Here is a 60,451-nt window from a genome sequence, read left to right as displayed (position 1 = left end):
GGATATCAAGCTGTCTGGCTTTCCTTTGGTAGCCAGAAGTATTCTCAAATCCTCACTTGTTATCTGATAGTTTAGTCAGAAACATGCACACGAGCAGCCTGTTGGAGGTCACTTTGTAGGGCTCTGGCAGTGCTCCTGTTTTTCCTCACACACTCGAGCAGATATTGATGCTGCTGCTGGCTCGATGGCCCTGTCCAGCTCTCCTCATGTAACACCCCATCTCCTGATATCCTCTAAACTGTTAGACTCAGGGTTTTGTGTTCTGTGGTTTGGTCGGCCATTTCAGTTTTGCACAGTAGCATGTGCACAGTTCCCTCATGTTTTGGTTCATATCTAGTTCTGTTTCAGTTTGGTTCATATTTCTTTCCTTGAGTTCCTGTGTATTCTTGCCTCCCTTGTTTAGTCGTGTCTCCGTGTTTTTTTATCTGTGTCAGTTTTGCCTCAGTGTTAGGTGTTTCCTGTTTTATTTTGATGGTCTCCAGTCTCTCGTGCTGTATATTTGGTTCTGCTTCCCTTGTCTTGTCTTCTGTGATTACTTCAAGTTGTGCTCCCACCTATTTCCTCTTCCCTCATTACCTGGTGTATATTTATTGTCTGAGTCTTCCCTTGTTCCCTGCCTCTAGGCTGTGTGCACCCTTGTTCTGTGGTTTCCCCTAGACTCCTATTGTTTTTGTTCCTGGTTCCAGCCCTGCCTTGTTTTTGTATTTGTGCATTTTTGAAAAATCTTCAGCATTAAAGCTGTGTTCATGCACTGTCTCCAGTGTCCTGTAGTCTGGGTCCACATCCTACCTGCAATACAATGTTATATGACACTGTCCATGGACATAAAGCAAATATTTTTGTGATGGCTTGACGAGCTGGACTATCTGTGTAACCTGAAGACTGCAGTTACCGCTCCAGCGATTAGGACGCTGGCAAAAAGCAAAACTAGAGGAAAATCAGTGAGGCAGGATAAGGAGAGAGCTGGTCTGTGGCCACCACCTGCAAAACCTTTCCCTTTTTTGGCGTTGCCTTGTTGTTGCCTCTCTGTCACTTTCATTTGCTCCAAAAATGTATGCTTCCTAAATGGACAGATTGAGTTCCCTGAAGAGTACCTGACTCACTTTGTGTTATACTGTGATAATCGTGTGGTACCTTAACTTCTTTGAGCAGCATATGTGACTGATCAATTTGCAAACAGCATATGTTAGCTTGTTTTATTTTAATTTAAGAAGCTAAGTTTACTGGTCCTCATCCGAATAAATCTGAGAATCTGAAATGACTGACAGGAAAAGAAAGAAGGAGCTTTTTGGACATTTTCCTGTGAAAAACTGTCAGAGATCTAAAGATTGCTTTTTACAATGTCAGGACAAGATTTACATTTCAGAATTGTTGGAATCAACTTTTTTGTTCTTTCCAAAGGTTTTTTTTATTGGATGAAAAAAATCACACAACATCTATTTTCTTAGACTCTTATCCGATTCAAGGTCATATGAAGGCTGGAGTCCCCACAGCCCATCCTCTTTATTCACAATGGGTTGCCACAGTGGATAGATCTACATGTTTTGATTTGGCACACGTTTATGCTGAATGCCTTCCTGATGCAAGAGACTTATGTCTAAATCTCAACAAAAAAATCTTTCTATAAATTAAATGGTAGCTACTACAAATAGAAGCTGTGGACCTAGTGGAAAAAATACATTTCCCTCTGACATGTTGGGAAAATAAAAATACTTCAGTAAAGTACAAATTGGTACTTGGTTTCTTTATGTCATTTAGGAATTTAAATCTCTGTAGCTATCTACATAGATTTATCTAATCTATGTATCTAATTTATCTAATCGATTTATCTAAAGTACCTACCAAATAAATGTGGCTAAAATTGCTTATATTTAGCTTAGCTACACAGTATGTGGTGCACTGTTAGGCTGCATTAACTTGATTACTCTTAAGAAGATAAATAACAACCAGGTGCTGCTGATCAGATCTAATTAATTAATCGTCAGCAACTGTAAAAAGTTCAATAAAAGCTGATGTTCTGGCAGCTTGCTGGTCTGGAGCCACCAGGAGTGGCTGTCCAACTAAATTTACCCTTTTTTGGTGACAAAAAAGCATTAAAGGAAAAAAAAAGCTGAGTCTCAGCTGTGACAGTGAGAACTTTCCTGATGTAATATTGTCATAATCACACATTAGAGCATGGTAGCTTGAAATTAACATTTCATATTTCCACTTTTATTCTTTTTTTCAGACATTCATTTAACTCAGATGGTGTTCTAAATAAGTAATATTTTTGTAGATAGCACAGTGTGCATTCAGACTTAAATGGAAACAGATACAAGCGCAAAAGTGCATCAGTAATGATCTCCAGCAGTTACCAAGCTATTACCCAGAAACGCAGATGCTTCTCTCTAATGCTTTTCTACTCTGCAGCTTCATCCTTCTTTGTCCATTTGACTGTCAGTGCAGATGAAGTGGAACAAGAAAACAAAAAAAGAGTCTCACACAACATCCTTGTTTTGCTGCTCTTTCTATATCTATCAAATAGAAAACTTCAATTATTCATAGGTAAGCTGCAATGCTGCACACTTTACAATTTCTATCTGCAAATTCTGCAAGATATTCTCCTTAGTTTTGCTGTTGTTGTTATTTCAGCACTGTCACCCTCACCTTCATCACCTTATCGGCTGTTTTTTTTTTTCTTTTTTACTTCTCTATTTCATCCCGCAGCTTGGCCTCATCCTGAAAACTCATCTGTTTGAGTGTTACCTTCTTCACACTGAATCTGTTTACCTCCTCTGCTTATTCCCAAAAATCCCATTTATCACACAGCTTAGCCCTTGTTTTTCTTAACACACAATTACATTGGAGTGACACTCTTTGGAATATTTGGTGACCCTTCCCTTTTACATACTTACATACTGTAATTAACTTTCAGTGAACTAAAAGTAATCTGAATCAATCTGGCATATGCTCAAAAGAGCTGCAAGGAAAATGCCACAGTGCTCAGCCTGTATAGTTTATATGTGAGATGTTTAGTTGAAAATGCTAATCTTTTCTTCATACTGAGTTAGTTAGAATAATTTTATGAATATCTCTAGAGCAAGGAGGTTGGGTCATAGCAAAGAACATAAACAGCATAAAACATAGATGTAGCCACTTTCCCATTTTCCACTGCTTAGTGAAATCCCATTTTGAAGCCTCGAGCCATGTTGGCTCGTTCGCTAACAATTTCACAAGTCATTAGCCAATGAGCATACCCTGATTTATTCTTCTTTTTGATTGTTACAAAATGGACCCAATGAGTTATGCAGTAGGTGACTGAGTACATAAACAGGTATAAGAAGCCAGGTCAATGCCTGGCTTCGTATGAAATCTTTAGGACAGAAAACTTTTTCACAACTACAAAAGTTGATCCCTAGTGGTCATTAAAAAGAATTATGAACTTAGCTGTACTTTGTAGTAGTTTGGAAGTAAAACCCCACCCCAACCAGTCATGGCAGATGGCCGCCCCTCCCTGAGTCTGGTTCTGCCAGAGGTTTCTTTCTGTTAAACGGGAGTTTTTCCTTCCCACTGTCGCCAAAGTGCTTGCTCATAGGGAGCCATATGCTTGTTGGGTTTCTCCGTATGTATTATTGTAGGGTCTCCCTTACAATATAAAGCACCTTGAGGCGACTGTTGTTGTGATTTGGCGCTGTATAAAAAAAATTGATTGAATTGAACTTAAACATCCTCTTTGAGAGAGTTTTTTTATTTATGCTGTAAAACCATGCCACCTGGAGAACATGTGAGTTTCATTATTCAACCTGTGTTCATTCAAATTAATCAAATTTTACAGCTAAATCATTTTACAAATTGTAAAAATAATATTAACTTAAAGTTTACAGATCAAGGCTATTGGTAAGCCAGCAGCACTGGGGAATAAAGCAAAGAAATCTATCCACAAATTGTTACATTTTAATTTTTAATTCTGTATTTTAAATTCTCTGTTTTCCACTCTGGCTTTTGGCTTTGGAATCCAATAAGTGGTGGGGAAACTCAGGACTATATATATATATATATATATATATATATATCCCCATGCTAGGCATTGCTATTGAGGTTGAGTTAAAGTAAAATGATAAGCCAGGTGATAGATGTTGGGTGCGATGTACTTTTTAGTTAACAGAAGATTAAAACTTAACTAAGATTAACTGCTTTTAACTTTTAAACACAATTTTCATATTCATATTCATATTCATTCACTCAGAGAGCCACTGTAGAAGGCAAAAAGAGCTCTGGTTTGAGAAGTTTAACATAGCCAAGTTCAACAGAGCCAAGGTTTCTTAGTGTTAGCTCACATAAAAGGGCCATTTGATATTTGACTGCACAAAATTGACCAGCTATTCCAATCAGAGACAATATGATAAGGATCTATAAAGAACATAGATTATATACAGTAAAACACAACATTGCTCCTGCTGTAAATAAGATTAGTGAGTCTAACGCTACAGAAATTGTTAATTATATGATTTGATCCCCACAAGTGGCCAGTAATATATTGGTGTTACTGCTCAGTTTGCCCTCGGTGTTGCTGTTTCTAAACTGACAGACACATATTAGAGCTCTGAAACTTTACACTTCATACACTTAATGTTGCTGTTTGTTTCTAAACTGACAGACACATATTAGAGCTCTGAAACTTTACACTTCATACACTTAAACATTAGAGGTTACTCAGTGTGCTCCCCGCCAACTCTGTCCCTTGATACTGCTGGTCATAAATAGCTTACACATGTAACTGATCAGTTTTCTAATCTATGGTGCAATGTTTAATGTTAAATAAATACGTGACAGCAGGATTAGAACCGAACCTAATAAATAAATAAATTAAATTAAAATAAATTTGTAAATAAAATAAAAAAACAGTCACTTTGGTTAATAAAAAACCCCCTCTAAATATCAGATTTGTTTTTAAAGGTTATGTTAAAGTTTCTGTTAAACTAATATAAGCTTAGTTTTACTGGCACTAGCTTCATATTTAACACAAACACAAATGCATGCACGTGTGGGCGCGGGCGCACACGCACACAGATATTTATTGGTCTTCTCATATATCTTTCTGGAAAATCTACAAGTGTTGAACTAAGCAGCAGTAAACAATAATTTATCATAAAAGCTGGGATAGGGACATCAGCTAGCATTGCTATGGCTAACCAGCATTAGCCTTTTGTTTGTCATAAAAAAATAGGGGTTTATGAAGATTATACGCTCACTTGCGACTTTTTCAAGTGTTCAAATGTTATGTTATTGCAATACCTAATCAGTCAATTATAGCATCATGGACCTGAACCCAACAGATATGCAGCAACTGTATGACGCTATCATGTCAATATAGACCAAAATCTCTGAGGAATGTTTCCAACACCTTGTTGAATCTATGCATGAAGAATAACGTTATGAAGGCAAAAGGAATCCAAACCCAGTATTAGAAAGGTGTTTCTAAAAAAGTCTTTGGTGAGTGTATCCGTTCAGACATTACAAATAATTCTTACAAAATAGTAGTTGCTAGGTTTCTTAAAGAATGAAACCAGAGAAAAGCCTTTATCCACCTATTACACAAAATATTTAAAACCTTTAGGGTTTCTATTAAGGAAAAAGATATGAGCTTTGTTTGGGATTTTTATATAACTCTAGATCAGAAATATTTGGATTATCTTGAAGAAGGTTAGCCTAGCCTAGCCTAACATAAATACTGGAAACAGAAAAAACAGCTAGCTTAAAATGAATTAAATGAAACCTTAGGCTACATCTTTAATCAATGTAGACATAAAAGTGTTAAAAATTATATACTGTGTTTGGCTGTGTGCCTTATGCTAAGCTAACCAAACTGCTTTGTTGCTGTACACCTTCATGTGTCAAATGCAAATAAGTGTAGACAACACGCCTTAGGCTAGCTGCAAATAAGTGTAGACAACACGCCTTAGGCTAGCTGTTAGTAGGAGAAAACTAGTTGTTTGATATTTTTCCCTAGACCAGAAAGACCAGAAATAATATTAAAAAATAAAAGTATTACAACTGAGGAAGTTGTTAAGGGCTGCGTGGTAGTAAACATTTCATGTCCCCCAACCTAGTTTCCCGCACAGGCCCCAAAGACTATTGCTCAACTATGAGCAATATCCTTATTTCTGTGTTTTAGTACCCAAAACCTAGAGTTTGAACAGCCTGGGGAAAATGGGGGTAAAATGTACTACATTGTGGTTGATTTTAAAGCATCTGCTCAGCATTTTGATACCATATTACACCCACTCAAAGTGAAATTCTCACTTTAGGAACTGGCTCTCAGCACTTGTAAAATACATTTCTCACTTTTTGTGCTCTTTAGTCTGGCAGAGGCAGCAGCGTACACTCAGTCCCAGTGAGAGGTCTGGGAAGCTGGCAGATCTCTCTCCAGCAATCTTTCTTTGTATCATACTCCAGCACACTCTTCACAACCACCTCCTGCCCGTTACTCCACCTTCTCCCTCCGAAAACCAGAAGATTCCCAGATGACATGGATACCATGCCGTAGTTGAAGGAGCCAGTGAGAAGCGGCTTGAGTCGCATCCAGTGATCTGACTGTGGATGGTATCGTTCAATATCACAGAAGGGTTCGTACATCCCCAGCAGTGCATAGATGTAGCCATGAGCAGTTGCCAAGCGATGACTGAACCTGGCGATGGACATGGATGCCCTCTTTTCCCAGACTCTGCCTTTAAGATCCCAGAAGAAGACCTCTCTGCTGCTCTCCCTGCTTTCATCCTGAGTGTAACTATAGTTACCCGGAACACCACCTGACACATAGATGCTGTTGTCAAGCACAGCAGAGGCGTGGCCGTAAAGTGTCTGAGGCATTGGTGGCCCTTTCCTCCATGCTCCTGTGGCTATATCATAAAACTCCACAGAAGCTACAGAGGCATGTGTGTTGGTGTCTGGTCGTGTGTGTCGTCCGCCCAAAGCATAAATAACATCCTCTACCACGCAGCAAGTGAACTGTGCCCTCCTGTCCAGCATGGACTCCACCTGCTCCCAGCAACTAAAGCGAGGATCGTACCGCCACACCTGATTAGATGTTGCTACAGTAACAAGCCTTTTCTCATCTTCATCTCCCTCTTTCACTTCATCTCCTCCAATCACAAAGAGGAAACCTCCCACTGAGCACACGCAGGGATTTCTCAGTCTCAGCGGAAGAACACAAGTCAAAGATGAAAACCTCTTCCTCTTTGGATCGAACGCCATCACTTGCTTTTCTGGCCAATCAGTGCTGGACCCGCCACCCACAAGAAGCACGCAATTGGGTGATGCTCTAAGCGTTGTCTGCCGGCTCTGCCTGATGGGCTGAGTTGAACCGAGCCTGTGGTACTCGGATGCTCGTGTCAGCTGGCTCCTTATTAAAGGTGTGGCCATGGCTCTGTGGGCATGGCTGATATTTGTGAGGTCAGACGGGGGGACCAATCCAAAGCGCAAACGACTCAACAAAAGATTTGATTTCAGGAGTGGGAGGGGCCCGTTATCATCCAGCCAATCCAGAACCAGCTTTATGAGCTCCACCTCCTTAACACTAGGTATCTCATCAGCATCCAGAACCGCCAACAGTGATTCGATATTCAACGTCAGGAGCTCGTCCCTGCTTTCTTGTATCAAGCTTCCCATCTCCATGGCAATGGTTTGATTGGCAGCCTCAAGTGCATTTGAGAGGGCGTGGCGCTCAGCCAGGTTAGCATAGTCACAGCAGTTCTTGGCATTTAAACCATCAGTCATGTAACGCTCGCATATCGCCACAGCTGTTTCCACCTGCAAGTACCTGCCTGTTTCCAGGACAACAGGAAGTGTGGAGGGTGAGATGCTGAGCCAACCTGAATACAGGAAGTCCAGAATGGCATCTAAGCCCTCTGGTGTTAGCGCAGGGAGGCTAATGGAGCCTGCTAATCTCTCTGCAGTAGTCTCTCCAAACAGGGCCCAAAAATAGTCACTGGAGCTGGCTAGAAGGGCGCGATGACAGGGAAAAGATATGCCGCCAGCCTGTAAGACAACATCACACATCTTCCTCTGTGAGCGAAGGCGCTGGAAGCCAGAGAGAAGTCCGGTTCTGTGGGAAGAACTGTAGAGGACAGAGTAGCTATCCATCCAAAAGACGGCAGACAAGAGAGTGGAAATGATGGAAGGAAGATAAGGAAACTTTTGAAAAAAGTGAAAGCAAGTTAAAGGAAAAAGATTTGTCAGGAAGGAGCCAGGAAGCAACGGTGAAGAAACATTAAACACAGCAAGCACAGGAAAAGCTGAAGAGTGAAGTCAAAAAAAGAGGTTGCTGACAAGCCGGCACCAAAAAAGTGTAAAAAGAATTGGATATTAGTCGGAGAGCAAGAAGCAGGAAATGAGAGGCGCAGGAAAGAGTGTGTCTCCTTTGGCAAGCTTTCTCCATCTGTGTGTTTGTCCTTCTCTGCCTTCAGCAGCGAGCATGTGACACCATGATGCGGAGGTTAATAATGGCCCCCTGCAAACACAGACAATGCTACAGCCCGCCCCCTTTTTGGCACTTTAACATGAACCATCCCAAAGCCCTCATGTCTCTTGCCCTGATACCCCGGCTCTGTTGGTTTTGAGTTTGTCTGCTGCCCTTTTCTCCGTTTCCAAGAGGGAGTATCACCCATGAATCATACACACCAACCAACCAGCGAGCATGGAGATGCATGGATAAACACCCTGACCCCACACCCAAAGAGACCGAGAGGGAGCCTGGCAGGGCTTTAGTGTCTAACCCAGTGGATGAACTCATTGGTAAATACAGCTGCTACAGTCTGGGACCAAGATTCCAGGGCATGCCACCAATCTGCACTCTCATGGTGACAGGAATAGTAGCACAGACACAACTCGGCAGATGCGGCGCGAGGTAGATATCAAACCTGCGGAAGTTTTGCCAGGCTGTCAAAGATTTGTCAAGTGTCAGAAGTACTTCATGGCTTTTGGTATTAGAGTTATCCGTGCCCTTTTGGGAGGCATTTAACCTTTTTATGACCTGCAGTCTGTCAGTATCACACAGATGGATGTCATGATATTATTTTTATGCAGAGATAGGAGGCGATGGTGAGCGTAAAGAATAGAGAGATAATGAAGCATCAGGCTACAAGTTAACTAATGTGTTTACTGTCATCTCATTAATGCTGAGCTATACTCCGCGGTGCCACTCTTTGTCTAATACACAAACAAATGCACATCAGTATGCAAACAGCACGTTATTGAACACTTTACAAGATCTTGCAGGGTACGTTTTGCTCTGAGTTATGATTGCTGTCTCTGAATAGATGCTGGCTCACGCTCTGAGGTGAGTGTGTATTTGTCCGCGTTGGTGTGTTTGTTTTATGGAAGGGTTACACCAGTTTAAAATTCAGCACACGGGCTACTCACAAAGAGAAAAAAAAACAGACTCACACCTTTTTTTCCTTTTATTTTTTGAAGCTACAAAGTATTTTTAATCTTTCCCACATAGTGTCAGATTCTCCCATATGGTGGTTAAATCTACACCACTGTTTCTGAATATTCCACCGTGACCCGATGGAAGCTAAACTTAGCTACAGCTGCTGTGTGTGTGTATTTATCTGTCTTCAATAGGGCACAGTGATGTCAGGATGGATATGTGGTGAAATGCAGTGGTATGTGGCCCATTCAAACTGTAGGATTTGAAGGTTTAGGTCATGATTAAAGTGAGTCTGCATTGTCGTGCTCCTGAGTTCTACCTAAACCCCCTAAAAATTCCTATTACATATGCACATAATTCAAAAATAATTACAGCTGGAGATACCAGAGTTCATTCCCCCCCTTCAGGCACTGCAAGTAATGTGAAAACAACACTCCAGGCTACATTTTCCATCACAGTAAATGGGAAGTTTTAATTTGGTTTTGTCAGAGTTTCAGGTTGAGCAGACTATTTCTTTTTAAAATCAGTGTCACACTCTGTTTACTGCCAATCTCCTGACACCCACATGAAAAGACCAGAAGTCTCAGCCAGGATATAATCCATTTTAAATATGTCACCCTGAAAACTACTGTCATGTCCTGTCGGTGTGCTTAGGCAGTCTTTGTTAGCGAATATACCCAAGCTGTCAACTCCACCAGGAAGATGATATTTTCTTCTAAAGGACAAAGTCACAAGACTAATGTCAAGTGCTAAGGTGACATACGCACATGAACAAAGCAAATCAGCAATTACAAAGTGAACATACAAAAGAAACATTTCAAAATAGGATAACAAAGGTCATCAGGATTACGAGGTTATTAATGGTTAACCAATAAAAACCAGCAAGTCAAAAAAAATATTTCTTTTTTTCTGGAACTGTGGTTCTCTGTGCTCTGTGCTTCTTTTGGGGTCCCCCTTTCTGTGATTGGTTCCCTTTGGTCTCGCGCTTCCTTCATCCCCTGCTACGCCTCCATAACCTATTATGTTGATCAATTGTTCTCTTAATTCTTCAAACTTGGTTCAACCTATCATGTTCGGGACTCTCTAATCAAAAGGATTAGCCTAATTATTATTTATGTGTGTAAGCGTGTTTTTGCATTTACCCCTCTGTACTATAAGCCATTCCTATAAGCTTTTGACCTCCACATGACTGAGTAGAAACTCCTATGAGCACGATTGCAATGTGTTTATAAACAATCATTTATACATATATAATCTTCAATGTTATTCACTTGGGTAAACAGCACTTTTGACACCCTTTTAAGAAGCTCTCTTCTTCTCTTATCTGATCACAAACAAGTGCAAAGTTTCCAAGCAAACTGTCTTAACGTCCTGTTATCTGTCTCTGCAAGCATTTTGTTTTTACATTGACCTTTTACTACACTCTGTCACCTTTCACTTATTCTACTAAAAAAAATCAAAGAGAAAACAAAACAAGGATTTTCAATCAATTAAGTTTAAGCATAAAAGCAATTACTTATGAGTAAGTTTTATCATAGCTAAATTATCAAACACCCAGAAAGTCCTAACATGATCATAAAGCCCCTTATTTCAACTTAAACCCCAAATCCCCCCTTCCTGACACACTTTATGTGTCACTAGCAAACACGTTAAAATGATCTGGTGGTTTGTCTATGCACTTAAAACACCTCATAAAAGTGTCATAATTTTTTTTATTTCATCACAGTAACATTAAATTTATATCCATAAACCTTTAGTTGTGTATGATACATGGTTTCGCCTCAACATTTTAACAGTAACATTACAGTTATACTCTCAAAATCTATATTAGGACATGACATATTGGCCTAAACCCACTCAGCAATGGGCTAAAATTACCCTTTTCTTCATTTATCCAGCTGTAGGTCTTTAGAAATCTCATTTCTTATTACACAGTTGGTTAACATTACAAACAAACCAAACAATACTGTAGCGTCGGCATCTATCAGTAATATTAAGACACTTGCACTCCTGTTGTCTTTTGCTATAACAGATGGAGGCATAAGTGATAAACTAAGTTTGGACAGGATTTTTAGAACCTTTTTGATTTATTGCAGTGTTTTTTCAAGACATTTTGGGAGACATCACAATAAACAACAAACGTATGATTATTTCCCCCAAAAGCAGTACAGCTGACCTTAAACCCCACATACAACATTAACAAAGGAAACATTTATTATTGTATCAATATAAAGTATCAATATAAATCAGTGGTGAACAGCTGAAGTGTCGCCACAGAGTTTATTTGTTGCTGAGATGGATTCCTCGAATTTATATTCATTGTCAATAAAATGTCCTTTTTAACCATCTACTTAACAGAAAAGCAGATAATATGCTAAACAGTATGTTGTAATTGTAACACAAGTCACTCACTTCTAAAAGTCCAGGTAAATGGTATATTATCTGAAGCAAGACTGTCAAGAATATTTGAAATTGTTGTATAAATTAGGATTTAATTGGAAAGATAAATAAATATTTCTGTTAAACTACTGATTGGAGGAGAGTTTATAAAAACTGAGGCATTAGTATCTCCAAACATGTTGGGATTGGGGTTGTATTTTGCCATTCTTCAGAGTCAGTGGGCAAGTCTGTGTCTATGAAGATTATCTGCTTTCCTCTCCGCCTGGCTGGAGAATCCTGGAAGAAAACAGGCAGATAAAGGCATGGTGAGCGATTTTCTTTGGCTGCTATCAGCCGTCTCAGAGCTGCCGACCTCTGACAGACTGTCTGTGACGTTCTAGACGATGAAGAGAAGGCCAGTTTACTACTGGTAGCTGAAATATAGAAACATTCTCATGCGCAATTAGCGATGCTGACCCTTCAAAAAGCCTGCCTCATATTCTTGAAGTAATAAACAAGAAATCCATTTTTCCAAGTTTTGCTTTGATTTTTTGTCTTCGGCTAATGTTGGTCAGAGATTTGCTTCTCAGCTCTTGGCCAAAAGTACTTGGACAGCCATACTTTTCTCTACTTCACATCTGGGGTTCTGTTTTGTAAATTGAGGCCCATTCGCTCCTGTAAAGGAAATTCATAATGCTGCTGTAAACAATGATAATTTAGTTAATAAAGTGATCCAACTCTGTGCCAGCAGTTTTGGGAAATTTCCGGCCTGTTTCAGCAAGGCAGTTTCCCCATGCATGAAGCCAGATTCATAAATAAAAGCGTTTGCCAGTTTTGAGTGGAACTTCGTGTCCACAGTCCTGTCCAATGCTTTTTGCACAGAGCAAATCCCTGCAGGCAGCTTCCAAAATCTTGTGGAAAACCTTTCGCCAAAGAACCTAGGCAGTTTTAGCAGCAGATTAATATCCACAACTCTGGGAAAAAATGGTAAACAAACACAGATGGGTTTGACTTTCAGGTGAACACTGGAATGAAAATTGCTAGAGGTGCTGTATCTGTGTCTCCATAGTGTGTTCTTTATAAACTGCATAAAGAACTGATAAACAATAATAACAATAATCATGATAACAGATGTATGAGGATAGTGTTTATATAGTTTATGTAGATGCAAGCTAATAAATATCTATGAACTTCTATTATGAAACCAGTTTAAATTTACATTCTTTTTCTTTTTCCCTTGTGCAGAATACTAAACAGCTAGTACGTGGCTGCTGTTGTTGTTGCTGTTTGGAATAATTTTCCATGTTAAAACTTAAACCAGCTTCTGCTTTTGTTATTCCATCTCTTCTCTCCCTCATTTAGAACACCTACACAGCACACCCACGTGGCTTGGGCTGGGCACAGCAGCCGCAGTGCTTGGATATTGTGGTTTCTGTGTCCCGCTGGGAAAGTTGCAGCACAGACTGCCACTCAGCGCTCACACTCATTTTCTAAAACACACACACACCCATAAAGTATAAATATAGCATCTGACTCAACCTGTCCAGCCCCCACACACACAGAGGCATCAACACACACGATGCTTGACCCAAAAGGCTGAGCGGCCCACACTGACTCCATGTGGTGAACTGCAACTACTGCAAGTAATTATTGCGTATCCTCACCAGCACCATACAAATAGCACACATTTACAGAGATATGAGTAGACCAATTTGAGTATCCGGTTAGGGTACGATGTAAAAGATATACAATAGCACCATTTGTTCTCTTACCATGCATCAAAGAGACATACTTTAGCTAATATCAGTGTGTGCAAAGTTGAGGTAAAAAAGTAAAAATAAAAATAAAGCAGCGCTAAATATTTATTAAAAGACACTATATCACAGACTGTAATTGTTGCAAGATGCCAGTGTGACTTTTTAACTCTACATATCTTTGCTCTAGACAAAGATGTGTTTGATATTCTTACAGGTGTCTCTCGTGGTCATTCATGAACTCTTCAAACAGTTTGGAGACATTGTCAACTCTGCACATAACCCTTCTTATATAGTGGTTATATAGTGAGGATTCTCATATTAAACACGGTCAGAGTTTCAAGTAGTAAGGGTCAGCATGAGTCCAAGTAAGCTCAGGCTTCAAACTGCTCTAAACAGTTGGCCTCCAGCTGTTTTTTTTTCTGCTCTTGGCCCTTTGTGATGTTAGTGAGAGTGGATCTCCCTAATATGGTTACCTCAGGCACATAGCTCCCATCCACCTGCTCCAACTGTGAAAGTTTGTTCACTGCTTATCCATTCTTTAATTAGCCGCAGTGACCGACAGCTGGCTACACTAGGAGGAGGTTAAAAAAGCGGGGATTAAACCCTAGAAACCTGAACTGCTTCAAGGAGAAGTATTTTGTTTAAAAACAAATCTCAGAATGCAGCTCAACTTTCAGCTAGGCTAATGCTAAAAGATGAAGATCTATAAAAAGCTATGTAGACAAGTGAATAGCTGAAGGTGTAATTAGCTTTATGTCGCTGAAATGATGTGTTGTATTAATATTCAGGCTGAATGGCTTGTGACCACTGTTTCATGGAAGAAAAATAGCGTATTTAAATTTAACTAAGCAACTCTTGTAAGCTGATTTTAATATGGTAAAAGTGACCATGAGCACTTGGCAACTGCAGAAAAGCATTATGCTATACGTAACTCTGTATCCAGTGTTTTCAGGCCAGTCAGCATTTCAGAAAATTTCCCTCACCTATTAAAAGGGACGCTGTTTTATAGAGCTTGTGATTAAAAGACTAAATCCACTGTTTTATACCACAATTACAAGGTAATGAGCATAATATTTACCAAATGGAAAAAATCTCCTATCATCTTCATTTTTGTGGATGTTTGCGTTTTTCACTCTCATCTTCTGGGTCAGATTCTCAGAAGCTGCTGATTCAAGACTGCTTAATTATGTTTTCTAGGAGGTTTACAGTTTGTTTTATGACTCTACAAGAAGTAACTTTTGTTTGCAGAAACAAAGGCAGCCAAGTGCTGACTTCAAGGAAAGGTGGCATTAAAGGAAGAGGACAGTGGATTAACTGAGGAGTTGCACCAAGACAGATGTAAACCTACTCTGGTAGAGTCCAAGAATAAAAGTACAGAGCTAGAAATGAGGTCAAGTTTACCCTAACTTGCAAAACCACACTCAGTAACACTTTCAGATAGCCTCAATAAAACTGAATATTAAAACCCCAATGAATGTAGGATTTACTGCGAGACTTAGTTTGACCTAGATGTACCAAACAAAACAGTCTACTTCTATTAGATCTAATTCCGAAAGGATTGTACAAAGAAATCTTACCAATAATTGATGCATTCAAGGTAGCTGTAACGAAACCACTACTGTAAAAAGCCTTTACTTGACCCAGCTGTCTTTGTTAATTATCTCCAACCTTCCTTATTTCAAAAATTCTTAAATTGCAGTCCTGTGAGACCTCAGTGCAGCATTTGATACAGTATCACTGACCACAGTATTTTACTACCGAGATTAGGATATGTTAAAGGAAATGTACTGTCTTCACACACGAAAGGGAATTTTGGAGTTCCACAGGGTCCTGTGCTGGGTCCAGTATCATTTATCAAACATGCTTCCCTTAGGCAATATTTTACAAGGCTGTTTTCTTGCATTATTTAAGATTTAGGACCTTGCATAATCTAATCAGAAACAATTTGTCTCAGAGTGATACTGAAAAGCTAGTTCACAAATTAATTTGTAGATTGTTTTAAAATTTACCTGAAAAGACATTTGTTAATCCAAAACACTATAAGGAGAGTACTGACAAGGACACGTATATTTCTCCTACATTAGCTTATCTTCATTAAATTACAGTCAAATTTAAAATCATTATCCTTACATACAAAATCTTCAATGATCCCATCATATCTTAAACACCTCCTAGTACCATATTATCCTAACAGAGCACTTTACAGGCTTGCTTATAGTTTTAAAAGTAGAATGGGAGGCAGAGCCTTCAGCTTCCAGGACTCTCTTCTAAGGGAATCAGTTCCTAGTTTGGATTTGGGAGACAGACATCCTCTCTACTTCTAAAAATAGACCAAAAACTTTACTTTTGATAAAGCTTATTGTTAGGGCTGGATCTGAGCCACTACTGCTGCTGTGGGACTTTGTGTGGTGGACTGAGCACTTCTTCTCTCACGTTATTTCACTCCCCACATGTTTACATACCGCTGCAGTGTGTCAGAGTTTTGTCTTCTCTCTCTCTCTCAGCTTGTGTTTTCTCCTGTCTGCCTTTGCTTTTTTTCTTTCCCCTCAGTCAACAACCAGTCACAGCAGATGACTGAGCCCGTTTGTATTGCAGGTTTCTTCCTGTTAAAAGGGAGTTTTTCCTTCACAGCTTCACAAAGTGCTTACTCGTAGGATTTTATGTTGGGTTTTCTCCAGAAATTTGTATAGTCTCTTCCTCCTATACAAAATGCATTGAGGTGACAGTTGTTGCAATTTAGTGTTATATAAATAAACTTGAATTAAATGAAAAAATCTGAATTGGACAGGAATTGTAGACATGTCTCACATGTTAACTGTGGAGGACTTTAACCTTAGTATTCTTCACTTTTTCTCAGTAACATCAAACACAGTATGCTTCTCTGTCTTTATATGTACACTTTTGTACATACATGTACACGTTTGTCACGTTAGCAAATGATTGACTTTTTTCTTGCACTCAAACTGGATTTGCATCCTCCACAAAGTATTTGCAGTATTTGTGCTTCCTTTCAGTAGTTTGGTTGCGATTTGCATCTTTTAGTCTGGACTTTATAAACCCAGCCTATCTACATCACGCATCACACAAAAGACCTGCATTAAATATCAAATATTAAAATAAGCAGCTGTTACATAGTATCGATGGAAACTTTAGTGCTGTCAGGAAAGGGTTCTGATAAGTACGCATATTACCAGGTAAGGGACAAGTAGAAATTGTATAAATGGCCCCTATTTTGAATTTAAGCTCCTTATAACTCAATGCACAACCATACTTGCAAGCGTGATTGAAATCAAACTTTTTACTGTTTTTAGGTACTGTGTACCTACTCAAAAATTAAAGCTACAATACTATTGGTACTGCATTTTATTTAAAATATAGTTTTAGTGTTTTTCTTCCTGGTTTTGGGATTTTTCCTTTTAAAGATTACATTAAAAATTTAACTTTATGGAAGTTTAGAGATTAACTTGCACATCCTATATAATATTTTTAGAAAATAATTTTCCTTTTTATAGTGTATTGATGAAGTTTTATTTTCTTTGGAATCTTGCAAAAATGAAGGGAACTACAATCAAACCTACATGTTACTCCTTGGTGACCCATCGTAGTTCACTCTTGGCGTTTTGTATCTCTGAAAGGTTAACAGCAGGCCCAGGTAGCTTCACTGCTCCTGGCAATTTCTTCTCCTCTGGTGACTGGGCTGCAGCGCTTGGAGGTGAAGGATCCTGATTTAAAAAAATAAATTGTGTGTGAGGTGATGGCAGCATTGCTTTTACCTATATTTAAAGAGAAACTTCATCATCTTATAAAGGGACAGATTGCAATGGAAGCTGCTGCTTAAGATGCCTATTCATAACAATGTGAGCTTTTAGGAAAGGCCTTAAAGAGACAGCAGCAAAAACTACCTGTGTCCGCTAGAGTATAAACTGAAGAGCCTCATAGAAGGCCAATATAAGATAAGTAAAATAAGAATAAAAAGGTGTAGCTAGAAAGTAGCTTTCTAGTTCCTTTTTAATGTCAATTAAATGCAGTTCTCAGGAAATTAATTTTGTAGTTTTTTGTTATATCTTATATTATACTATATTGTGTTATAAAGTGATCACAAAATAAAATCTGCTTAGAATAAGTAAACAAAGTTAAGGAAATGTTTCTTTTATTGCCATGCCACACACTACAGCATTTATAGCCCAAGTTAATTTGCAAAGCTATTCCCTAGATTGGCCTTTTAAATATGTAAAACTCAGCAACACATACACAGTAGTTAGTAAGAAATGCTAATTGTACAATAAAAGCTTACATTAGAAGCACAAAAGTGGAATAGAGCCAAACTAGGAAATGTCTGAGTTTATTTTTTTCGTTTTCAAGACGATATTAGCATACATTTGTATCCATATTCAGCTCATTTGGGTCAGGAAAATTCAAGTTGTAAATATATGCAGATCCCTGAGGTGGTCATGCGTATGTTGAATTTACAATTTAAATGTGACCACATTGTGGGTGGGGGGGGGGGGGGGGAAGCATCAGCTCCACAAGCTGGCACAAGCTGTGTCTGTCTTGCCCACTGGCATTAAGGTGTGGGTAGAGTGGGGATGAGGAAAATGCAGACCAGTGGACTGGGTGTGAAATGTGTTATCTCACCTCTTCTGTTTCTACTGTGTCCTCTCTCCTCTTGACAGGATGTCCCGCCCCTGGACGCAGAGCTCCCATCGGGATGTTCAAATTAGCCTGAATGACAGCAAAAACAGCCAATGAGACCCTTTCAACACTTGATACTCAACTGTCTGCGGTGTGTGTGTGTGTGTGTGTGTGTGTGTGTGTGCGCGTGTTCAGGCTTCTGCTGTTTCCTCAAAACCCAATGTTTTGATTATGACCACTGCTTCCTTGTTATCATCATGTCCCTAAAAAGAGACTTGTGTTTTTATGAAAATTGGGAGAGACATGCTTAAACATAGACAGACAGACAGACAGACACACACGCACACACACACACACACAAACATACACACACACACACAGATAAGAACGATCTACCTGCTAACTCGATGTTCTACTGCTGCCTGCCCCAACGTCCAACCACCTGGATTTGATGTGTTTTGTATTTGTACTGTAATGTATTGTATATAAGCTCACATTGTACAGCTGTACAGAGTGAGAGTGTGATGTGTGTTAACGATGTCTGTGGATGTTGTTCTATGAAAGAGTTATATATTTTACAGACGTTAAGGTTTTGAGATTGGTGAGGGAAGGTAAATCGCCTCATTCGCAGCATGTTTGCTGATATGTTTGTATCACTGTAACGTTGCTTTGGCTGGAATCGTTTGTTGTCTTTATGCTTGGCGTGCCGTCAGCATTCATGTCCTTGCACACCACTGGCACAACCCAAAGATTAAAGGAATATTTCACCCCAGAATGAAAATTCAGTCATTGCGCTTCAAAATCCATTTTCAAGAAAACAAAACCACATGCTGTAATTCAATCTGAGCCTCCCATGCATAGGAAGAAAATGTTTATTGCAGCTCAGGCTTTTATTTTTCCACCAGCCATTAAAAGATCATGAACTTTGAGAGCAAACCAGTAGATTTACCTGATTTATTTGGATACGAAAATGCCCAGTTGATCCCCATAAACCATCTCAGTTTCAGTTTATCTTTGTAGTTATGTAGTTTTGTTTATGTATTTGACAACAATAATTTTAAATGTCCACTAGTATCAGCTTTTCCCCCCTGACTTCCTGTGACAGTAAACTTAACAGCTTTAGACATTTGGGCAAAGCAGACCAAGCATACACATCTCAGTAACCTGATTTTCTCTCAAATTTTTAAAGAAAAACAACAAAACTATTAAAACTATTAATGATTCAAGTAAGTTACTCCCAGTAATTTGACGAAAGAAAGTAATATAACATGAAGTGACATAAAGTCAGCCAACTAGACTGAGCTCCTACATAACATGGGGACTGAAATTTTAAGGCATTTGCCACATTTGGCCAGCTGGAAAATCATTATAGAAACTCATGTTTAACTTTTACGATTAATGAATTGAGGTTTAGATAAACATGAATTAAATATTTATCTGATTGCAAAGTTAAGTATACAGAGTTCTAAGTTTAGAAAACATGTGATTTGGCATGTTCTCTTTTGTTCAATACCTCTTCAGTACAGCACAGAAACACATGCAAGATATAATATAACACTTAAACAGCTGATTAAGAGGTTAAGTCTGTGTTTTAACCTCATATGTTTCCCCTTGCATGTACAAGTCTTTCATTCATTCCTCATAAAGTTTAGATCCAAGATATTTTCTACTCATCATTTTAATAATTCTAATAGTCTTAGCAATAACCAGGCAAGAAAACACTGGTAAATTCCACATTTTGTAGGGGCACAGCTGTTGCATAAAGTAGAGTGTATGTGTGAACTTTCGCCAAACAGCTTATGCAACACACGTCAGACCATTTTTTATCTAAATAACAGCACCAACGCTCCAAACCTCTACTTATTTATCACCATTAACCTTGTTGCTAACCACATCCACATATACAGTATGTGAAGTAGAAGTGTGAGAGAAGCTGTCTGAGACGATACCCTATAAAGTCAACACTAGCTGTGAGTCTGGGAAGAGGCTGAGACTGAACTACAGTATACCTCCGCATTTTGATTGATTCTGTTAATGTTTTTTGAAGGTGAACTAATCCTTTAAGCTTGCCTGCTGACTAGCTGTTGTTATAACTTTATGTGAACATGAAAGGAAAGCCTAGATAAGAAGAAAGACCTCAGTATCTGACAGGTAAATGGAAGAAAAACAGACTCACAGACTAATCCTGTTGAGAGAAAAACAAACAAACATACAAATAAGCTCAATAGCCAGACTTCTTGTTACTTCCACATTGTAGTACCATTATGTCTGTATTATATAGGAATATGTTAAACTGAATTACCAAGCCGAGTTTAAGACTTGAACTACAGATTTGATTTAATTTACTTGACTGTCAACTGTTTTCAAAAGCTTAACAACTGAATTCCCTCAGACAGCCTCTGGTTTCCATTTCTTGCGTATGTGTTTTTAAAGTTGCTTTCTTAGTCAAACTGTTGCTGCTCTCTGAAGCAGCTGTAAACAGAGCCTGTTGTGAAAACCTGCTTTTACTGATGCTCAGCTGACTTAGTACTTTACCCCTATAATATTCTCGCATTTATGCTGGCCTTTCTGATTCCACATCATCTTCTTCCTTTTACATGGTTGCTAATGCTCCTGAATCTCTGGCAACCCGTGAGGTTGAAATATTAGGGCAACATGGAAAACGAAGGTGCCAAAGCCACTTGAGGGTGGCTTCAAAGGTGATTCATTCCCTCATAGAGTTACATGTTTAACATGGTCAACTTTAGAGCACTAATAAACATTTGCACCCTGGTATAGAAAACTCCTGTAGTGTTTTGGGTCTTTCGAGCTAATTCATCCATTCATAAGAGCTGTACAGAGTTTTTTTATTTGTTTGTTTCTTTTTTCAAGTAATTCTAATATTACAGGTATAGGTAGCATGCCAGTCATAGATAGGCAACCAGATGCTTTCTGCAAGGCTGATCTCCATTAATTTAAGTCATGACAAGGACCTGTCCACTTTATTAGTGTTGTCGGTGCCTTCAAAGCATTTTAATTTAATAATGTGGTCCACTGTGTGCGGTACAACAAATCTGTTTGGTGAGTGAAATCTTAGTACTTATTAGTCTTTTATTTAACAATAATTAGCAGGTAAGTATGTCTGTGTACAGCTTATGAGGGAAGTTTGCTAATCAGAATCAGAATACTTTATTGATTTTGATTTTATTGATTTTTTGAGGCATTTTGTAATATAGATATCTAACAAATATTATGGTTTGCTATGTGGTTTATCTATTAATGGCCAATTACAAAAATGTCTTTGTCCCACTTTTTGTTAAGTTAAATTCTAGTGCTATATTTGTATTTTACTTGTATGCACCAATACAGCCTATGGTTGCAGCTTGAAGGGTGCAAATGTTTCTCTGTAACCATGTCTACCAAGGCATTTGTCATTATCACGCTTATTCTGTAACAATGCAAAATTTCCCTATGGGTTCATTTTAAATGTCTTTATTCAAAAAAACACAGAACATGTTTAATTTACAACCTTTTATCCTTATTTGCAAACTGATTTTGACTACATTGACTTTGTATAACCATCATCTTTACATGACTATCGTCCATGCATGTGTTGGCTCTTCCCAAGATCTTTGTTCCTTGACATTGAATTGGCAACAGGTTGCAAATAGACATCCTGAAAGTTCTAGACTTGTCTTACAGACTAAGAGGAGGCTAAGGACAAAAGTTTAATTTAAAAAAAAACCACCTAAATGCAGAAAATCATCATCTGATGGAATATTAAAGGGTATTTAGGCAATAATTAATAAATGGAAAACAATAGCTGTCTGCAACCACCTTTTGAAAATGTTTGAAGCTAAAGCAATTAAAAGATTTGTTATTGATGAGCTAAAACGTGCAAAGCTGCTGACACTGAAGTATAAAGAGGTTTTTATCATCCAAACATTTATAATGTGAAATCGCATTGCTTTTTTTCTTTGTGATAAAGTGATGATGGACTCTTTGGTGGAAACTGAACTGTGAACCTCATGGTTGTACTGTTAATAAAAAAAGAAACTCTGTTCTGATGCCTATCCCATGGTTAGACGTGAAAATGAGCACAATGAGAAGTGAGCTGAGGGAGGAAACACACAGAAAGCCACCAACACAAAGAAACTGCTCTGCATATGTTCGCCTTGCTAAAACCCTGCACTAACAACGCCTTGATAATGTATATGCACAGTTTAAACTCAGCATTTGCCTTCGTGAATAAATACTTTAATGTGGAAACCTGAATTTGTCTTTATTGAGGAGCAGGAAGAGTTACTGTGCATTTCAGTTGTCTTCTATTCTGCCTTTACTTTTGTAAAGTTAATATCATGCAGGAGGTAACACACAACCTTTTGAAGACACATCCACCTTACTGTGCATACAGATGGAAAAAAACAAACTTTTACCTGAAGGGCCTTAACGTTGGTCGAAGGTTTGGACATAATCCCCCTGGTGAGTCCGCTGACCTGCAGGAAGCATAGATCACAGACATTCAGGTGTGTTGGATCTTTGTTCTGTGTACTTGTGAGCGTGTGTATGCATGTTGGGGGCACTGGTACTCAGTTCCTGTGGTTTTCACGGCCTGGGATACCATTTCAGTTGCTTAGCGACTCTTGGGGAGTTAAGCAGGCAGAGGAACTGTTCTCTGAATCATTCATGAGAGGGAGACAGAGTGACTGCCAGTATAAAAGTACCTCAATTTCACTTTTGGGATGACTTTTGGATTGATGTAAAGGTAAAATAGAAAAAAAAGGCAAAATAGAAAAATTTCTACTACTACTGTCAAATTTTTTCTTGGATTCTGTAGTTTGGTAATGTAACACGGTACACAGCAGTGTGAATGATAAACGTCACTTTTGTACAGTTTTTATTGCTATAAAGTTGTAGCTGAAGAGGGAAACTCTTCAAAATTCCAGTGTGCTGCTTCACCACCTTTACTGCTATGAACTTTTTTCAGCCAAATGTATTTATATCACAACACGAGCAGAACCTACGACAGAAACAGCTGTTTTACCGGGGCGAGCAAGGCACGTATTGGTTATTTAGTGCAATCTAAAAATAGACATCAATTAAAGTGTAGGAAATTGAAAGCAATCTTGCTCCTTTCATCTCAAACAATGTTGTGTGTTATAAGCTTATCTTATTGTGTGTTTCCACTATCTTTTCAATTACTGCCATGTGTGGACATAGCTGTCACTGCGTCTTTAGTGGCTGGATTAACTCTAACTCATTCTTACAGTCAAGAAAGCTGCACCCCACTTACAAACCAAAAATTCCCATTGGTGCCACCAAATTGTTTGCGAAGTGGTAAAGCCAATGTGTGACCCACTTGACACTGCGACATAGACTGTAATATAGAGTGGTAAGTTTAGGTAAGAGTAGTGAGTAATATAAAAAACTAACCAGCACCTACCAGTTTTAATATAAAATTCTTTATTAATATAAAAATTGAAATAAAAATCACTTTTATATAAATGAATAAAAATATGGAAATATGAAATTGTACACATGGAGTAATTTCAAATTGAATCTTTATTACTGCAACCCATACAGTACCGTCCTGGCCCATTAGGGGCTGACATTTTTGGAATCTCTGCTCTAGGACATGGACATCTTCATGGACATGTCCATGTCCTGTTAAAAAGGATTAACCAAAAGAAAATGCTAAAAACAATGTATGTCTATATCCTAATCAGTTAAACTGAAATTAAGACAAATCAAAAAGTCTAAAAGGAAGAAAATAGCCTGAATGTAGTTAACACTAGCAGTGGGTTTTTATCCCATGTAGGTCAGAGTCTATATGCTTGTACTGAACGAGGTTATGCTCCTGTCTAGTAGTTAGGGCCGCTTTGGAGTAAATGGATGCATATCTATCAGCAGCATAGACAGTTGCAAGTAGTGATGGTCTGACTGTGTAACCTTCCACTACAATAGTGCTGTACTTTGATGTCATTACTTATTCACAAACCAGTATTATTTGTTCACTAATAATTGGTTCACTAATATCTCACGTCCTCCAAAGTTGACTGACTCCTATAAGAAAAAACAGAGAAGTCACTAAAGCCTGTTTAGATGGGGTGAAACTGAGCACTCTGGTAATCTAGGAAGTGAAGCGTACTAGCGCATGTTTAATGTTGTATAAGGGAGTATGTTAACCCAGATGATGGTTTTCCAAACCAAATATGGTTGAGATTAGAAGTAAGCTAAACCAAAATTTCTTAACCCAACCAAACAGCAATTAAAAATAAAACTTTAGTCTCCTTGTCAAAGGTCAAAAATCTGTCTTTGTTTCCTCCACCTAACAATCATTCGTTCTTGAAGTAGAAACACGTCTGTGTGTCTTTTAAGGATCACTTACATGGGTCTTTTCAAATGGAACAAAAGTGTCTCTCACCACTTTGCAGTTATTTTTTACTTGCTCCCCTCCTTTTAACTATAAATAAACTACAAATCCACTCCAAGCAACAAGTGGTTAACTATCATTAAAGTTTCCACGGCCTATTTATCTTATCTCCTAGTAGCTACGAGGGCCAGATGTCGACTGGTTTCTCCAATGTCCTTGGTACAACAAAACGAAAGAAGGAAAAAGCTTTTCTGCCCTTGTGAGTAAAAACATGGACCCCGCTGAAATACACAGTACACGCATTTCCACTACGTGATGATATTAATGTTGGCTGCCCGTAGCAGCCGCCTCAGTGACGCCACACTGCAGAGTCTGAAAAGCCCTTTCACTTTGCACACTCATGTCTGTCATGCAACGAGGCAAAGAGGCACAGGTGAATATATTATTTATGCTTTCAGGTTTTTTAAACCAGATGCAACACAGTGGTATGCCAGTTTATTTCATGAAACCTGTGAAAAAGTCTGTATGCCTGCATGTTTTTGCTTGAACATCAATAAAACTTTAAAGAGGTGCAGCTGTGCATATAGGTTTGTCTCACTTTGATTACAGATATGAAACACAAGAACAGTTTCAAACTCATGTGTGAAATACCAACATAAATAATGCATAAAACAATTCATTCTAACTTTAAATAAAATTCTTTCCTTTCTTGCCAAGAGTGTAACAGAAAGATCAAAGCCGCTCCTAAATCTGTACGCTTAATATTTAATAGGAGATGATTGGCTTAGCATAAAGTCTGATTCTGCAAAGTGAAAACATTTTGAGGTTTCATGGACTTTAGACTTTCATGGCTGGAAACCTAAGAATTTCCAGTGATTGCTAAGGTAGGCTGACCTTGGGACACTGACACTGTATCTTGCATCCCATTCAAATCCTTCAAATCCTCCTCTTTCTCCAAATAATGAATCACATAAGGTCATTTTATTTCCCAAGTTGCTGGCTGTTGATTTATTAAGAATAAATGCAGTACATCAATTGCTGAATAACCAAACTCAATAAAGAATTTGGCTTAAATTTTTCCCTGCCATACTCTGAGTTCTCCTTAGAAACTTACATAATAATCCTTTTAAAAGCCACAGAAAGCTGAATGACTTTGACAGTAATGCCATCAACTGTCATGCCAATAAAAACACAGCACATAGACATAACATTATGTAAAGGAGACTGAACTTACCAGTCGATGAAACAACTCTTTCTTCTGATGCTTGCTTTTTTACACCCACTGCTCTTGTTTATTTGACTCCTCACGCACTATTTGCCTGTCTTCTCTCCATCTCTTTCTCTTCCTTTCTTTTCTCTCCTTCTCCCTCTCCCTCTTTCACGCTCACTAGCTCTCTCTCTCTTTGCCTTGTAAGTGGTAGGAGGATTCCTCTCATATCTGGGATTTGTTCTCACTATAAATAGACGAGTGATACACAGAAGGGACCTGCTTTCTATCTATGCTCACATGGACACACACAGCGACGGACCAAAACACAGTCAAACAGACGCACTGAGCACTGGAAACAGCTTAATTTGCATAGATTTTAAAGGGTTCTTTTTTTAAAACTACATTTACAAGATTAGTCAGGAGCAACAAAACACATTTAACTCCAAGACCATAGTGACTTTAACACTTTTTACATGTATTAATTCATAATCCACACTCATTTTAAAACTCTTCAAATAAGATCCAAAAGTTTTTAAATTTTTTAAATGCAGACCACTGAAATGCAGCACCGTCTGCATATATGATGTTTACATATTTTTAAGCTACAGTGAGATCTTTGTAAACTTAAAAAAGATGATTTTTCTCGTACCTGACTGGGCCAAACACCATTTAAAAATCTGATGCTTTAACCATGAACCAATCAAACACAATGTTGCCAGCTTCTGTTATGGCTGCTTTTATGATATTTGCTGATGCAAACATTTACTTAAGTTATATTTACAGGGAAATAATGCGAAATAGATTCAGGGCATTTCAGCATGAACCAGAAGCTCTCATATATTGTAATGTTCTGATTGACAAAAAATAAGGGACTCACGTTAGGATCAAACTTAATTTTTAAAAATTACGATCCAGCTTGTCTGCCAATGTAATTCAATCTCATTCAGCAATATTTATGATGACTTGATCCCTAATTTCAAATTGCTTTTAAGGTTTTAAACAATTGCAGAAAAATGCTCCAGTTAAGAATGAACCATGAAACTGTCTGCTAGATTATCGGATGTTCATTCGTTCATAATGAGAAGTGAGGTCACTGATTTAAGCATTTGGATTTTTTTTAATCTACTCATGTAGCAAAATGTTCCAAAGAGTAAAATAATTTCACTGCAGCTTCATTCAGAAAATAAAACATTTTACTCATGAAACTCAAATCTATCTGTTTATATGGCATTCAGAGATGAGATGCATGGTAATTTTTAGCTCTTCATCAAACCCTGACACTTGAGTCCCGAAAACACCCTTTCCTAATCTCAGTGACTAAAATGGGACTGGCCTATTTCTACCCCGACGCACACAAACACACAGAAAGAAGCAGTCATGCTGGTATATCTGCGTTTATACACTGATGTACAACCAGAAGCCCAGAGGAGACCTGTGATCCCACAGAGTTAAAGGTGCGCATGTGGCTATGAATGAGTGTGTGCTTTCTTACCTCCTGGTGTGCGTAGCTGCTCTGCCTTGCCTGTGCGCTCTCTGAGGTCCTCTTCGGCTACCTGACCTGTTTCCGCTTGTCCTGATTGGCTTGCGAGACAGAAAACTCCTCCCAGAGTGGAACCCGACCCAGCATCAGAGAAGTAAAATGAGTTTCAGCCTCTGTGCGTCTGTGTGTGTGTTTGTCTTTATTACATTGTGGGGACAAGGACCTGTTAGCACAGTCATGGGGTGGGAACCAGAATAAGTATGGGGACCAAAGAAAATAACTTTTATATTTAATCAAATTTTTTAATTACAAAATACCTGACAAGTTCCCAGAATGCGGTTTCTAGTCTGGTCTAATTTTTCAGTGCTTTACAACCAGCAGAAAAGTTAGATCCCACGATGCAAAGACAAGGATAGGTGTGTGTGTGTGTGTGTGTGTGTGTGTGTCCGTGTGTGTGTGTGTCCGTGTGTGTGTTTATGTGTGTGCACTTCTGTATGTTTGAAGTCATTATGACACATTCAACCTACCTTTCTCTCTGGATGTGTTCTTCAAATGAGGCTGTTCACATTTATTGCAGCAAAGCACAGCGATCGTCAGGCTTGTTACACTGACCTGTTGTGTCCCTGGGTAGTAAAATGAAGAGGCTCAAACTGAAAGCTTGTTATATGTTTCAAACTATGCAAATGCAACCCACACACACAGGTCTCAACTGTTGGGAAGGACCGTCCTGGTCTATTATAGATAAACACTTTCATCACTGAATGTGTTTATTGTGTTGTTGCAGAGATCGGGTTGGTGGAGCCCAGAGGAGGGAAAATCCAAGGCATAACATTTCTCGACATGATCTGATTAATTGCAAATTGGCTGTATAAAGTACAAAGATCAAACATGACTGAATCTTGTGGTGCAGGAGAAAGTCAAAGAACTTTTTATGGATATGTAACGATGAGGTTTTTGTCAAGTTGTTTTTTCTGCCTTGATAGAGCAGTCTGTAAAAAGTTCTACAGTATTGTGAAAAAGAAAGTAGACCTAAAGGATTTAAAAGCTTGCAGAGAATTTTGGCCCACTAGTTTTTACAGTGTTGTTTCAGTTGATTGGGGTTTGTTGGGATTTGTTTATGCACAACTCTCTTAATAGTCACCACAGCATTTCATTCGGGTTGTATTCTGAACTTTGACTGAGCCACTGGAACACCTCGATTCTTTTCTTTCTCAGCCATTCTGTTATAGGTTTGCTGCTATGCTTCGGGACTGTTGAACTGTTGCATGAACCAGTTTCAGCCAAGCTGTGCCAGCAGTACTGCTACAGCTTGGCACATTTGAGTCTAGAATACATTAATTTTCGATTCAGTTGGTACAAGATGCCCAGTTCCTTTGGTTGAGACAAAACCCCGTATCATCACCCTTCCACAACTGTGCTTGTCAGATGAGGCGGTCGTGCTGATATACTGTGTTTGGTTTTCACCAAACGTGGTGCTGTGCATTATGGAAAAATATCTCCACTTCATTCAAAGGACATTTGAAATCTGGTGGTTTGTTGTAAACACAACCTTGCAACCAAGTCGTGCAGGTTTGTTATTTTTCAAAGTTCTTCTGCTTTTATAGATGTGCTTAAACTTGCTGATGATCAGTTAATCGAATGCATTTGATTAGCAGCTTCTGGCTGCTACTTACACACTCAATTCCTCTGGATTGTACTTAGTTTTCCAAAGAACTGCATGGAGTCCTGAGAAAATATTCTTTTGCACAAATCTATAATTGAAAGACTTTGAGTATTATTATAGAAAAAACAACTAGTAGCAGAGCACTGGGGTCATATTTCCTTTTTGTGTTGTAATTTTAGTTTCTGGATTTTTTATCTTGGAGCTGGTCCAGCCAGTCACTAGTCGCAAGTCCCTCACTTTTAAACTTTTGACCAGCCACATGCTTATGAAGGCCATTAAGCTCAACACGGCAATATAAAAGCAAGATGGCACACACTGAAACCCCCCCCCCCCCCCTCCCCGAAGATAACTGAAAAAACAAACAAGCAAACTCTACAGGTGGTAACTGCAGCATCTAATAGATATTCAATGTATTGCATAGAGCTAATTGTATTTGGGTGTTGCTTTTGGCTTTTGGTTATAAATGTATCATGAAGGAAGTGAGAAGGTGTGGCTAATGTGCTCATTTGTTTTGGTCTGTGCTGTGGCTCTGAAGTTGTTTATGCTGTATATCACCTTTAAAACAAAGAAAACCTGTGGAAAAGTATCATCATTCAATAATGGGAATACTGTAGAGCTCAATCAATCATTCATTTCACCTGAACAAAAACCCCATCAAATATGTTCTTTTTTTTTTCTCCATTGAAAACATTTACCTTGTTGGAAATCCAGAATCATGCTCCCATAATAATACAGACTCTGTTGATAATTTTTTTTAATGGGAAAAGTTTAAATGTTGTTTAAAAGGCATCTGCTAGTCCAGTGTAAGGTTCAAAGTCTGACAATCCAAGGTGACTTAAAGGTGATCGAGTTATTTACATAGTCCTGAGGAATAACCATTTACATATTCCTCAGGACTATGTAAATATCTTCCAAACTAACCTAGAAATGCCAAAAGGAAGTTTATTTCATAGGCAAATAATGAAAAAAGGAGCTTTACAAACAATATAATCTGCCTGTCTGTGGATAAAATAAATACACCATGGTGTGTATAATCGGTATCACTAAGCGCACAACCACAAACTGTTGCCGCAGGGCCTAAAAGGAGATAAATGTGGCTGTGGCAAAGTTTGATATTACTTACTTTAAGAGTAAAACCTCATAAAGGAGGAGGTAAACTGAAATTGGGGTTTAACCTTTTAGAGGGGGGTTTATTGCACCCAAATAGACAGTTTTCATCTGCAGCTGTGTCCTCATTAAGCTCAAATAACACAGTTATTCTGAAAGGCTGAAGGCTCTGTAGGAACTGATGTACAGCAACATGTTGGCCTTTATCCACAAGCAGTTTTATGTTCCCTTGGCCACATTTATGGCTTAATGAGTCAGACTGGGAGCTTATTTTCTTGTTGCGCCTGACTCTGGCAATCCACATTTATTGGTTTCCTTTTACCCCCATTGACCTTTTGGCAGGATGAAATCTAATATCCAAAAACAAACTTTCATTTTTGTGTCTGCAGCTGAGCCAACTGATTATGCAATTCTCCATTTTTAGGGTTACAGCTCTGTGCCCTATATATAGTAAGCACTGGGACAATCCACTGTGAATTGTTTTTTTTGTTTTTTTTTTAATTTACATTTAAAAAATTCTCTCTATCAATTTCTGCCATTTAATTTATTTCTTTTTATATGTAATTTCTATAATTATATTTTTTACTTCTTTACTAGTATTTAGAATTTGTGAATTTTTAAAAATACTTTTTATTTTTTACTGCAAATGTAATTATTTTTGTTTTAATTTTTTAAATTAGAAATTTGTAAAAACTACCCAAAATGAAAAGTGAGATGCTGCAGTTGAACACCTGATGGCGCAATATTGGCAGGGACAAAAGAAAGTGTCGAAGAAGAAGAAGAAGAAGAAGCCGGAGTTTTGTCGCGCAGTGCTGACACTCCTTCCGATTCACGGCATTCGTGAAATCAAACCTTTCTGTTTGCAGTTCACCGTAAGTGACGGCATTTTATGGCAGCGTTGGACGCTAATGACGGCGGCCAGCTGCGTGACAAACGGCGGGCAGAGAGAGTGATGAAGGCGGCGCGGTGTGGAGTCCTGTAACGGCTGCACCATGATCCCCGTGTCCCTGCTGGTGTTTGTGATGGCAGGCTGGTGTGCTGTCTATCTGGCGGACACGCTGCTCAGGGTGAATATTTGCCTTTTTGTTTTTCTTCCTGCTCAGCAGTCTGTCAGCTAACGCACGTGAATGGATTTAACCATTAGAAGGTTTGAGCTGTGGGCACTCGTGTAAACAGGCCAGAGCAGCCCTGGAACCGCTGGAAACCCCGCTATTAAACACATTACGGCCATTACTTCACAATGTCTGTCCATGAGATGCGTTTAATGCTTAAAGTGAGCAGAAAATGTGGGAAATATAAGACCCTGTCTATCTTTAAATGCTATCAGAGTAAACTATAAGCGAGTACCTGCAGTAGTGTAGAGTATAACTCAGGATTTCCATGTATCCTGGAAAACCTGGCAACCTAGAGATCTGCTCTCTAACCCTTAAAATTTCGTGGAATTACAAAGCAAAACACAAGTAAACAAGGAAGAAGAGAGTCCAAAGGTGCAGCGCAAAAAGATATTAAAATCAGGTACAAACAAAGAGGAAAGTGCCATTCACAATAAAAACAGCAGGGGATAATTATACAGTGGGGCAAAAAAGTATTTAGTCAGCCACCGATTGTGCAAGTTCCCCCACTTAAAATGATGACAGAGGTCAGTAATTTGCACCAGAGGTACACTTCAACTGTGAGAGACAGAATGTGAAAAAAAAATCCATGAATCCACATGGTAGGATTTGTAAAGAATTTATTCGTAAATTAGGGTGGAAAATAAGTATTTGGTCACCTCAAACAAGGAAAATCTCTGGCTCTCACAGACCTGTAACGTCTTCTGTAAGAAGCTTTTCTGTCCCCCACTCGTTACCTGTATGAATGGCACCTGTTTGAACTCATCATCTGTATAAAAGACACCTGTCCACAGCCTCAAACAGTCAGACTCCAAAGAGCTTTTGAAGGACACCAGGAAAAGTATTGTAGACCTGCACCAGACTGGGAAGAGTGAATCTACAATAGGCAAGCAGCTTGGTGTGAAAAAATCAACTGTGGGAGCAATCATCAGAAAATGGAAGACACACAAGACCACTGATAATCTCCCTCGATCTGGGGCTCCACGCAAGATCTCATCCCGTGGGGTCAAAATGATCATGAGAACGGTGAGCAAAGATCCCAGAACCACACGGGGGGACCTGGTGAATGACCTGCAGAGAGCTGGGACCAAAGTAACAAAGGTCACCATCAGTAACACACTACAACGGCAGGGAATCAAATCCCGCAGTGCCAGACGTGTTCCGCTGCTGAAGCCAGTGCATGTCCAGGCCCGTCTGAAGTTTGCCAGAGAGCACATGGATGATACAGCAGAGGATTGGGAGAATGTCATGTGGTCAGATGAAACCAAAGTAGAACTTTTTGGTATAAACTCAACTCGTCGTGTTTGGAGGAAGAAGAATACTGAGTTGCATCCCAAGAACACCATACCTACTGTGAAGCATGGGGGTGGAAACATCATGCTATGGGGCTGTTTTTCTGCCAAGGGGACAGGACGACTGATCCGTGTTAAGGACAGCATGAATGGGGCCATGTATCGTGAGATTTTGAGCCAAAACCTCCTTCCATCAGTGAGAACTTTGAAGATGAAACGAGGCTGGGTCTTCCAACATGACAATGATCCAAAACACACCGCCCGGGCAACAAAGCAGTGGCTCCGTAAGAAGCATTTGAAAGTCCTGGAGTGGCCTAGCCAGTCTCCAGACCTCAACCCCATAGAAAATCTGTGGCGGGAGTTGAAAGTCCGTGTTGCTCGGCGACAGCCCCAAAACATCACTGCTCTCGAGAAGATCTGCATGGAGGAATGGGCCAAAATACCAGCTACTGTGTGTGCAAACCTGGTAAAGACCTATAGTAAGCGTTTGACCTCTGTTATTGCCAACAAAGGTTATGTTACAAAGTATTGAGTTGTATTTTTGTTATTGACCAAATACTTATTTTCCACCCTGATTTACGAATAAATTCTTTACAAATCCTACCATGTGGATTCATGGATTTTTTTTTTTTCACATTCTGTCTCTCACAGTTGAAGTGTACCTCTGGTGCAAATTACTGACCTCTGTCATCATTTTAGGTGGGGGAACTTGCACAATCGGTGGCTGACTAAATACTTTTTTGCCCCACTGTAGCATTATTAGTGTGGAAGCACATTCAAGGATTAGTGAGAAAAAAGAAAGAAAATTTGTTATTAACCTATTTTTTTTAAAACTGAGACATCCATCAGGGCATCCGTCCACTTATTAGTTTTCATTAACTGGCTATCCTAATTAGTGTTGCAGGCCTGCTGGATCCTATCCCAGCTATTAGTCATATATTTCGACTTCAAAAAACTATAACTGGGTGAGCAAAATTGAATTTATTTAGGATTTTCTTGACTCGACACGGGGTTTGGTTAAATGACCCTTAGCAAGTTGCAGTTGAATCAGACACTTTTGCTAGCCAAAAGTATATCCCCATGTAAAAACATGTAACATCTTGTCAGACCTAAAGATACAGAGGAGCCAGTGAATGAGGCTTGTAATATCAACATCTGCTCAATTTCAGCTGCATTTTGAACAGTGTACAGATGAGTTAATGAAGACTTTGAAAGCCTTTAAATATCACTGCAAAATCAATTTTAATGTTCAGTGGAGTTTAAATCCCAGTTTCAGATTTGAGAAGCCTTCGTTTTATTTATAAAACATAAAAACCTTATTTCCTACCAAGTTAGAGGCAGTCTGCGGCCTCATTTCTGAGCTGTTTTGTGTGTAAACTATTTCAGTCGGTCCTCCTCCCTCGACTTTTCCTTTTCTTACAATGATTAAGCATTTGGCTGCTTTTATCATTACATGCATCGGTGGGCAATTTTTAACATTGTAACCCCTTGTAGCTTATATAAAGTTAGAGATGAATAGTGTAAAATTCTCCTTCTGATTGGGGGTTTCAATATGCAGAACCTTTTCTGATTACAGCTTATTGAGGTCCGGACATTGGAAATATGTGAACACTATAAGCTCTTACAGAATAACTCCAGTTAGACGTGCTTTCTAAATGTGGATGTGCTCGTGCGCTGACTTTGTTTCTGTCCTGCAGTCATCGGTGACGCATCGGATCAGCTATGAGTCATGGCTCGCCAGTCGTGGCCTGATGTTGTCTCCTTTTCACGTGAGATGGCAAACCACCATGTTCAACCGACTATTTGCATACTGCGCCCGCATCAACCCCCGGGCTCTTTACATGTGGTACGGTTTCTGTATATATAATCCACTCAGCTGTTCCTGTAGTCTTTCTGAACTTTAATCGAGTGCAGTTAGTGTCAAAAATGGTAGAAAATGTGTATGTTGTGACACACAAGCCTAAACTAACATTTACAAATGTGTACAAATGATTTGATTCAGGTGCTAGTGGAAAACCGGGACATCTGAGCTTCCTCATGTGTTTTTCAAATAAAACAACGTTTTGTTTTTGTTTTTTTTTCCTGAACAAACAGAACAGCCCATCACTCCTCGACTACAAAACATACATTTACAAGTTACAGATACAGTACGCACAATAAATAAGTACATTTGCAAGTTAGTTTATGCTTATGGATCATAACACGCACGTTTGTAAAACATTTTGAGACTAATTTCCCTCTATAAACCTTGTCCACACCTTCAGATTCCTGCTTCCTTCCACTTCAGTTACAATAAAATTATACTTTTTTTTTTCTTGTAAATGAGGCGCTGTGTTACTTTTGACTTTGATACTTGATGGTTTGGCTAAAAGCTTTCCTCAACCTTCCTTCTTCATCATAAAAGCATTTGGCAATTTAATAACATTTCTAAAAACGTCTTTTCTGCAGTAAATGGATTCAGAGAAGCTGTTGACTTACTTTCACGGGACATAATTTGTTTCCTGGAAGAAAAAGACATTTTAGAGGATTACATTTTAATTGCAAACTGAGTCTGCACTGACTTCCTATAACCAGCCGTATGACAACCGAGCCTTAAAAGCTAAAGTCGGCAACAAATGTAAAAAATAAATAGCTTGAGATGTTAGCAGACATCTTTCCTCCTGCAGATGTCCTCTCTCTTTCTAAAGACTAAATGGACAGATAGACATGCATCATACATGCTGAAAGTAAGTCGATTTTTGACTTTTCAGTAAGCAAGTAACATTTACAAAGCACTTCTCAATAACATAACATCACATGGCTCTTCACAGTAAGATGAAGACGATGATGGAAAAAAAATAAAATGGGGATAAAAGCTGGTCTTAAGCTTCCCTTAAAGGTATCAGAAATGTCCACAGACCTCAAAAGCTCCTTTCTTCCTTAACCTGGACTGTGGGACAGCTAGCAGCACTGAACAATAAACTGTAATGTCTTGCTAGTTACATATGGATTTAAAGGCTGACTAATATAGAGGGGCATCTGACTGTCAGAGATTTGAAAGAATTTTGATTTGAATCCTAAGCTTTAATTCGAAGCCAATGTAAAGCCAGGACCATTTAGAGGACGTGATGAGAAGCCTCACAGCAGCATTCTGGACTGTTTGTAGGCGATGAGGTCCGGTCAGGATTTGGTCTGGATTGTAGGATTTAAACTCTACTCTCAAAGGTAAAGGTCCTAACGCTATCTGCGTCTGGTCAAAGAAGTTGTTTTCCCATGACACAGTTTAGGAAGGAACCTGAAGGACAGGCCAGTTTTTACATGTTTGTTTTATTGATTCATATTTTTTATGCTAACACCCCCAAACTTTTGGATTTATAGTAGATGACTTGTAGTAGTGACTGTTTTTAAAAATAATACTCTTAGTGTGGAACTGACTTGGTGTGGCATTTCTGAGTTTCTCAATTCCAGGTGTTTTTCCCGTTGTGTAGCTTTAATAATCTTTAGTTTTTTCACATTTATAAATGTGAAAAAAGTACAGCAAAATTGCACTTGTTGAATTTGCATCCCATCTGTGTTTCCCAGGTTCAACAGTGGTCTGGTGTTTGGCATCGCTGCCATGTTGGGCTCAGTGGTGCTGCTGATAAGGACTCTGCAGCAGACCATCGCTCAGATGACCACAGACAACCCACGGATTGGAGATCCACAGACCCTGCAGGTGGTGGTAGGTTGACTTTAATGTGATTTCTATACATAAGTTACATCAGCTGAATGAAAATGGCAAGTATTCATCAGATTTAAATCTGTAAGCTTTTGTGTCTCTTTTCTGTGTGTAACTGGATAAAAACATCCTTCAGAGTTGATCATAAGCGTGTGAAATTCAAATGTCTGTGCCATGAAAAAAAAAAAAGACCCCTGCTTTTCAGAAGTGTTTCCCTGTTCACTTTTTATTCATTATGGTGTCAAATAACCGTGCATAAATGTGAGCCCTATCCCCAGTGGAGCTCTGTAGGTGATTCATGGGAAGCTATTAGTGGGCCATTTATATCCAAGAAACTACAGCTTATTGCACCAGCAGCATCTGCTCTTATATAACTATCATTAGCTTACAGCTTTAAGCTTTTAAGGTGCTAACTAAAAATAAAGACAAGATGATAGTTTATTCAATTTTAATGAAATTTGCAGATTGTTTCGGTAAAGTTTAATATAAACTCCTTGCTATCTAAAATATAACAGGACACCGGAGTATATTCTCCAGCATCTCACACTTCTGATAATCAGCTGTCTGCTTGACGTTTATTCAGCTGTGTAAAAACTATAACTTTAATCTCAGCCAAACCGATTTACTCAGGAACAAATAAAATACAAAAAAAAAAAAAAAAGCCAAACAACAACATTTTTAATTTATCTAAGTGACTCATATATATTTAACCTGAGTCGCGAAAGACGGCGGTGGGTTTGAAAACAATTTGCCGGGAGTCCGGTGTTCTCACCGCGCTAGTGACCTAGCTATCGAGCTAGTGGGTAACAGACGTCTCCGAAAACGTCGGAGCGCTTTTGAAAATATGTGGTGTCCTGATAAACTGAGCCGATATTTGAGGTTTACACAGCTACATTCTCGCCTGAAAATATGTTAAACGTTTATTTTGTGACCCAGAAAGAATAATAAGAGTAATATTAAAACTAACTAGCTACCGCCATTGTTGGAAACTAAGCTGGGCCGCGCTATGAATTCTGGGACACAGCTTCTTCTTCTTCGGGGTTTAACGGCAGCTGGCATCCTTGTACATGCTGGGCTGCCATCTTTTGTTTCAGTCCGTTATTACACTCTTAAATCCTGCTATTATTCCTGCGTCTTTTGCGATCTTACAAAGCTTCAAACGACACGTCGACTATTAAATCAGTCGTCGACGATTTTGATAGTCGACGTAATTGTGACTAGTCGACAAATCGTGGCAGCCCTAGTGGTGATACAAATTAGAATTTTTTATTTGGGAAGATGTTACACTGTGGTTAAATTGGCTCTTCATTTTTAGGATAAAACTAACCATAAATGCTGATTTTTAACTCTGTGAATTATGTTTTATGTTCGTATCTTAGTCAGTTTCTTTTTTTTTTTTTTTTGTCTCTGGTGTGTCTTTAGGTCCCCGGCGTTAATCTACCCACAAGTCAGCTGGCCTACTTCTTCATCGCCCTGCTGCTCAGTGGAGTAATACATGAGCTGGGCCACGCTGTGGCAGCACTGAGGTAATAACCACACCGCACCACATTGTAGTGTCAACATAGCATCCAGCATGAATCCATCATGATGAAGAGCATTTGTTTTGTTGGTGGATAATATATTAAACTCCAGAAAGGTGAAAGAATACAAAGACTCCAATACTACAAGTGTGTTTGCAAGGAGGACGTTGTAAATGTATGTCAGACTTCTGCTCAAAACGTTTGAAGCCTGGTCTTAAAAGTAGAGAGGACGTCTGTCTCTTGAAGCCAAACTGGGAGCTGGTTCCACAGGAGAGGAGCCTGATTTATAATCTTGTCCCTTGATAACCTTTCGGGATTAAGATAAAGGATTTATCTGAATCAGAGATAAAGGATTGTTAAAGATGGGACAATGTGCCTGCAGACATGAGCCAAATATAGAGCCCTTTGCCTTCTATTCTGCTTTAAGTAGAATGTGTTTCTGCTACTTTAGTATTTAAATTTGACCTTAAAACACCGGTTTGATAAAATTAGAGTGGCTTAGGCTGTCCAGGTACAGTGGAAATTAAATGTGTTTTTTGTATTAATCGGATGTTTTGATGTCAAATTCAAAACCACAAGTTGCTGGTGATTTTGTTTCATTGCGTTGTATTACTTGCTCACTTTGTGTGATTTTGATGAGCCCCAAAAAATCCCTTTAATTCATTCCTGATTTTTATTTCATGGTGCATTGGTTCTGATTACAGTTAATGATTAGGTGGATTGTGCAAATCCAAACTAGAGCTGGGCGATATGAGATTTTTTCATATCACGATATGTTTTTTTCATTTCAGGCGATAACGATATCTATCACGATATAAGCCAAATAACTATATTTGTAAGATTTAAATGTGCCGTTGCTCACAAGTAAAATGTGAAATAATCAGCAGCTTGTTTTTATTTAAATATTTATTTCCCATAATAAGTTCAACAGGGTAGATGTACTTAAGGAACATGAGACTTTTTCAGATAAATAAAGGCAAATATTGCAAACTACACAAAAGGCAGCCGCTAAAGCGTTTAAGTTTCAAAATAGAACAAACGAAACAGACTAAATTGTCAATTCCACTTAGAAACAAAATATTAATTCTAAAAATAAATCTTAGTTTGTTTTACAGAAGAACAGACAAAACTGACTAACTTTTGTCAATATCAAATAAACTGAGAACTAAAAGGAAATTCTCAATCTCTCCTTGTTGTATAGCTTAGCTTTTCAAACAGTATTAACAGTTACTTTAGTCTGACAAAAGCCGAATGACGAATTAGCGCTTCCAGTCAGAGACTGAGGCTACGTCCACACGTACACGGGTATTTTTGAAAACGGAGATTTTCCGTTTTCATTTTAAAAAATAATCCCGTCCACACATAAAGGCAGAAATGAAGGAAAACGCTGCTATGAACATGCCAAAGCAGCAGGTGGCGCTAGATTCCTAACCGTGCAGAAATGTTGGCCAATCAGAAGTCTAGAAGCCTCGGTGGGGGAAAAGTAAACAAAGCTGGGGCATAGAAGCAGAACCGAGTCGTATGTGTGGACGGACAGTAACTGTGTGTATATGTAAGCATTTAAACACTGCAGAGAGTAGAATTAACAGTAACAGTATTGTAGAAATTCATTTCACCGAAACAATAACGTGGCGCACAGTGTGACGCATGCACCAGTTTATTGTATTTCCAGACTTGCTTTCGGCACATTTACAGTGCACGCTACTCTGTTTTTTGTCAGACTTGAAATAGCCGAAATACCTTCACACTACGGAACTTCTATGGCTCTTCCGCTCGACAATCTCTCCGGCATTGGAACCATCATCTGTTTTCTCTTCGGTCACGCTGGGTTGATTTTTCTAGTTGGCACACTCATTTCCTCCATTACCCGCTGGCTGCTTCCCAAACAAACACACGTGCGGCTTGGCACTTGTGCTGTAGTAACAAGTCACGCGACATGACGCTGCGGCTGTGATTGGTTCGGCTCTGCGCTACTTAATTTAGATTGGCTGACCTTTTTTTATTTTTTATTTTATTTTTTTAAGAGGACAAGAGCGGCGAGGTCTATCGCGATAGCTTAATTTCTCTATCGAGTAAAAGTTATATCGCGATACATATCGTTATCGTTCTATCGCCCAGCTCTAATCCAAACTAATGAATTAGTGTGCATAGCACATGGTCCAGATGACCCCTCTGATCTGCTGCATCATCCTATTTTTCACAAAGCCACTGATTTCAGACAAGTGATTTTTAAGTGAGGAGCCTCAAAGACTTCTTTCATGTGGATCCAGTCTGTAAGACTGTGATTAACCTCTGCTGGAGGATTTTTTTTCTCAAAAGGGTTGCACTTATTTTAATACAGGATACAACTTGTGTACAGATAAACGTGAAGGCAGTAGGGGGCTAGGTTCCAAGTACAGTGGTATGTATTTATGACAAATATAGGAAAAGAATTAACATTTGAAAAATATGTACATCCATAAACAGTCAAGTCAGTATCTTGATTCAATCAAACAGGGGTTCAAGGAAGCCAAAAACTAGTAGTTTTTGTAATAGTTTCCACCACACCAAAGGGCAAGCCAAAGATTGTTTTGATTTTTTTTTAAAGGATGTTTATTGTAAATTCTGTTGCACTAAATTAACAATGAATTCTTAACTTTCAGTCCAATATATACTGGGTGTATCAAAAAGAGTTGTTTGATTTCAAAGTGCTGTAATTCTGCAGCTGTTCGCCTGTAACAATCGAAAGATGCGTTGTTACAAAGAGGGGATCCATGAGTTTCATGTGGTTGCTGGACATATGCTGTTTGTCTAGAAAGGGACATGCTGAGCAGTTGTGAAAATTGCAAGTTTTGTATATAAAACATTATATTCAGCCATGTATTTTAAAATGTATTTCAAGGTTCTATGTCTGTTACTTTAACAAATATAGCCTTTTGAAATTGGATGGTTCTTTTTGATGAACCCTGTATATTGCAGTCGTATTTAGTAACCCCAAGTGCTGCTGCACACCTGAGGCGAATAACGTTCCCTTACTGCACATTGGCTCTGCCCTAAGTACACCCCGCTTTAATTACATATCAGTTAATAACCACATAATCTAAAAAAAAAATTAGATTATGAAATTACTAGCAAAATGTTTACTGAGGTCAAATATCCAGTGAGCGCCAGAATAGATTTTCCCATAGCTTCTTATACAAGCCGGCTTCTGCTTGGAGCCAGATGTTTCCCCTTGCTTTCTATTTGAAGGTTTAAGGTACCTCCAAACTTCCCAGAAGCTACATCTATGTTTGCCTCTAAATATTCACAGACACAATAGTGTGTTTGTCTAAATGGTCTCAAGACTTCTTATACGTTTAGTGGAGTCTGGTGTGTCATTTGAGTTCAAGGGCAGCGAAGCCCAGTTTGATCTCACATGAGCTCTGCTCTTTGCCTTTTTCTAGTAGGTGTGCCCTATCTCATGTGCACATCCATGGTATGTCATGTACCCCCTAAAACACCTAATTACAAGCCTTCAAAAAAGAAAAAGCATTCTTACCACATGACTCCCATCAGGAAGTGGTCCAGTCTGTCATATGCTTGTCACCAGTCTATCTACCGTTGAGAGCGTAAATCAAGTCTGCCATTTCTTATGTATCTGTCATACCTTGGATTTTGAAGATTTTCCCTCACTGTGCCCAAAACCTGGAAGCTGCCCAGCGTTGCCCAAGAGCTTCCACCACTTCAGTTGTTGGAGTACCAGCTGTTAACAAAGATTCTCTCTTAGCAGGAGAGTTTACCCTCTGTTAAATTCAAGGACCAAAAATTGGCTTGAACATTTGATTCTAGGTGAAAATTGAATGAATAGTGCAATATTTTGCGCTGTTATTGTAAGTACAGTGTAAGTGCTTTCTTGAAGTGCACTGTTTTCTGTGCATTTGCTGTTCTTTTGTATGTTGTGGGCTTTTGTGGTAAATGGTAAAAGGACTGGGTCTTATATAGTGCTTTTCTACTTCACTTGAGCACTCAAAGTGCTTTATACAGCTTGCCTTGTTCACTTATTCGCACCCATTTATACAAGGACTTTTTTTCTATGCCTTCACACACATGACACTCCAATCAACACATCAGAGAGCAACCTGTGGTTCAATATATTGCCCATGGATACTTTGACATGCAGACTGGATCAAACTACAAAACTGATTAGTAGGTGACCTGCTCTGCCTTCTGAGCTCACCGGTTTTGTGTATACAATTGTAGAGACTGGCCTCAGGGCAAGTTCCTTTGTAGGGTGTCAGACAGGGCTAGACCAGTAAAACCACTTGATAATACGCTGTATGTATAAAGAAATACAAGTACTGTTGGAATATTTTCATTTGTATTGAATCAATCCAATCAATCCGATCCATGATGGCAAGGCTGAAATAAATAAAATGAGTGGGATTCCACTGTCGCTTCTTTCACTTTCTGGTAGTCTGCAAAGAAATATTTCCATCATAGCTGAAAGAAAGCTTTGGCATGGCTCCTTGTCTTCTAGGTCATGATAAAAATCCAAAAATGATGACCTCCTTTATCTTCCTTCTGCTCCGGCCCTCAGGCTGTATGTTTGACACCCCTCATAGAGTCTGTTTCCCTTTAAAATCTAATGTTTCTTTGTTTTTTTTTATTTCTGTTCTCATGCAGGGAGCAAGTGCGAGTGAATGGATTTGGGATGTTTGTGTTCGTAGTTTATCCTGGTGCATTTGTGGACCTCTTCACCACACACCTCAACCTCATATCACCGGCTCAGCAGCTCCGCATCTTCTGTGCCGGTAAGACTTTTTATCCTGAGATGTGCTGATAGCTCCTTACGGCAGCCTGATTGTGTTTCCAGCTATTAATCACAATTATTACAAGCATGTTGTTTTGCCAGCAAAGGTCACTCTGAGGAGTTTATTGCTAAGCAGCAGACAGCTGCATCGCATCAAATCATTTCACTCTGCAATTAAGAAAATTAGAGCTTAATGAATTGAATGGTAAGCTGGCAGTCATTCGCACATGAATGTGACTGATGTCTGCCATCGCAGATCATCAGAGGGAGCTGCTTAAAGCCTGAGTATTTTCTGTGTGTGGTCTGGTTTGGAAGAAAAGTGCAGTTTCATTAGAAAATAGTCAAGTAGTTAGTTTGGAAAATCCCCATGCTGTAAGAATTGCAGTAGAATTGTTATATGAAACATAAATTAAACGTCAAGCAGAGACTTGAACTTGATTTCCAAATTAACACAATGAAAACCAAAAAACAAAACATAATAGATTAACATTAGAAGTTTTTCTGCATACAACTTGTAAGTGTTGCTCTTAATATTCTTGTAAAGCAGAAGTTATGAGAGCAGCATCTTTTGCACTTTGATAATGTATACCCATGCCCCCTTACAGAAAGTATGAAAGGATTATGTGGACTTGTTAAGGCCCTGGTCATACAGGCCTAGAGTCTGGTTGTTGACTGCTTGGTAACCACTGGTTACTAGGGAAAAGTGAGTATTCCCAATTAGTTGCAAGTGGTTGCTGGCAATCTCTGTGAAATAGATTTTTTTTTTTTTAAGCCACAGTCATGCACCAAGAGGCCAATCAGTGAGACTTGGAGTATCCACAGGTCTGTTTGATGAGTGGTTGCTAGAGGTTGCCTGCTGCTGTTAAGTGAAATTGGTCACAAACAGGTATACGGTTGCTAGCAGATTGCTTTGGTTAACTTTAGTTTGTATGAAAGATGCTGACTAGTCTGCAAACACTTGCCAACTACTCTCAACCATTCGCCTTAAAAGTAAAAGTTTATTTAAACGTGTTATTTTCAGTAGAGAGGCGAAACTTTCAATTTGAAGGCAAATGTTCTTAGTTTGCAGTTTGTATCGCACTTTAGTTTTAATACTTCTTTGTAGTAAAGTGTTTGCAGAGGAGTCAGCATCTTCTGTGCAAGCCACAGCAATCTGCAAGCAACCGTATACCTGTTTGTGACCAGTGTCACCCAATGACAGCAAGCCAACCTCCAGCAGCCACTCATCCACCTCGTTGTTGACTGGTGTCTAGGTCTATGTTACTCAGGCCTAAGGTACCGCATTCCCTCCATCATAATGCACTGCCAGGCAGATGATTTTTCAGATGGTTTTGCATGGTGGATCAAAATCTGCTGGTTTCTTTCTGTGTTCATCAATTTTGACAAGATCTCTGACATCACTGGCTGAAATGCAGCCCCAAACTATGACCGAGTCTCCACTGTGTTTTAGTGATGGCTTCAGATACTCACTATTATGTCCCCATGCACATGTTGATAACAAGTTTGAAGTTTGAACCAACAATTTCTGAATTTAGATTCATCACTTAATTAAACCTGTTGCTGCCGATTTTCAGTGCAGTTCTTGTATACTTTGGCAGACCTCACCTTTTCTTTGTTAACTTAAGAATACCTTCGTCACAGCCACCTTTCCACTGAAACCATTTCTGATGAGGCTTTGGGAGTTTTTCCTTCCCACTGTCGCCAAAGTGCTTGCTATTAGGGGGTCATATGATTGTTGGGTTTTTCTTTGTATGTATTATTGTAGGTTCTACCTTACAATATAAAGCACCTTGAGGCGACTGTTGTTGTAATTTGGTGCTGTATAAATCAAATTGAATTCAAATTGAATTGGACAGTATGGGAATCAACCATGATTCACACAATGCTGAGAGATGCTAAGTTTTCAGCTAGTAGTTCTTTAGGAGTCACCTAGGCTGAAGGTGATACAATTTAAAATGGGTTCTTTGCTAAATTGTCTAATATGTGTAAATGGAATGGGTTCATCACTTGAATTAGATGCCTTTTTGTGCATGAATTATTCACAGGTCAGTGTTAAATGGCTTATGAAATTTAAAATACAAACTATTAAATAAGATTCTCCTGGAAATGGTCCAGTACAAGGACTGGATTGAAAATGAGTGGAAATAGCAGCCAGTGTCTAACCCCCCCAAAAAACTTGGACAACAAGGTGAAACCTGCACAGTACTATACATGTGTAATAGCCTTATCAATACAAAGGTCTGGCTAATGTGTATTAAAAGTTAGCAGATTTAAATACTTACATTAGTAAAATTATGAAGGTATTATCAGTTGAATACAGTTGATGCACTCATTATGTAGAGCTGGGCCATGCATACTGTAATACATGTGATGTTTTATGTTGTGTTATAGGATTATTTATTCTATTGTCTTTGTATTGCTTCTGACTTGTATTTGGTCAATTCTGAAGCAATTATTCTGTCGGGCAGTTTAATGGAAAATCCCAATCACCCTATCTTAATGAAAGCATTTCTCAATATAATGAAGAAAGGTTGTAGCTATAAGAATGGGGGAATGAAGCCTGTTATTGCGGTAAAAATATAATGTAGGAAAAAAAAGGTTCTGACATTCTTCCTGCTTTGTGATATTTTGTCGCTTTATTAGAGAATTTTAATGATTCAGTCAAAGATGAAAATTGGATTAATTTTTTTAATTTATTTTTGCACTTAATCATTTCCACATTTTATAGATTGAAGACATGGAGTAAAAGTGCAAGAGTAGAACAGAACAAGACCACTCAGGTAAACAGAGCCACACCTTAATTCAGAGTGTGGCGATGCTATGAATAATTTTTCCAGCCTTGGAAATGTCACGCTGGTCTGGTCGAGGCTGAGCTCCATACAGATTATGGTACAGCTGGCAAAATTTCATACTGCTGGATTTCCCTTTGCTGTTTGCAGCCTTTAGAGGGCAGTGAAGAACTGTTGTGAAACAGTCTTTGTCTTTATCTATCAAGTGAAAAAAATTCCCTCAGGCTTTGCTGAGAAGAAAATAACTTGGTTGGGACTCCAGATGCAAAACTGAGATGTTCAGTCAGTTCACGTGACAAAGTGAGAGAGATGCTTTTCCCATTAGGAGGGTGGTGACGTAATAGCGTGCTGTGTTTATTGTTTTTTTCTCTCGCTGTCCACAGCCGAGATTGCCCTGCGTGCAAGGGGGGTTGTCAGACATAACATGTTTATTATTTATTCCTGTAGAGATAGGTGCTGAAACTTTAATAGTTTGTTTACTGCATATATCAATATTTGAAATACACTGCATGAAGATTTTCCTTTTTTCTTTTTTGCCTCTAGGGCAGACATTGACTTTTTTTAAGATGTAGTGCATTTTTTCCAGCTGTACATTAAAAATCTTTTTTTTTTTCCTTTTTTGTCAAAAAGGTTTTTCCTCAAAATACCATGTTTTTAACTTCCCTCTGACCACAGAGTCTACCTCTGTCTATGTCACCATCACTATGTTTGAGTGATACCGTTGAGTGCTTTGACCTCATCAGGCCATGCAACGTTTCCTCCTGTGGTTTTTGGGAGACTGGCTTAGTTCTCTTGCATAATTAAGATGGTATAGACTGCTATTTTTAGGGAGCCGTGGTTACTGTTGTGGCATGAGATCCTACATTCAGAATATGTGGCAAACACGCAGGTGGTTATTACAGCAGCAGCAAAACTTTACCATACAATCCTCACATTACGAAGGATGTTTTAGTCTAAGCTTTTTGAAGGATGCGAAGGATGAAAAGACTATTGTTGTCCACAAAGTGATGTGCAGACTACATGAGCAAGATACTAGTATTTCTTCTTATATTTGGAGTTCTTCCTTTGTAGGTCAAAGAGAGACACTCGTTAGCCAGTCTTTTTAGTGCAGAGTGATTTTGTAAGGAAAATGAAATTGCATCACGTTTGCAATATTTTATGTGTTTTTTAAAACTGTGGTCTGTTATTCACATTTCCATTTGTGTATTTATAATCTTGTGTCCTGATAGAGTGGCATTTCAGCATTAGTAGACCAAATAATCGCTATTTTTATACTATCAGTTGATTAGATGTCTGAAATGAGCTGTGAAACCAAAACCTCCAGTTTCAATGTACTTTGCCATTGACAGAAGGGTTTAATCAGAATCAGAATCAGAATCAGAATACTTTATTGATCCCTGGGGGAAATTATTTTTTGTTACAGTGCTCCATTTTAAACCAACATTAAGACAAGACAGACAATACGCTAACTAAGAATAGTACAATATATACATATATATACATACATACATACATACATACATAAGTCACTTATAAATAAATAGTTGGAAAAGAAACATGTGTAGCTGTAGCAGCAAACGGCATGTGGGTGGGGCATCTGCACACTCAGCAACAGCTGTGATGACCATATATGGGATATCTGTCTCAGTGACATAATTAAGAGATCCCCCCCCCCCCACCCAAAAAAAGTCTGAAACTGAGCATACACTGACCTCAATATTTAAAATTTTTGTTCATAGAAAATAGCAGGTGCACTACAGTTTTCTTTGAACCATTGGACAAACAGAAACTTCCCTTTCTATGTACTTACATACTTTAAGATAACACGGTAAGAAATTAAAACGAATACAAGAGCTTGTAGTTATAGCCATTTAAAGTTCAGACACCGAGGCAATTTAACAGTCATATTTCCACTTGATTTGATTTAGAAGGAGTAATTACTGCAGCAGCTGGCTGGAAAATGTGAGAACCTGTCTTCCACCGCTTCCAATTCGAAATGGAGACTTTGGCTTCAAGTGTCTGCCAATACAGAGTTCCTATCAATAACGCTGTTAAATTAATAATCTGTATGCCTCACTGTGAGAAAAAGACTGGGTATTAGGGCTGTGCGATATGACCAAAATCTCATATCCCGATATAAGAATTCTATCGTCCCGATAACGATATAAATCACAAAAATGTAACATTTCCTGAAAATTCTGTGAATCTCAGCTGCGCGTCATGTACCTGGAGTCGAGTGTTTTAACAGATGTAGAATAACGTGAAAGAGCAGATTATTTATGGATGAGAAGTAAAAAAGAGCCGACAGGTGCAAAAAAAGAAACCTTAGACTCAAACGTTAGAACAGGCTTTTCCCCGCAGCACGCCGTGTAATAAATACTCACAAAGCAAACGGCGGCCGTTACAACTTATGTCTAAAAATGTATAGTTTCATGTTTATTTTGAAAAGTCTCAACAGGATCTTGAGCTTTATTGTGAAAGGTTTATGTGGAAGATAAACAAGCGGACACGCGATGGTGTTACCGTCGTTGTTGCTAACCACAACGCATAAAAACAGGCGCTTGTCCGTAGTGTGGTTATATAAAATATAAGAGAAAGAGAGAACTTTAAGAAATTCATATAGCCACTACAGTGACCATCAAAACGATGAAACAATAATGCCCTAAAGAGTTTATTTTGCGACACCACGAAACAAAGGATAGTGTAAAATGAAACGATAGACGTTTTTATATCGTCATCCGATATATATCGTTATATCGAACAGCCCTACTGGGTGTGTGTATATATATAGAGAGAGAGATAGATATATGGAAAAAAAACATCAAGTTCGACTTAAACAGTGAAATAATAAATGAAGACAGGTCCAGGAGAAATACAATGGGGGAAAAATAATGTATTTGTCTTGTTCAACTAATTTATTTTCACTGATCTTATTTTGGATCAAAGTGAGAGTCATGAGGCCGCAAACTGCAGCAGGTGTGCAGCTGACAGGAGACAGCTGCAGTGGAATCATATTTAATTGCGGTGACAACAACATTTTATGTTAACATAAGTGTAATAAAAGCTTACTGACAGGTGTTACACCAACCCCTACTAGCTTCACGTGTAAAGACTCGAACATGACAAGAGTGAAAGTAAATGATAGTGAGCATAGTTGTCTCATCTTTTCAGCCATGTCTGCTTACTTTGATCACAGTTTGTATGTTTGCAGAAGTTTTTTATGTAAGTGGAAACAGCAGCTATTGGTGTAAAATGCCTCCAAAATGCCAATATCCTACTGTTAGCTTCCTCTGTGCTATGTTAGCTGTGTTGCTAGCTGATGGCTTGTTGGGTGAAGAAAAACCACAGCAGCACAGAACTGAAATGAACATCTCCATCTATAGATTGACTTGTTGTTTTTTTTTTTTGTTTTTTTTTTATTTTTTTTTTGTTTTTTTTTTATTCATTTTCAGGCACAACAAATACCTATATTGAACATAAAATACACAAATTGTTGTTGACAATATTGTTTTTAACGGGATTAAGATAAGATAAGATAAGATTTGCTTTTTAAACCCAAAGTTTTAAAAGCAAAACTACACAACTGAAATGAAGATAAAAATGAGGAAAAACAAAAAAATATTTTTTGTCTTCTCTTTCCAGGTGTGTGGCACAACTTTGTTCTGTGTTTGGCAGCGTTGGCCTTTCTCTTCCTGTTGCCTCTCCTCCTGTTTCCCATGTACACCACCGGAGCTGGAGCGCTGGTCACAGAGGTTGTGCAGGTCAGTGCCTCAGTTTCACATATCAGGTAAAGGGGTAGGTCGACGTGATAGAAAATCCATTTTCCATAAAGTTACTTGTCGTTCCTCTACATGAATGAATTTTAGCTGAGCTTAGCAAAAAGCTGCCCTGCCTCTGTCCCAAACTGAACTGATGTGAAGCCTGTGAGCAACAAACCCGCTGAATGTTTCATTTTCTGTCTGAGGTGGGAATGTCATTGTCATAAATTAATCAAATAAACACTGAAATAAACCACTGCTTTAATGCTGCATAATGCTATTACATCATCAGCCAGATTACAATCGATGATGATGAGGATTGTTGATTTAAGATGAGAAAGGCTACAAAACACACCTCTGTTTACCTGTGGAGGTGAGGTACATCAGGTGAACAGCTTAATAATATTACTACTAATAATATTATCATCAATAATGTTATTTTTGGGTAATTGAGCCTTTATATATGTTTAAAAAATTCTCCGTGAATTGCTACCTTATCGTGGTGGAGGGGTTTGTGTGTCCCAGGGATTCCAGGGGCTATGTTGTCTGGGGGCTTTTGCCCCCTGGTAGGGTCTCCCATGGCAAATTGGTCCTGGGTGAGGGACCAGACAAAGAGCGATTCAGAAGACCCTTATGAAGAAAACATCGAGGGAAAAGTTTACCCTGCCCGGGATAGGGTTACCGGGGTCTTGCTCTGGAGCCAGGCCCGGGGAGTGTGCCCAAGGGCGAGCGTCTGGTGGCCGGGCCTTAGTCCATGGGGCCCGGCTGGGCACAGCCCGAAAAGGGGACATGGGCCCATCCTCCCGCGGGCCCACCACCCGCAGGAGGCGCCATAGGGGTCGGGTGCATTGTGTGCCGGGCGGCGGCCAGGAGCGGAGGCCCTGGCGGACTGATCCCCGGCTGCCAAGACTGGCAATTGGGACATGGAATGTCACCTGGAAATGGAAATCAGGGGCAGTACCCCTGGACTGGCAGACCGGGGTGGTGGTCCCCATCTTTAAGAACGGGGAGCTGGAGGGTGTGTTCCAACTACAGGGGGTTCACACTCCTCAGCCTCCCTGGGAAAGCCTATGCCAAGGTGCTGGAAAGGAGAGTTCGTCCGCTGGTCGAACCTCGGATACAGGAGGAACAATGCGTTTTTTGTCCTGGTCGCGTAACACTGGACCAGCTCTTTGTCCTCTCAAGGATACTTGAGGGTGCATGGGAGTTTGCCCAACCAGTCTACATGTGTTTTGTGGACTTGGAGAAGGCATTCGACCGTGTCCCTCGGGGTGTCCTGGAGGTGCTGTGGGAGTATGGGGTGTCTGGCCCATTGCTACGGGCCATTCGATCCCTATACAACCGTTGCAAGAGCTTGGTTCGCATTGCCAGCAATAAGTCAGACTCGTTTCGGTGGGTGATGGGCTCCGCCAGGGCTGCCCTTTGTCTCCGGTTCTGTTCATAATTTTTATGGACAGGATTTCTAGGTGCAGCCAAGTGGCGGAGGGCTTTCTCTTCGGTGGCCTCAGAATCTCATCTCTGCTTTTCGCGGATGATGTGGTTCTGTTGGCTTCATCGGGTGAGGGCCTCCAGCTCGCACTGGAACGGTTCGCAGCAGAGTGTGAAGCAGCGGGAATGAGGATCAGCACCTCCAAATCTGAGGCCATGGTTCTCAGCTGGAAAAGGGTGGAATGCCCACTCCGGGTCGGGGAGGAGTTCCTGCCCCACGTGGAGGAGTTCAAGTACCTCGGGGTCTTGTTCGCGAGTGATGGGAGAAGGGAGCCAGAGATCGACAGACGGATTTGTGCAGCGGCTGCAGTGATGCGGACGCTGCACCGGTCCGTCGTGGGGAAGAGGGAGCAGAGTGTAAAAGCGAAGCTCTCAATTTACTGGTCCATCCCTACCCTCACCTATGGCCACAAGCTGTGGGTAGTGACCGAAAGAACGAGATTGCGGATACAAGCGGCGGAAATGAGCTTCGTCCAAAGGGTGGCTGGCCTCTCCCTTAGAGATAGGGTGAGAAGTTCGGCCATCCAGGAGGGGCTCAGAGTAGAGCCGCTGCTCCTCCACACCGAAAGGAGCCAGCTGAGGTGGTTCGGGCAACAATACATAATCCCCTGTAGTAAATAGTTAAGTAAAATATAGTTATAGCCAAGTCTGTAGTTGGAGTCTATGCTCTTTATATGTTCTTTACCACTGCTAGTGTCCCTTTATTAGCTCATTTAATCCACTTTAAAAATCCATGTAGGGTGCTTTATCTGCTCATCAGTGTAGCAGCATTTAAAATACTTGAACAATGACCAGAATACTGACTATCACTAATCTCCAACCAGGAAAGAAGGGTCAGAAAAAGCAAAACCAGGCTAAATTCATGTGTTAAGTTCTTGTAAACATCCACAGAGGGGGAGTAGAAGACTAACTGGAAGCTCTGCAGTCTGGAATGTACGCTTTGTACGGTCAGAACAGGAATACCCTGCAGTGGGTGACTAAAACCACCCAGAACGTCACTAGTTCCTGTGTGTCGCTGATACTGATGAAGCGAGGTGTTTGACCAGACTCCAAAGGAGATAATAACCAGCCCCGTTGCCATCTGACAAACAGCACAATAGTATTAGCTACATTACCACTAGATTTCTTTCCTTAGGCTATGTGACTTATGAGCTCATCCTCCCCACTTAAATCCACGGTAAATACTTTTTTAAATTTTATGACTTAATCATTTATTATTTCATTAATGTATTTATGCTGCAGCAGTGTAGCCACAGTTGGTGACTGTTGCTCAAGAGCTTATTGTATTTGTCAGAGTTTCCCAACTATTGCAAGCTTGCAGGACTGAAGCCATCAGATTTCACTTGTGTGACCTTTTGCCCATTTAAATCAAGATTTATGTCTGCGTGTGTATTTGGTCCAGAGCTCTGCAGCTGACGGTCCCAGGGGTCTGTCAGTTGGGGACATAGTGACAGGCCTGGAAGACTGTCCCGTCAGGGGAGTGGAGGACTGGACCAGCTGCCTGTCTCACCTCGCTCACACACCACAGACGGGATACTGCGTCCCTGTCGCCAGCCTGCAGCCCAGCTGGGCTCATGGACGAGGTGGGTGAGGAATTTGTTCAGCAAGGCCACCGGACTTGCTCTATCAAGACATAAGAAAGCCGTATTATTTCATAGTTTTGTATGTACGCCTCCAATAAAGAGCCAGCTGAGTACCTCTACCTGGAGACTTGACTGTATTAAATCGTAATAGCATCATAAATTAACGTCTTTCAAAAGGCAGCTATTAAACTACTTTATTAATCACTTGATTTAAACATTAATTGACCTTGTTTTGTCATCACTACAGTGGGCCACTTAAATATTAAACGGGGTCACAGTTACAGAGCAGCAACAGGAGCTCCGATTGGCCAAGTGTCAACTCATGTGGGAGGTAATTGTGTAACAGCTGGCCAATCCTAGCTCCTGCTGCTTCTCTGTGGTCTAGAATTTACTCAAGTGATTTAGGAGCAGATGCCCTTAATGTTAATTTTCTATTATAGTCCTAAAATTTTTTATTGACATAACAGCTTAGAGATCAGACATTTATGTCATTTTATTTGTCCTTTGTCTTTCAAAGTCTGTGTCTTGGATGGTTATCGAAAATAAGCTGAAACAAGTTATCACTGGGGATTTTGCTTATGATACTCTTCTTACTCTGGCATTAGTAATTATTGTCATATTAGATATGCAGAACAGTGTCTTTGGGGTTTTTCGCCTGAAGCACACCAGATTAATGTGCTTTTTACTATGCAGAGTTAAGCCAATGACCTTTTAAGGAGTCCAGAAGACTTTTTAGTCATCGAATAAATGGTGTGATATTGTGTTATTTTTATCTAATCATCCATTTCGAGTCCACCTACTAACAGAACATCTATTTTTAAGATTCTTTTCAGAGTTGTGCTATATTTTCCATTTGTTTCTCTCCCCCCTGTAGCTTTCAAGCGTCTGGATGGAACGATGGACTGCTGCAGCAACAACAGCCTGACCGACCTCTGCTTCTCTTACATTAAATCACAGGGCAGGAGCAGCAGAGAGAGAGAGGTGACACACACTCACTGACAGATGTGGGGGCTTTTTGTGGCTGGTTAGTCATACAAACAGGTCTCAAAACCTTTTAGACAGTCGCGGATATTTATATTACTTCCTTTGTTCACTTCCCTTTTATTTCCATGTGTGACTTTCCATGAGTTTTCAGCTGCGGTGCTGTGAAAAAAGTTTGACACTGTTCGAGTAAAGTTAGGATTTCTATTAGCATTTGGTGTGAGCACACTTTGTCTAAATCACCAGTTCTTCTTATCGCCTTATTTTCTTGAGTAGCCACAGTTCTTCTGTGGGTTTTTATGCCACTTCTGTTACGTTTTGTTCTTGCGATTGAAGATTACTCTGTGTCAACCTTACATGCTGAAGTGACCCAAATCTGATTGGTTTTGCCCCAGAGTGACAGAGCTTGAGCATCTGCATTCGAGGGCTGCTTTACATGAGAGAGCTGGTTTTATGACCCCTATTGGGACAATGAGATTGAAATTTTTCTGTTTTTTTTTTTCTTGCCTGTCACCACCCACAGCTCTGTCTGGGCTGATGTGCCACCAAATGTTGGCAACACAGCAGCGGTTAAGGCTTATTCTTGTCTTGTCTGCTTACCTCTACAGTAAATTATCCTGAATGTGTACAGTAACACAGTGGCGGCACGGTGGTTAGCACTGTTGCCGCACAGCAACAAGGTCCTGAGTTCAATTCCACCATCAGGCCGGGGTCTTTCTGTTTGGAATTTGGATGTTCTCCCCGTGTTTGTGTGGGTTCTCTCCGGGTACTCTGGCTTCCTCCCACTGTCCAAAGACATGCAGTTTGTGGGGATAGGTTAATTGGATAATCCAAATTGCCACTAGGTGTGCAAGTGCGAGAGAATGTGAGCATGAATGGTTGTCTGTCCCTGTGTGTTAGCCCTGTGACAGACTGGCGACCTGTCCAGGGTGTATCCCGCCTCTCGCCCAATGACAGAGTTAAATGAAACCCCAACCACTTGTGGCTAAAACCTCTTTGGGTGGAGGTCGCAAAAATCTCTGTGTAGGAAAGCCCCTTCCCTGTCATCTCTACTTATGTTGTTACTGTTGTATAAATTAAGGTTTTGTTGATGTTCTTGTGGCTGTGGGGCATTTTCCAAACCCCCATCTGGAGGAAATGAACACCAACAATTAAAGTTTGAATTCTGATACATTTATTTCATAAATTCTGGTGAGTTAGAAGTGTCCCCCAATGACAGCTGTCAATTATCAGTACTGTTTTATTGTTACATAATCTTGCCTGACACTTGCAATGTTGCCTAAAGGGTAAGATGTTGCTTGCTGTAAAGGGACTTAATAAAATTAATAAAGGTTTTTCAGTATTCAAACAAATTTGGCTTCAAGGCCTGCAGTGTGAAGGATAGCCTCTGAGTCTGGCTGTTTGCTCACAATAAGAAAATTATGATTGAATACTTTCTGTTTGTATTTGCTAAAAAATTAAATTCCGCTTACAAAAAAACAAACAAAATACACGTAGCAGACATCTAAGCGGAACAAACCGAGCTATCTTTTCCAATCTTCTGTTCTCCAATTTTGGTCAGCCTGTGCAAATTCTAGCAGACAAGAATAGGACTCCGTGTGGTCTTCTGCCCATGTGCTTCAAGGTATGCTCTTCTGCATACCTTGGTTCTATTAAGTATTTATTTGAGTTACTGTTGCCTTTTCTATAGATCAAAACACACTGGCCATTCTTCTCTGACCTCAAAATGTAATTTTTACCCAGAGAACTGCAGCTGAGTGGATGTTTTCTCTTCTTCAGATCAGAAAGTCATACAGATGGTTGTGTGGGAAAATCCAAGTAGATCAGCAGTTTTTGAAATACTCATACCAGCCCACCTGACCCCATAACCATGACACTTAAATCACCTTTCTTACCCATTCTGCCATATGATTGGCTAATTAGATATTTGCATTAACCAGTAGCTGAACTGCTCTACCTATCAAAGTGCCTTCTAGGTGTATTTCTGAAATGTCTGTGTTAGGGGATGTCATGAGTTGAGTTGTAGGCACCAAAAATAATCATCTCCTATTTTGCGCTGCTCTCTATTATCGCATTCAAGCTGCAATGCCAGTGTCTCCTCCCAGTCTCAAATGGGGGCGCTTTCATAACCTTGTAACCTTATTTACAGAAAAGAATAATTAGATATACATTTTGAAATACAAGCTGAAAGTGTTTGTGCAGTCGTGCTTTGTATGGAAAAAGACACCGTACCAAAATGAATGGGTGTTAATGGCGGAAACAGAAGCTAGCTAACATGGAGAAAAGCTGCATGTAACTGAACAAAGCTGTAACTGAAAATCGGTTTTTTACTTCCTGTGTTTTTTGTGTAATCCTGTGGCTTCAGTACGCCTGCATGCCAGTACGTAAGATGGTGACGGGAACGCGAGTGTGTCATACAGATGACGACTGTGCTGCACATTCCCACACTGCCAGCATTTGCGTCACGCCTTCTCTGGAGAACCAGACTCGCTTCATCCGTGTCACACACCCTCCCAACACGCACATGCTGTTCGTGGGATATCCGCCACACCTGCAGTATGCAGGTACGTACACTTATGTCACCTCCATTTGTGAATGTAGGACATAATTAGCTGAAGCAACCATTTGTTGAACATATCATTTGTTTAAATCTTGTGTTTTCAGTTTCAAACTTGTAATAAGCAACTGCATTTACTGTAATAAGCAAGTAATTGGTGTTTACAGCGTTCTGTAGATGTTGAACTGACTCTGGGCAAGGCAGAGGGAGTAATCACGAAGAGCCTGGATGTTTTCTCAGCTCATATTTAAGATTCATAAAGTGTTCAGTGGATCAAACTGAGGACCTATATATCCTGTGTTTTCTTATTTCCACAGTGAGTCTGACTAACTTTGTCCCTCGCTTTGGATTCCTCCACCTGGACCTTCCTGTATTCCTAGAAACCTTCTGCAAGTATCCTTTCAGGTTAAAGGGACTACAGTCATAATCAAGGATGGGTGTAAGAAGAATGAACCCTACTCTTCTGTCACTTTAAATTATAACATGCAGTGCAACATTTTATCATGTGTTGCATGTTCTCAGTTTCCTCTTTTAGGATTATATAGCATAAAAGTTTCATCTTACTTGATTCCAAATGTCTTTTTCTGAATAAAAGACCCCTTTTTAACATCTAATCAGCACAGTCAAGAGGCCAGATGCACTTTAAGATTGCCTGAATGCAGCCCTTAATTGCATTGCTGTGCACATTTCTGATTGCAGTTCAACCCTTTTTAAGCCGTTTTTACATTTTTGTAGGTCTGTTTTTCTTTGTGACTACTTAACAAAGTAGTTATCTCTTGGCACTGCTGATTGGTACTTGGATTGATTGAAAACGATTTTTATTTGGGCTGAAAAGAACATGGTCTCATTAAGGTCATTAAGTTTATGTTAAGATGACGGTGAAGGCTAAAACTGTATCTCGTTAATGTGAATTCACCTTTTTATTTGTAAGGGTAGGGTGAGTTGTTTCTTCTTGTTATGTAATGCTTTGAAAGTTAAAAGCATGCTCTTTGGTCTTGGGGCATTTTGGATGATTCAACGTTGATATGTTTTTAATGGTGATCTTTTGAAAACCAGCACTGCTCATATTTGACCAGGTGATTGTAGCGTGCCGCCTTTTCTGATTACTACTGGTGAGCAGCTACCTGCTCATCTAGTCATTTTCAGCTTCCAGTTCTTCCTCAGTAGGATTTTTTTCCCTAAAATCTAATTATATGTTTTATAGTTTTATATCCGTTGCTTACACGTGTACATGCAGTGCTAATTCAATTATGGAAAAAATTCTGTATATAAAGGATGAATGCGTCTTTGGTTTCTAAAAGGTGAAGTCAATGCAGACATGCCTTAAACATTCATTCATAATGATAAAAAGCCAGAGGGTGATTCCTTTGGTCAGACGTTCAATTGTACTAACATGCATTTGGGGAGGGGGAGCCTTTTCCACACTTGATCTGTGCTGTCCTTAAACACATCCCTGTTGGGTTTATGGGTTTATTTCTGACTGACTTGCTAGTTTTAGGTCATGTCAAATCCAGCATCTTGTTCGTTTTTCGAGTTATGTTCCCATTAATGTCAAAAAGGAAGATAAAGAATACAGTATATTTTATTTCCTTTTTCTTTCTTGTGTTCGACAAGAGTGTGCAGTGCCCTTCAGATTCACAGTCAGATTGACTTTGTGATGTACTGTTTCAAAAAGCCAACATGGCAACGGCCATAATGATTAGTTTGAGAGTTCAAACACCAGACTGCACAAACCACTGAGTAACGTCATGGTGGATCCCTTTATTTTTTTTATGGACAGACACTCCAAAGTAACAACTAATTGAGAGTATATTCTAGATAATGCTGTTTCTACTGGTTCTCACTGATGTGATATGCTTTGGCTGAATTAAATGACAGATGTTAAGAAGATGCAATGTAAAAACGTATCTCATTAATCTTTAATTAATAGTTTAATTCCCCTCTCCAACTCCAGTCCTCGAGAGCTGCTGTCCTGCAGCTTTTAGATGCATCCCTGCTCCGACACAGCCCTATCAAATGGTTTAATTGCTTCTTCAGCTTCAAGTTTGACAAAGGCCTGGTAACAAGCCATTCATTTGATTCAGATGTCCTGGAACAAGCATGAATCTAAAAGCTACAGGACAGTAGCTCTCGAGGACTGGAGTTGGAGTACCCAGCCTTACAATATAGATAGAAATGTCCAACAATCACAACCTGTGAACAAGCAGTTGGTGATGGTCAAGAACTCCTGTTTCACAGGAAGAGTTCTGGCAGAATCAACCTCATGGAGGCCACTGCAACTGGTTGAGGAATTAAGGGAAAGTAAAGAGGAATAATGAGAAACCACAAAGGGGAAAGTACTAATGGTATGCCTTTGGGAAGTGTAAAGTAGAGCGTCGTGGCAAAGGGCAACTTTTTTGTTCATCATCTGTTTATCATCAACAGCCAGAGCTTATAGTAGCATAACTATGGGACTGTTCAGGGCCTACTGAAGGGAATTTACCAAAATGGAAAGTTTAAGGTAGAGAGTGTGTCTGTGTCCTGAGCCCAAACTGGGAGCTGTCTCAACAGGAGAGAATATTTCTTTCAGACAATTAACCAAATTGGAGTTTTTGAGCTAACTGTAAAGAATGGACTGCTACTGTTTGCTAGCTGTCCAGCAGACAGAAGTAAACTTTCTCTGCTTCCATTGCTCGCTGCTTAAACTGACACTTAAATAATTGCCTGTTACTATGTTTGTTTTCCTGAGCTGCCCTTCCTCTCAGATACGTGGTGTCCCTCTCTGGCGCATTAGCAGTAGTCAACTCTGTGCCGTGCTTTGCTCTCGATGGTCAGTGGATGCTGAACGCCCTGCTGGAGGCCACGCTGGCCAGTGTGGTAATAGACCGTCAGAAGCGTGAGCTGATTGGTTTCTTCCTGCTCCTGGCAGGCAGTGCCCTGCTGGCGGCCAACGTGGCGCTGGGCCTGTGGATGGTCACGGCACGGTAGCCACAGCGGTCAGCTGCCCCGGTGTGGACTGAGAGATGTTGTCTCAGGATGCGTTTGAGTGTTGTGGACCATTAAACTGTGAACAGACTGCATTACTTAGAAGCACTGCCCACCTTGTGGAGACTGTTGAGTATAACATCACTCTGCCTTTAAAATTGGACCACCAGGGAAAACAACTTTAATCCACCTTGTTGCTGCCATAAATCCAAAAGCACACAAACAAGTTAACAAATGCACTTGCTGTAAAGCACTGTCCTATGTGACTGTTTACAAAGACTGTACTGATGAAACATGTGTGTTTGTGTTTTTCATTACGTTGATTCCAAAAATGCCATATTTTCCTGAGGTATTGACTAAGCTAACCTGTGGACACAAAAACGTTTAAGGAGCTTTCTTTTGTTTTCTGGTGAATGCATGGCAATATAATAATCTTGAATTCCTTATCACTGTTGAAAAACTTTACTACCTACTGTTCATGAAAACATGAATTATTTAATTAAATGAATGGACTCCTATCAATTTGACCCTATTTAAATGGCGTCTATCCTTCAGATTGATCTGGCATTGCAGTGCGAAAATTGCTTTCTTTTTCACTCACCTTTTCTTTATGTGTACGTTTTATTTTTTATTATATGTCTGCCATATAGTTGCAAAAGTCAATTTCTAGAAATTGTGAAATAAAAATAACAGTTTTTCCTCTTTCTTTCCTTTTTCTTTTGTCTGTTGAAGACACTGTTGGTATGTCTGGCAAGTGTTTTCCCACTTTATACTTCTACTACACATGTCTTACTTTTATTCATCAATTTGTCATTTAGTGACAAAACATTAGATATCATAATTTATATTTAAGCAAAAAAAAAGATCATTTTGTGTAATATGTGCAATTTTCCCTATGAAGCAGTTAACATTACCTGCACTGCAGCAGTGACAATACTGTATACTGTCACAGTGATAATACTGCATTTACAATAAAACAGCAGCAACAAAGATGATATGACAAGAAAATTGATTATAATGAAACACAGAAGTGCTTAGGATAGAAAAGTCCTCACACTTCAGTAAGATTTAAACAATGAGAAATTAAACTCACTGACCACTAAAGCCATGTGCACATGTTCAGCTTCTTGTTAATGCTAACATCTAATCAGCCAATCACATGGCAGCAATTTGGTTAATTTAGGCATTTACATGTGGTCCTCGTGATGCTAAAGTTCAAACTTCAAAAGGGAGTTGATTTATATGACTTTACATGTGTTCTTGGTGCTGGTCTGAGTATTTTAGAAACTGCTGATTTACTAGGATTTTCTGGCCATCCCCAGCAGTAACTCAGATACGCACTTGTTGGCGAAGAGCATCACTGAACACACAACATTTAGATGGTAGCGCCAGAATTGTGCGCAAACAACATGAAAGCAAGTGGTGTAATGGTATGGTGTATATCTTATATGTATATCTTAGTACCCTCAGTACCAACTGAGCATTGTTAAATCACCACAGCCTACCTAAACATTGTTGCTGACCCTGTCTGTTTCTTTATGCCCATATTGACAACTTCTGAAAGCTGTTTCTAGCAGGATAATGCCCCATATCACAAAGCTCAAATCATCTCACACTGGGTTCTTGAACATGACAATGAGTTCACTGTACTCAAATGGCCTCCACAGTCACCAGTTCTAAATTCGATAGAGCAGCAGGATGTGGTGGGACTGCAGACTGGCTTCATGGATGTTCAGCTGACAAATGTGCAGTAACTGTGAAACGGAACCAAAACGTCTGATGACTTTTTCCATCACCTTGTTGAATCTGTAAGTGTGAAAAGAATATTAAAATAAAAGAATTTACATAGTGTGAGTTTAAGATTTAAGCTTGGAAGGCATGAACAAGTTGCCTTTTTCATTATTATGCTTTTGGCTATGATACGCGTTATCTTAATACAGGGTGTTCGCGTGC

The 60,451-nt window shown here is 39.5% G+C and overlaps 3 protein-coding genes across 4 annotated transcripts; 1 reads left to right on the top strand and 2 right to left on the bottom strand.

Annotated features, from left to right (window-relative positions):
* Positions 1–2,189: 2,189 nt before the first annotated feature.
* Positions 2,190–8,575, bottom strand: klhl34 (kelch-like family member 34). The gene has a single exon (XM_085286729.1). The coding sequence runs from the start codon at positions 8,119–8,121 to the stop codon at positions 6,337–6,339; it is 1,785 nt and encodes a 594-aa protein (XP_085142855.1). The 5' UTR covers positions 8,122–8,575; the 3' UTR covers positions 2,190–6,336.
* A 1,279-nt stretch (positions 8,576–9,854) lies between these two features.
* On the bottom strand, positions 9,855–27,323 carry smpx (small muscle protein X-linked). 2 transcript variants are annotated; one of them, XM_085286725.1, is made up of 5 exons: positions 27,232–27,323; positions 22,593–22,652; positions 18,181–18,267; positions 17,124–17,267; positions 9,855–12,085 (listed from the first exon to the last, which is right to left on the bottom strand). In XM_085286725.1, exons 2-4 carry the CDS (start codon positions 22,626–22,628, stop codon positions 17,127–17,129), a joined length of 264 nt encoding a protein of 87 aa, XP_085142851.1. In that variant the 5' UTR covers positions 22,629–22,652; positions 27,232–27,323; the 3' UTR covers positions 9,855–12,085; positions 17,124–17,126. The 2 variants fall into 2 exon arrangements, with proteins under 2 accessions (XP_085142851.1, XP_085142850.1); XM_085286724.1 differs by lacking the exon at positions 27,232–27,323 and adding an exon at positions 25,764–25,920.
* A 3,423-nt stretch (positions 27,324–30,746) lies between these two features.
* mbtps2 (membrane-bound transcription factor peptidase, site 2) lies at positions 30,747–59,200 on the top strand. Its single transcript, XM_085286723.1, has 11 exons — positions 30,747–31,056; positions 34,091–34,239; positions 35,955–36,093; positions 37,513–37,616; positions 42,252–42,379; positions 48,810–48,928; positions 51,816–51,996; positions 52,871–52,977; positions 55,343–55,541; positions 55,852–55,927; positions 58,279–59,200. Exons 1-11 carry the CDS (start codon positions 30,982–30,984, stop codon positions 58,499–58,501), a joined length of 1,500 nt encoding a protein of 499 aa, XP_085142849.1. The 5' UTR covers positions 30,747–30,981; the 3' UTR covers positions 58,502–59,200.
* The last annotated feature ends 1,251 nt before the right edge of the window (positions 59,201–60,451 follow it).

The sequence above is a fragment of the Mchenga conophoros genome, linkage group LG9, assembly GCF_057382185.1.
Source record: "Mchenga conophoros isolate Kocher_MC1m ecotype Shallow Benthic linkage group LG9, M_conophoros_male_GT1.1, whole genome shotgun sequence".
Lineage (NCBI taxonomy): Eukaryota > Metazoa > Chordata > Actinopteri > Cichliformes > Cichlidae > Mchenga > Mchenga conophoros.
Note: the sequence above shows the minus strand (reverse complement) of the source record. Positions and strands in the feature narration are given on the sequence as shown.

Coding starts and splice junctions, on each gene's coding strand:
- smpx (XM_085286725.1), bottom strand. CDS start 22,628: ATGTCCAAACCTTCGACCAACGTTAAGGCCCTTCAG. Junction 18,268..22,592: donor CCAACGTTAAGGCCCTTCAG/GTAAAAGTTTGT, acceptor GCTGTCATTCAG/GCTAATTTGAACATCCCGAT. Junction 17,268..18,180: donor ACACAGTAGAAACAGAAGAG/GTGAGATAACAC, acceptor TTTTTAAATCAG/GATCCTTCACCTCCAAGCGC.
- klhl34 (XM_085286729.1), bottom strand. CDS start 8,121: ATGGATAGCTACTCTGTCCTCTACAGTTCTTCCCACAGAACCGGACTT.
- mbtps2 (XM_085286723.1), top strand. CDS start 30,982: ATGATCCCCGTGTCCCTGCTGGTGTTTGTGATGGCAGGCTGGTGTGCT. Junction 31,057..34,090: donor TGGCGGACACGCTGCTCAGG/GTGAATATTTGC, acceptor TCTGTCCTGCAG/TCATCGGTGACGCATCGGAT. Junction 36,094..37,512: donor CACAGACCCTGCAGGTGGTG/GTAGGTTGACTT, acceptor GTGTGTCTTTAG/GTCCCCGGCGTTAATCTACC.